The sequence below is a fragment of the Lactuca serriola genome, chromosome 3 (genome assembly GCF_051521515.1).
Source record: "Lactuca serriola cultivar US96UC23 chromosome 3, Lser_US96UC23_V15, whole genome shotgun sequence".
NCBI classification, from domain to species: domain Eukaryota; kingdom Viridiplantae; phylum Streptophyta; class Magnoliopsida; order Asterales; family Asteraceae; genus Lactuca; species Lactuca serriola.
This window is the reverse complement of record NC_136410.1, coordinates 70,500,915-70,573,003: the sequence shown is the minus strand read 5'-3', so window position 1 is coordinate 70,573,003 and position 72,089 is coordinate 70,500,915. Positions and strand designations below refer to the sequence as shown.

General features: G+C 35.7%; 2 protein-coding genes across 2 annotated transcripts; both read left to right on the top strand.

Annotated features, from left to right (window-relative positions):
- Nucleotides 1-24,837: 24,837 nt before the first annotated feature.
- Nucleotides 24,838-27,013, top strand: LOC145095368 (uncharacterized). The gene is made up of 2 exons (XM_079033261.1): nt 24,838-24,919; nt 26,367-27,013. The coding sequence occupies exons 1-2, from the start codon at nt 24,838-24,840 to the stop codon at nt 27,011-27,013; spliced, it is 729 nt and encodes a 242-aa protein (XP_078889387.1).
- Nucleotides 27,014-43,193: 16,180 nt separating this feature from the next.
- On the top strand, nt 43,194-58,418 carry LOC145092572 (Cyclophilin-like peptidyl-prolyl cis-trans isomerase family protein). The gene is made up of 9 exons (XM_079030522.1): nt 43,194-43,424; nt 53,636-53,749; nt 53,840-53,988; nt 54,082-54,154; nt 54,243-54,332; nt 54,449-54,488; nt 54,843-54,925; nt 58,003-58,038; nt 58,129-58,418. Exons 1-8 carry the CDS (start codon nt 43,299-43,301, stop codon nt 58,021-58,023), a joined length of 696 nt encoding a protein of 231 aa, XP_078886648.1. The 5' UTR covers nt 43,194-43,298; the 3' UTR covers nt 58,024-58,038; nt 58,129-58,418.
- The last annotated feature ends 13,671 nt before the right edge of the window (nt 58,419-72,089 follow it).

The window sequence follows — 72,089 nt, the reverse complement described above, 5'->3', positions numbered from 1 at the left end:
GATACGGATCTATGTTTTCACTATTAGTTATACAACATTATGAAGACAAAAGAAACCTAACATGCTTCTAGTGATTTCAAAAATCATAAAGAAGAATGGAATACATACCTCTTGTTGTTATATTGTAATAACAACTTGTATCTTGAATCTTCTTGTCTTTTAAAGCAAGTACCACAAGTGTAGTACCTCTAATGGCTCACAAACACCAAAAGCAAATGGAGAGGCGAGAGATAGAGGGGGAAGGTATGAAATTGCTCTAGGAACCCTAGGTATCAAGTGGCCGAATTTCTTATGCCAAGGGGTCTTTATATTGGTGTAGGAATTAGGGTTTCAGTCCTTATCCTTATCTGGTTGCTTAGCCACCAAGCAGCCCAAATGATAACTCTAGAAGCCCTATCTTTGGATGAATTCTAAGGCTTTTATCCCCTTGAATTTGTCCACCCTATTTCATAGGTTTTCCTTGCCCAACTTTATAACTATCACATAATTATAGTTCATTCAACCAAGTTTAATTAATCTTCTTTTGATCACAAAATTAATTCTTAATTAATTCTTGACCAATGTTAATTAAACAAATATGATTTCTCTTTTAATACATTATTCTTATAATATATTAATAAACCATAATAAACTCTTTCTCTATTATTTCTCTAGTCAAGTTGCTTTGGTGAAGGCAACCCAAAAGGACCATGCACAACCGACTCAAGTACTTACCAAATATGGTTACGGGCTTAGACACTAATCCAACATTTATTACATTTTGAGACCTTTGAGTGTGTTTTTGTGTGTTCCAAAGGAGGAACAAGGTGGTGGTGAATCTTAGAAGCTAGAAGCAAGCTTGGATCTAGAAGTCTTGCATCATTCTCCATCTCCAGAAGGTAAAAAGTTCCCACCTTGATGACTAAGTTGCTAGATCTAGCTTGTACGATGAAACTATGAGCTTTTGTCCCCAAATATGGCATTTCTTGTGCATGGCATGTTATAGAACATTTGGGCTATCCTTTTGGACGTGTTTCCATGTCTTGAGTCATAAAAATATGATCTTGGCCCCTGCGATTCTTTCATGCAAGCCATTAAGAGCTTTAGTGATTAAGATAAGTTAGGGTTTTGCTGTTGGGATTGATTTAGACATGTAGAACCATAATGTTAATATGAATTTGTTAAGGCATCGCGTACGCTGGGCGTAACATTTCGAACGTCGGGCGTATGCCTAAAGGAGCCCGATCTGGATCGCGAGTACTCAGGACGTACAAGCCTAGTATGCGGGATGTACTCGGTCTGGGCTGACTTTTTTGAACCTTTGACTTTGACTTTGACCAAGGTTGACCAAGTTTGAATGAAAGGTATTTTGGGTATGTTGAGCAATAGTTGTGTCTCGGTCTCTATCTGTTGAATAAGTGACATGTAGAGCCGATACTTGGAGTAGTTTATCGTTCAACTCTTCTTTAGACTGTAGGGTGAGTCTTCCTCACTGTACTTGTTGGTTGAAGGCACCAAGGTTGGCCCATTGGATTGAATATCCTATTATATGATAGTATGTTATGATGTTGTAGAGATCTGTTAGATCGGTATCCCGGTATATAGGATGTTATCATGTAGTAGTGATATTTAGATCTGCCTGCTAGTATGTAACTGGTTATATGTTTTATCTGTTAATGGATATATTTTATTTTTATGTGCATGTCGACATGGTATGGTGAGGTTGAGACTATACTTCTTTGTGTTGTAAGTCAACAAACCAGGACATTCGAACCATAAGGTTATGGGCCGAGGCATTCGAACCGGAAGGTTGTGGGCTGGGGGTAATCCAACCAGGAGGTTATGGACCCGTTATGTATTGGGAATTCCAATCGTAAGGTAGTGGGCTGGAGCATTCCAACCATTAGGTTGTGAGCCATGGGTAATCCAACTAGGAGGTTGTGGACCCGTTATTTGTTTGATTACATGTTGTTTGGTGGTACTTTGGGGAACTCACTAAGCGTTGGCTTATAGTTTTTTGTGATGGTTTCAGGTACTTCCGAGGATCGTTGGAAGGCGAAGGCATAACTGTACACATCCTGATTTATGTTATTGATCTTGGGAAACTCTGTTTGAACAATGTTTTGAAAACAATGGCTTTGTAAACACTTTTATTACTAAATGGGTTGATTTGAAAAGTTTAAATTGGTTGTGATTTTTGAGATGTTACAAGTATTACAACTCTCTCCCACTTAAATTAGATTTCATCCACTTAAATTAGATTTCATCCTCGAAATTGCTCCTCAGATTTTCCAGGTATTACAACTCTCCCCCACTTAAATTAGATTTCATCCTCGAAATAATTCCTTAATATCTCCTTTACCGAACTAAACGATCCTAATTGGACTCACTAAATCCCAAAAATGACTGGGGAAGTCACCTCGCTCTAATGACCACCCACCCTTACTGATGCCGAATCCAAGAAAGAAGAAATCACGAGCCCTAACAAATAGAGAATCTCAGCTTTTCCTTAAGCCAACAAGTATCCAACCACCATACCCGTCCTGGATGAATTTACAGATACCCGAAAACATATATCCCTGACCACCTAACAGATCCTTGATAAAAGTCGACCCAACATATTATGGTCTTCCATTAATCGAACCCATTCTAAGCAGAACTTACATACTAGCAACGGACCATCCTTGCTCCAAAACCAGGAATCCAATTCCTTATCTGAAAAGAACCCAAATACATCAATTGCAAATTTTCCACTAATCCCAATTCCATAAGATGCACCAAAAGCCTTTAATTAACCCGTGAATCCCTGTCACGCCATTCCAACCACTGCTCCTATGAGCAAAGATGAGAACTCAAGTAATTAAAAACACCCACTACACTAACAAAGAACTTTTGATTTGAGACTCCATAACCGGTTCCCAACTGTGATAATCAACCCATCATAACAGCTTGCAAGCAAACGGGTTATAATACAAACATTCCGAGAGATTTCCGATATGCGGTCAATACTCCCAACAACCCCCAGTTGTTCCCTTTATCCAAACCAGCTGATTGTGTGTCTCCCGACTTCTATTAGTGTACCAATACCAAAAGTACCATAATCAGATGAAATCAACAACCATGATCACTAGGCCCACAGCCTATGTTTCGACTACCCCAACAACCGATCTTGTCGACATTACATATTCCGTCAGGCACTCGCGACCCACATCACAGGCCAAAAGACTCTCAACCTCTTTCCACTGCCTTGCATGGATTTAAAAAATTTCCCTCTCAACTCTAACCGAGCGCAACAATGCCATAACTATACCATACCTAATTCCTTCACAGAACAAGCTGCTACCAATGCAAAACCTGACGAAATCATAGTTAGGGCTATTCACTATTTGGATAAAACCGAATTGCCAAATTGAACAATTTGGATTGGACTATTTGGTTCGGATATTTGGATTTTTGGATTGGATTTCACCAAAACCGAATTATTATTTTAGATTTAGGATTGGTTTGGTTTAAGAAATAAGAATCGAATAATCCATAAAAAACCGAATAACACATTATTATTTATTTATTTTTAATATATCTATAATTATTTATTAATTTTATAATTTTTTTAAAAAAAGTTCAAAATGTTTCACATAATAAACAATTTAATATGCATTTTCTCTCAAAAAAAATTTATCTATTAAATATTTAATTATAATATACCTTCTTACTAGTTGTTTATAAATTTTAAATCACAACTAAATAATTTATTTTTGCTTCTTCATTAAAAATTGGATAATATTATAATTATATGTTGTTTTAAATTGTTCTGACTTTTGAAAACCGAAATACAAAAACCGATCCAACCGAATTGTAATTGGATTGGATCGGATCGGATTTGAATTTAGTTTGGACAATTCGGATCCATATTTTGAAAACCGAAATCAATTTGGATTTACTTAATTGAATCGGATCAAACCGATCCATCCAAAGAAACACCCCTAATCATGGTCACGCACGACCTAAGAATAGGATAAACGGTTGCACCCTTGACCCAATTTCAAGGATATCGCCCAGAAGAACCAAGAGAATAATTCAATCCAAGCCGCAATGCTATCTTGTCCAACCCACATACACACAAATGAATTACCACAATGCATATCCTTAAGGAACCCATAACCTCATCCAAAAAGGGCAAAAATTCCAAAGTTCTATCGAACAACGAACCTCAATCTTTAACATAAGACATCCTCATGATCGATCAAAACAAGATTCCATACTTGATTGAGACTGAACAGGTTCCACCAACATGTCACCGACTCGAGAAGACTTCTGAAACGACCCAGATCGCCACCCAACACAAGACTTCTATGAACCAAAATTCCACACTGCCATTAAGGGTAAGCATACCCAGAGACCAAAGGAACATAAAACATACTAAATCTGATGATAAGATGACGCATCCAGAGAACTTCAACTGCCACACTCAAAACATTCAGAGACCCTTTGTTAAATGACAAACTATACGACCAATAATCATAAACACATGACATTAAATCAAATGAACCAAAACCCTTACGGGGATGAACGTGTTGGGTTTTATGTAATATAACCCTCCTATGGTGCACATACAACCCTAATGCTTTGGATCTAAGTTTTCTCTAGTTATACATGCAACAAAATTATCCAAATCATGAAGCCTACAACTAGCATAAAAATTGATAATTGCAACATAAAATCAAGTTGGATGAATACCTCTATATTGTAGGTTGTAGAATTTGGCCTTTCAAGAGCTTAGCACCTCAAGTGTGATGCCTCTAATGGAATCACAATAGACCATGAAAAAATGGATAATAATGAGAGAGAGGTCAAGAACACACAAAATCAGCTAAGGTTCTACTTGGAACTTTTGGGTTCCAATTTTGGAGCTAAGAGGTTACACTTATAGTGTGGAATTCCTAGAGTTTAAACCTGTAAACCCTAATCCACTCCCTTGGGCCTTTAATCCAATAATCCATATGATAAGTCCTTTGGACTAACTCTTAGTCCATTCTAATCAACATGGATCATTAGCCCAAACTATAAGTATTACTAATTTACTTAATCAGTCCCCATTAATTTAATTAGTCTCTTTTGATCACAAAATTAATTTCAAATTAATCCTTGATCAATAATTATTAAATACTATGATCTCTCAATTAATATATTATAATTATAATACATTAATAAATCACAAATAACCTCTTTCTTAAATATACATCCTATCAAATTGTCCTGGTGAATGCAACCCAAAAGGACCATGCTACTATCGGGTCAAGTACATACCAATTATAGTTATGAGATTAGACACCTAATCCAATAGTCTCCCACTTGGATAAGTCTAATAACTATTATTTCAAGTATGAATCCAAAAGCCGATTAGCAATCGTAGCTCTCAAAAGCCGCTGTTGAACTCTGATTTTATCAGTAATGTGTCCTTTAGATAAGGGATCATATATTCCTCCATTCTAGATATCATATGGACATGAGAAATGGATTATAATCATTCTCTCTGTTCATGTGTTGTTTCCCGATTTCCGATTTATGACGACTAACTAATAGAACAAATCAAATTAGTCCATGCTTGGCCAAACACTTAGGGTTGTCATCACTAAATCATCGAGGGGCCCACATATATCGCTTTTATCCCTCTTAGAGTAAAAGGAACGGATAAACTTCAACTCATATGCTTGCTCTATTTACTCATCAAATCACACACAACAATATGTTATATAACACCAAGTTACTGGTGCATTTACATATCATCAATGTGCAACCGACTAGTAAACTGCAACTATATGCCTCCGTTTCAAGAATATAACATATTATCGTCTCACTAATCACTCATGATAAAATACATGATTTGATTCAGATGAGCATGGGTTTAATCCAATACTCAAATTTTATTACAAGAGTACTCATGAATATTGTATCAAACTTTGCTATGTCTAAACACTTTAGACAATCTACAGTCAGATTCATGATAGTCTTGCCTTAATACATACTTCTAAAGTATGATCGACTGTGGATGGTTTAAATAATCTTATTATTCGGGAAGTCAAAACATGCGAAGTGAAACACAAGAATAATCGAATCCAATATGCTCTCAAAACTTTTGAATATAAATAAAACACCTTTTATTTAATCACCATATTGATTACACATTATTCATTGTATAATGTTTCGATTAATCAACTTAATACTTGAATTAAAACAATAGTTATCCCATGCTCCAAGCATACACACTATGTTTACCTATGGTCCTCACTTTGTGAAATAGATCAATTGAAAACATTTTAATGATACTTATTTCATAATTCCAAATCCTTAGTGTAAGAACACCTAATTCTTTCCACTATCATGCAATGATGCTTTTGTAATATCGAGGTACAAAAGTCACAGAGACTTTGCCAACGATATTACAAAGTATTCATTTGGAGATTGATAACAAGACAATTCCAAGGAAGCGAAGTCTCAAATTCGAAGTACATTCCTTTAAACATCCCTCTTGCATAAATAGATTCTTAATATCCATCTCCCATTATGGAAACATTTCCATATATACCATATGACAACTTATTATAAATAGAATCTTGTCTATGCATAATAATGTTAATATGGTCCATCCATTACTATACTTCCAACTTTCCTTAAGCAACCAATAATTATCGAACCTTAGATCGTCCTTACAGTTTTTTAATAACTTTAGTCATATCCGGTTCTAGTCCTTTTCCTTCTTAATGCCCTAGGCATTTGGAAAATTAGAACACGTGAATATTATAGCATATGCAATCAATCCTATATCTGAAGCATATGGGACACGATTCATAATGTCTTACATAAAGACATGATACTTGACCAGCCTTTTGCTATAATATTTCCATATATAGAATTTCCAATGTTGAAATATTTCAACATGGTATTCATATAGATCCATGACTAAGTTTTATTAATATTTCAATCTAAACTTTTAGATTTGAAATAAAGTATAAGTATCCTCTCCCTTACTATAGCGAAAAAACTTTTCAACTTTTGAAACTTTGCAAAGTTGTAACCTTTTTTTCCTATAACTAGTATTGCTAACTTGCAACACTTCACATAATAATCATTCTCCCACTATCATGATAATTATATTCTTACCAGCACAACGCTTATGTTCCCACTAGCTTTGACATGTACTCAGAAATCAGCTGGACTTCTAGAAATCAATACTTATTGACTTTCAAACCAAAGTTCAGATTTATGATATGAGATGCTTCGATAAGACTTTATCTAGGCTTCTCAAACTCATACACCTTTCCTTAGATAGCTCATATGTGTGTCTAAACTTTTTCAGAATTTACGGTAGTAAGTCCCGAATGTTCAAACTATTTGCCATTTCTCACAATTCGATCTATGAATAGGGATGCCATAATCATAATCGAATTTGAGAACACAATTAACACAACTGCTATCTCCTTAAAATCTACTTTTGATAGCGTTTCCTCACAATCATTTTCATGAATTGGAGAGAAACCTTATGACACTTAGATTTTATGGTGTATGTGTTCTTATCCATGTGAATCTGTCATTTCCAACCATTACCATAAGATAAGGTCTCTGACAAACTCAACCTCATATGGATTGAACTTGTTCAATCTTAATTTCTTGCCACTTGGCAGCAGAAGGGACTACCATGTCTTCCAAGTTGTTAAGCAACTCACCCATACAGATCAATGAACTTTCACTGATCAAGGTGCCTTACCTTATGGAAACAATTGAGAACTCATAGAACTCACATGCATAGTCAACTTTTAACTGGAATGGGCACAGAAACAAGAATATGTCAACACGATAGGTTACAAACCTCAAGTTGTGTGCTAGTGATAAATAATAGGTTTATTCTTGATTAGTTCTTGAAGTTTTTCAAGGCCTTTAAGACTCCCATTGACCTCTTGACATATAAGATTCTCTTTTCAAGAAACATTCCTTGACAAACAAATATTCAAGAGTTAGTGTGGTTTCTTATCAAGAATGACACTTCATCTAATTGGTCTCAATTGGTCTTTGTTTTATCCAATACATCACAACTACCAATTACAAAGGTGCATGAGTAAGAAAACTTTTCTACTCCACATTTTATGATGTGTTACAAACCTTCTTAGGACATGTCACTCAAGACACAATCTTGGAGTGTAACTCTAAGACTTGCCTTTGGAACGAAGTATGATTTATCTTCTTGATTTAACCATGTCAATAATTCACGATTCCTCTTCTTGGTCACAAAAATGCACTAAGATGTCCTTAGATGATCAATTGTGATATGGTTTTCATAATCATTAAGGTAATCATAAAACATGATAGTAAAGTATTTCCATTTCCTTTCAGATTGGAGAACCTTTCATCTTTTTGCCTATTTGATTCTTCTTATTCGTCCTACTATACATTGAAACTTTTTCAATGATTCAGAATTATACTTAATCTTGTAACCATAATCATGTTCACTAAGCTTTTAGTAAAATTATGACGAATAGTCTTATCATTCTTTGTGGTGGACCCGACTAGTGCACAACAATGTGTACTTGATCCCTAGTCCTTCACTTGACTCACATCTATATGTGAACAAGGAATTAGTCTTAATTTCACAAAGATGAAAGTTCTCATTCATCATACAATACAAGTCGCATGATTCCAAGTTTCTATCCAATTGAAACTTGGGTCATGAAAATCTTTCCTTATTTGGTAAATTTAGACACTACCACAAACGAAAGAATCAAATCCATATTGCTAAAAATAGAAACATACAAACATCAATTTTCACAAATACCATTGCAAAGAAATATAAAATAAGATAAAATCAAAAAATTTCTTTATTTATAAAATGCAGAAAACTTTTCCTTACAATGTAAGTACATAAGAAAACTATGTTTCTAAATATTCCTAAGCAATCTATCATAACTCCTATGTAGCATCTCATGATTCTGGTCAACGAATCATGCGATCTTAATCCATCTCTTCACGATCAGACTCAGCCTGCTCTTTCTTTAAGCTTCCTTTCTCTTTTGTGATCCTTCAAAACATCAAAATGTAATCTTATCACATCATGTACTAACAATCTAGAAATAGGAACTTAATAGAGTTAGATAATGGACTTACCTGAAGCAGAGTCAAACACTTTGACTTTACCATCCTTGTGGTCTTTCAGGTAAATACATCAGCTTTGCATACAATGCCCCTTCTCTTGGCAATAGAAGAAAACAAATTCTTTTGGAATGGCACACGGGACAATCTCAGACTTAGTCTTTCCCTTTCCACTGGGAAGACTTTTCTGGACTTCCAATGTTTCCATTGTTAATGTCCATGGAAGTTTGGGAAACAGATCTTCCAATCAAATTTGTTTTACCAGTATGTCAAATCATTGTTGATTCAGCAGCAATTATCAAATATGTAAGATCAATATGGGTCACATCGTGATCTGTCATATAGTAGTCTTTACCAAACTGACCATACGACTCAGGGAGTGACTGAAGAACCAAATCAACAGCCAACTTCCTCGGGAAAACGACACTCAATATTCCCAGCCTGTCAATATGCAACTTCATCTCCAAGACGTGAGCACATACAAACTTTACATCTTCGTGTTTACTTGCCAATAAGGTTTGAGTGACCATGAGCTTTTCAAGTCAACGAACATGTGGGCGAGGGAGAATTATTGGAGAAAATGGAGGAAATGAAGTATGATTTTTGGGAACATCATCTTCATGATTAGTTGTCAGAACTAGACATCTACAAGGGAGAAATTCAAGTTTAGTTGATTTAAGTCCTTAATATAACACCCCAAATGAAATATTAAGGCTAGGAACCAACACAATAATTTACATTTCGAAAGAGGGATGTCGTAATCCAATTGCAAACTATTTGTCAATAGGTAAATGACGATTTACCAATTAAACCACGAAAATGAAATTTTAAACGAATTAAGTTTTAAATGAAACTCCTAGATCTTTTGATATTCATTGAACGTTTCAATGGCATGTTTAATCTCGAGTATATCCTTCAAGTTTGTGACTGGGATACCAAGGATCACAAACAATGTGTGAATAACCATGCAAATTAGCTTGGTACTCTCGAAGTCATTTATCACCTAATCAATGTGCCGGTTAACCACACACGCTCTGTTGATTTATGACAAGCTACGAGCTACCCATTGCCACCCTTCATTAGTCCACATTAGTGTGTCGGTTAACCAAACACGCTCCACTAACTGACCAATAAGGTACATTGTGTCCTATCCTACCCGTTCGGCTAATGACCCTCCACTAGTCAAGAGTGCGGTGGGTAAGAGTGGATACCTAATGACGGTCATTTTACAGGCTGCTTCCTTAAACACCCCTTATAGACCAACTTCGTGAATGAGGCCTACTAACGGTAAGACTGACTTTTTTACTTATACATATATAATTTATTAAACTTTTAATTTTATATAGTATAAGTGTGAATTTTACACATTTAAAATACTAGGTGGTTTAATCTATTAATAAATTCAACTTTTAATTTAATTAAATTTAAACCATATGATTATGTATTTATTAACTATCTCTATTAATTAAACATTTAATTACCTTAACAAGATCGTTAAGAGTGTAATTGAACTATTCAAAACATCAAGGTTATAAAAATTCACAATTAAAACTATTTAATCAATTTTTAAGTTATGGACCCAATAGTTGCACCTTTTGAAACCTTTCAATTACTAGATGTTAGAATTCAATGTTTCAAATTAAAACCTTTTAATTTAAATTTTTCAAATTCCAAAACTTAATTCAAAAAACTCTTGAATTCCAAACTTGATGGCACGTTTTGTAACTCCTTAAAAAACTTTTGAGTTCCAAAACTTGATGGCAAGTTTTATAACTCTGTTTAGTCATAAAAGAGACTTTCCAAGTTCCATAACTTGAGGGAAAGTTATGAAACTCTTCAAAGCCATTTAGATCAAATGTTTAACTAATAAAATAATCATAATTTTATCCTTTTACCAATTTGACCTATTGCAACTCTTATAGCAAGATAACTTCAAATCAAAGAATTATAAACAATTATCTTACATGTAAACTAGTAATTTGAAATAGATTTGATGATATAAAACAGTTCATGATAATGATCCTAATCCAATTCTGGCAAAAAAACCCAAAAAACTGCAAGCAGCCTATCCAACTCGTCGAGTCAGATACTAGACTCGTCGAGTTGGATTGATTTGAGCTTGACTTGTTGAGTCAGATCATAGGACTTGTCGATTCCACTATCTAGAGGGCAATTTTTCAATTTTTCCAGCTTTGAACAAATAACCAATACATCTATATAACAGAAAACAACCCATCTTTGATACCACTGTTGGGTTTTATGTAATATAACACTCCTATGGTGCACATACAACCCTAATGCTTTGGATCTAAGTTTTCTCTTTCGTTGGGGATTTCCTGGAAAAAATCATCGGGTCTTCCTCCAATTTCTTATAAAAGATATTCAGTCTGTCAGAATAGAAGTGAAAGAAGGTATTTATGCTCGTCGTGTCCTGTATATGGATATCAGAGGCCAGGGATCCATTCCATTGACTCGTACTGATGAGAATTTTACTCCACGGGAAATGGAACAAAAAGCTACTGAATTGGCCTATTTCTTGTGTGTACCAATTGAAGTATTTTAAGAAATGAGCCATAATGCTTTCTCAGCAGGAGGGCAAAAATGCAAGAATGCTCTTTTTCCATAGCATAACTTAATTGAGGTTTCTTCAGAACATTCATTCGAGTGAAAGCAGACATATATGGAATAAGTATAAAAAAAATATTTTGGGGATCTTTTAGATCATCCAAAGCATGAAGCCTACAACAAGCATACAATTTGATATTTGCAACATAAAATCAAGTTGGATGAATACATCTTATTGTAGCTTATAGAATTTAGCCTTTCAAGAGCTTAGCATCTCAAGTATGATGTCTCTAATGGAATCATAAGACACCATGAACAAATGGATGATAATGAGAGAGAGGTCATGAACACACAATATCGACTAGGGTTATACTTGGAACTCTTGGGTTCCAATTTTGGAGCTAAGGGGTTACACTTATAGTGTGGAATTCCTAGAGTTTAAACTTGTAAACCCTAATCCACTCCTTAGGGCCTTTAATCCAATAATCCATATGATAAGTCCTTTGGACTAACTCTTAGTCCATTCTAATCAACATGGATCATTAGCCCAAACTATAAATATTATTGATTTACTTAATCAGTCCCCGTTAATTTAATTAGTCTCTTTTGATCACAAAATTAATTCCAAATTAATTCTTGATCAATACTAATTAAATAATATGATTTCTCAATTAATATATTATACTTATAATATATTAATAAATCACAAATAACCTCTTTCTTAAATATCCATCCTATCAAATTGTCCTGGTGAGTGCAACCCAAAAGGACCATGCTACTATCGGGTCAAGTACATATCAATTATAGTTATGGGCTTAGATACCTAATCCAACAAAACGCACCAAATCTTGAAACTGGTCCCTTGATCAATCTCTGTCCAAGCTAGGCTAATTAGAAATTCTTACACCCAGCCAACAATTTTCCCTCCGCCACCGATACTCGGCCTAAGTAATCCCAGTGGTTCCTCATCTATTCATTGGCACCCCAAAAGGAATCAATATCTGCAATGGGCTCCTTGCTCACCCACTTCCTGATGGGGGACAACCCATTGGTCTCCTACACACCTGCATATGATCACTACCTACTATATACCCCTTCCTTGACCAAACCCTGAATCGATATCCCACACACTCGCACCGCAGAACCCAAAAAGACATTCTTCAATACCGTGAATCTCATCAGATCGATGATCCACTAAGCAAAACGCCCAGTTCTCCCCCACTTAGGGTTCAAACTACTACCCACGGGTGTTGAAACCAATACCGACTTATGATCCAAAACATACACTCCTTGCCTGCAATTTCCAACCGCCAATCTAGTACCTGACCTGCCTATGACCCAAGAACACGGACCCTTGATCACATCACCAACATCCATACCACAACAACTCACCTGCACCATATCGTGTTGAAAATCTGTCTCCGAACACAGCGACCAACAGTCCCCATAATAGGTTACATCCCAACACTGCAATTCACAAGCCTGATTACTCCTCCTCTGAACCCGAAAGACTAAAAGGTAAAAATTGCTACTATTGATAGCGACATACCAAACCATTTATCAACCATTTTACTTTCAACTACAATCCCCAACTCAATCATAACAGTCGATCCATCCTTGAGTCCAACGACTCGAATATGTAGCCTTAAGCAAAACCCTCGAGGCTTTAAAACCAACAAGCTCCTTTTGGTCTGCACCAATCAATCCAAATCAATTTCATCACAGGGGCCGAACAATCCCAAGCCCATCCCCATGCCTAAGCAACCATAACCAAAGATCAACATATACAGAGCTACTACCACGAATAATGGTATCAAACCATCCTAATCTCTCACAACCAGTCTTTAGAATTCCTAAAATTGTCCTTGTTTCGAGTATGGATCATGTGCTTCCAATAGTACGGGACCAATACTACCTTCCACACCTATCCATACTTTCCTCAAGGTTCATCCCGGGTCCTCCAAGACCTACCCATAATAATACTTCTGATACCTTCTCAATAGCAAACAATCATGTTATAATACTTCCTAGGATCTCCTAGGATCCCCCACCTCCCCTGCCATCAGCTATTGAAGAACTCCACATAATGTCAGTTAGCTACTTTGTGAACAATATCACATGTAATAAAGCTCAGATAATCCTTCAAGTAAAAGACTCATCCCTCCAACGATTGGACTCAGACAAGAGTTGTGCAATAGGGTCAAACTCATCACTTTGAGATTATTTAAGCTTGATTACATGTGACTTAACATATTCACTTAACAACTAACTCACACCACTTAAGAATCCCACAAAGCACAAAGTAAGCAACATTCGAGCAGTGGAGTCGACTGGCACTAAAACATAGTAAAATTAGATGGATTCTCATACGAAGTTTCGATCTCTATCTCCCAGCATCTCGGACACACACTAGCATACACATGCACTTCATCCTCACTCCCTAAAGAAAGGCTAAACATATCGCGACTGGCCGGCTGACCCCACATAACTCATCCTACCACCAACTACCCCACGACCCTCCATTGGTGCCAGATAACTATCGCATGAACACTATCACATACTACACAACTTAAACAATCTTAGGCTAAAAGATTCAATCCTGCAACGGTTGGACTCAGAAAAGCGTTGCGCAACAGGACCAAATCCCTTGACCTAGGCCATTTAACTCATGTTGTTACTTAGCACATTCACTCAACAGTTAGTTCACACACGAAAGAGTCATACAACAACCAATAAGGCATTATACAAGAGATAAGTCATCATATAATCAGGAAATTCTATCGTGCAAATTCTTGAAGATCCCTAGCCTATCACTAGCATGCTATTCTAACATATCACAACATAATCTCAAATAGTTTTGTGGTAATTTGGAGTCTACTTACTGGTTCCGGCTGATCGTACTCATCGCATCCTCCTTGTTTATTTTGAAAACCATTTGAAAATCACTTCTAAAATCTTTTTCCTTAGTTTGAGACTGGATTCACACGAGTGTTCCTCTAATTCACTCAAACCAAGGCTCTGATACCAACTTGTAACATCCCAAAATTCAACAAAGTTAAAACTTTTCAAAACGACCCTTTTTGTAACATCCATAAAATTCGAGCCAAATTAAAATATTTTAATTCATTTAAAAACCATTAAGTTCATACACTTGTTTTCAAAATAGTTTAAACATCAGAGTATCTCCCAGAACCATATCATAAAAATCATAAGCATGAGGAGCGGTATGATCACGCCTTTTCCTTGCCACGGTCTCTTGAAGTACCTGAAACAATACACTGAAACTGTAAGCCTGAAAACTTATTGAGTTACCCCCAAAATACCAACCACAATACCATACACATATCATATCATATCATAAACAGAACAGCCATGCATATCGATTCTACGGTGTGACTGGTCCGCCTACCCCAGGCCTTCAGCCCACCCGGTCCACTCTCTCTCTCCGAGTCTACAGTATGACTAGTCTGCCTGCTTCGGGCCTTCAGTCCACCTGGTCCACTCTTTGAGTCTACAGTATGACTGGTCCGCCCGCACCAGGCCTTCAGTCTGTCTGGTCCACTCTCCGGGCCTCGGCACGTATGGTCCGCCCTCTTAGGGCCTTCAACCTATCCGGACCGCTCACCGGGCCCTCGGTCTAACCAGTCCGCCCTGGGTATGTTGGCCTACAGCACAAAGCATGACCCGCCTCAACCCAACCCCAATCCAACAACCACGTGCACATAAACATATAATCATATAGCAATTCACAACTAATCAACCAATCTAACAGATCACATAACATAACAACATCCTAACCAGGATACTGACCTAACCGGTCACTAACATAGCATCATCCTCCATACCAGGATACCGACCTTAACCAGGTCTCTAACATAGCATCATCCTATATACCAGGATACTGACCTTAACCAGGTCTCTAACATATACCATCCTAACTCCAGGATGCAGACATAGCAAAGCAATAACATAACAAACAACTACCCGGATTCCCATCCGATAAAGGGCCGGCCTTGGTTCCTTCGAACCTGTCGATATAGTGAGGATAACTCACCTGCTATAGCTGACTGAAGAGATAAGATCACACTGCTCCGACCACCGACACGAACTCCACCACTGAACACTACCAATTAACCAAATCCAATAAATGCCAATAATTACCAAAATACCCTTGGAAGTCAAACTGGTCAACCCTTGGTCCAAGTCAAAGTCCTCAGTCAAATTCAACCTTCCTGATTGACCCTACTCGCCGAGTCAACCCGTTGACTCGTCAAGTCCCTATACTCAGAAACTCCCAATCACGACTCAATTCGCCGAGTCACCCTAAGACTCGCCAAGTCCAACAATCTACGGGTCTCATCCTGCTCAACACACCGAGTTGTCCCCCAACTCACCGAGACACGGCTTAACCAGAAAAGGCTAGGGTTCCATGACCAGACTCGCTGAGTCCAAGAACAGACTCGGCGAGTCTAAGGCCATCTTCAACAGACTCGCCGAGTTGTTCTTCCAACTCGCCGAGTCCACACGTGTCATCTTAATTCAGACGATTAGTGGCCATTCCATTGCTTCCCATACATAGATCTGGACTCATAGGGTCAGATTCACACGTAAAGTTTCCAACTTTACGTGCATGCAAGGCTCAACAAGCTCCAACCAAGCTACAAGAAGGTTTTGGGACAAAGGCACTCTCAAACAAGCCCAAAGACTGATGTTTTCTGCCCTTATGGCTCTAATACAACCTAGATCTGAAGTTGCAACTTCAGATCTAACCTCTAAACCCGAAATGGTTCCAAACCAAGCCAAAGAATCCCCAAAACAACCACCATGGATGACAATAAGGAAAAAGGCTTAAGGCAGTGGCTTCTTACCCCAAAGATGAGTCTAAACTGATGTAGACTTCAGATCCACAATCCCTCTTGATGCTATCCTCAATTTCCTCCAACTTCTCTTCACAAATTTCTCCTTCCAAACTTTAATCTTCTCAACAATGGAGCCTCTCACGATTTAGGGTTTCTCTGGAACACTCAGGGAAGATAGAGGCTGAAATGAAGGCATATCATTCTTTAAATAGGGTGCAAACCCTGAAAATTAGGGTTTCTTATTCCACCACCGACTCGCCGAGTCTAGGCTCTGACTCGCCGAGTCGGGTCACTTATTCAGGCGACTCGACTCGCCGAGTCCAAACCTCCATTTACACTTTACACCCCCCCCCCCCCCCCCGATCTCTTGCTTTGGAACTTGGGGTGTTACACTTTTGCCAAATAGAAGTGTTACAAAACTATTATTTCAAAACATTATTTAAAATCAGAGTCTCCTAAGATCCAATTAGTTGTAAAACCAAGGATGTGTACGGTCACACCTTGGCCTTGCCACGGTCCACTGAAGTACCTGAAACTATAAACCAAAACTGTAAGCACGAAGCTTAGTGAGTTTCCCCAAAATGCCAACACACGAATAAACAACATATTCAAATAACATCATGAATTGGGTCCGTAACTAAAAGACTGGATTACCCTTGAGCCCACAGTATGAGTCTGGCTTTCCTATCTGGCCCACAACTCATATCTGGCTTGCTCCTAAGCCCACATCATAAGTTTGTCTTGCCCTCAAGGCCCATATCTTATGCCTGGCTTACTCCCTATTCCAATCAGTAATCATATTAGAATACAAATGTTCGGCCCTCAATACGAGTCTGACATACCAACCGATCCTACACTCATATCTGGAATGCTACTGAGCCCTCAGTATGAGTCTGGCATGCCCCACCCGGCCCACAGCTCATATCTGGAATGCTATAATATTTTTAATCCCTCAATACGAGTCTAGCATACCACCCAGTTCTCAGCTCGTATCTGGAATGCATCTGAGCCCTCAGTATGAGTCTGGCATGCCACACCTGGCCCTCAGCACATATTTGGAATGCTCCAGGGTTGGTTGGATATAAGACGAAGCAGTATAACCTCAACCCAACACAATATGTCTAAAAATAACAACATATACAAATAATCATGCAGACAAAATCATAGGTAGTCCTACCGATCTACCAGACTAGCATATCAATAACTAGCATAATCACGCATATCTATTCCATACTCAGCATATCAGCAAATATCAAGTTATCAAACCAATGGGCCGACCTTGGTGCCTTCGACTTGTAAGTACAATGAGGAAAACTCACTTCTCGATCTGATTCATAGCTGATAAGAACCGACTATGAATCTCAGCTATTTAACCGATACTTATTTCCACCCAGTGACCAATTCCATCAAAATACCTAAAATACCCTCAAGGTCCAACTTGGTCAAAGTCAATGGTTAAGGTCAACAGTTCATGTTGACCTAACACGCCGTGTTGACCTAGAACACACGATGTTCCGCCTGCACCCAAACAGTCGGGAAAATCCCAACCAACACATTGTGTCTATTTAGAACATGTCGTGTTTGCCGAAGATCCAACCGCTTAATACGTTAAGTCGTTTTCCTTGATTCCAAGAGCTCCAAAGCTCAGATCTAGGTTGAAATGTGATCTATAAGGATAAAGTTTCCAACTTTATCCATTGGGACTACTCAAAAAGTTCCAACACCCAATCCATGAAGCTTAAAAAATGCAAGGGCTTAACCAATAAGCAATTAATCCTTAAAGTCCGAAGTCCATCCTTTCCAGAAGTGAGTCTAACACCAAAACCATCCCAAAGGTTGGTGTTGTATAGACATACATGTCTAATGCATGTCTTGAACCTATATTAGGTCAAAATGAGGATTTATAACCTAATCTCCATGCATGGCATCAAAACTTGATTAAAGACTATATCCAAGACACTACTAGGTTACCTTGACTTGGAGATTCATAAAGTTTCAAACTTTTTGAGATCTAACCATTCCAACATTCAAGAACAAGAAGCAAAAGGCACAAAACCCAAGATCTAACCACTTTGAATGATAAAAATCGAGTCTTGGACACTTACCAAGGTCCAGAAGAGTATCAAACTAAAGAATGGGGGCTTGCTTACTGGATATTTGCTTCCTTCTTCCACTTTCTTCCTTCCTTAGCTCCAAAAACACCAACTAGCTCAAAAATGGGAGGAAAAGATTATTAGGGTTTCTTTTAGGGCTTGAGGGGCTGATGGGGGATGAGGACGAACAAACCCTAGCCTCCATATTCCTTTAAATAAGGAGCAGAACCCGAAAGATTAGGGTTTCATTACCAACCATCAACACGTCGTGTTCCAAGAGGTAACAAGTCATGTTGTCCTTGATAAAATCCACGTTTCCTCGTATTTGGACACGTCTTGTTGGTGCCTCCAACACGCCGTGCCAAATCCTCAAAAAGAGATTCGTTCCCAAAATTGCTCCTCAGACTTTCCGGGTGTTACAAACACCACATGGCTTAAGCAATAAGCACTTAATTTATAACGTCACTTGACCAACCACTCCAGAAGAGTTTCTAGCACCATACTCATTATAAAAATGTGTGCTTTTCAGACATGCATGTCTTGAACTCTTATTAGGTCAAAAATAGGGCAAAACGCCAAGATCCATGCATGGTCTCAAAGCTCAATCCTAGTCTAGATCCAAAGTACCAAATACTCCCAAAGGCCTGGAGATTCATAAAGTTACAAGCTTTATGAGATCAAACCATCCAAAACAACAAGACATAGAGAAGGGTGGACAAAATCTAGAGATCTATCAATTTACTCATCAAGATAAAAGCCTTATACCTCCTGGAGATGTTTGAGCAAGACAAGCTTCTAGATCTACATTGCTTTGGACTCCCAAGATGATCTACCACCACCTTCTTACTTCACAAGCACCTAAACACACACTTTAGGATAAAAAAAACTCACACAAGAGGTCTAGGGTTTGCAAGGGACGGTTATGAGGGATAGAGGCTGATAGGAGGGCGGCTACAAGAGGTTGAGGTTTTTAAATAGGGCTCAATCCCTTAAACTTTAGAGTTTTCTCCAACATCGGCCACCACGTCGTGGCACCTATTGCCACATCGTGGTGGTTCATTAAATCCCTGCGGCCCATAAACTATTGTCACGTCGTGGTGAGGCTCCACCACGACGTGGTGCGACCTAAAATCCAACACATATAAATATATAAGTACTTTAAACTAAAGTACCTCCACGAATCCGCATGTTACAGTTCTCATGAGCCTTCCCACTTATTACTTCTCTCTCTTCAAAGCACCAATTGGGATTATTGATGATCTTGAGAAATTAAGAATGTGCTTCATATTTGATGGAGATGATATAAAATCAAAGATGCATTGGGTGTCATGGTCAAAAATCATTGCATCAAAGAAAGATGGCAAGCTTGGAGTGGGGTCTTTAAAAGCACAAAATATATCCTTACTACATGGTGGTGGCGACTTAAGATGGATACTAGGTCACTTTGGAGGAACTATATTGTCAGCAGACACAACCTTTACTTAAAACCTGTCACCTACATAGCTAAAAAAATCATGTACTGGTGTGTGGTGCAACATTGCGAAAGCCATTAATTCTCTCCCATACTTTCACATTAATCACCATGATCTCTTCTCGCTAATACCAGGTCCGAATGTTGACATCTTGTTTTGGAGGGATATATGGTGTGGTGAATATACATTTCACGATCAGTTTCCAAGGCTATACAAATTGGAATCTTGTAAGCGTTGCCTTGTAGCTGATAGAGTCACAAACTCGAGTTTTGTATGGAATTAGAAAACCACTATATATGAGGGGTATGGTTGTCCTTTCAGAATTCATTGAACTGTGCTCTATGTTAAACCCCATTGTTATTGATCCATCTTCTATTGGATTCCGCTTCAACCTCAATTCAAATGGCATTTACACGATCAACACTCTAAGAAAAAAGATTGTGCATTCGATGACGACATATTCAGGTCCAACGATTAACTGGTCGAAAGAAATCCCGCTTAAAGTTCATTGCTCTCTGTGGAGAGTAGTTCTTGGTAGATTGCTTGTCGCATGCAATTTAGCCTCTAGGGGTATTATTGTCCAGTCGAGTGTATGCCCAATGTGAGATGCAGTCCTAGAATTGGTTGATCATTTGTTGATTAACTGTAAGGTGGCAACTGAAACTTGAGATTCGATATTCAAATGGTGTTGCCTATCGAATGCATAATTTTCTAATGTGAAAGAACTTTTTGACTTTGTTGCATCTTGGGGTAATTGTCCTAGAAAAAAGATCATTATCAACGTGGTTTTCTACTACCTGTTATAGCATATCTAAAGGCTAGAAACAATGTGGTGTTCAAAAAGATTAAATTTACTCCAGTTACCTTCACAAGCAAAAGCCGAACAATTAAGACCCAAAATGTTTATTCTATTGCAAGTGCCTTGAGCTCGAGCACCTCTAGTGCTTCCACTTGGAATAGAGTCAATGTTTTCAGCGTGATTCACATAGTATGCCCCACATTCCATGTTATCCTGAAAGTTTTTAAAAAATATGACAAAAAATAGTGTGCATACTGTGAAAAAAAATGCACATGTAAAAAAAACTGTATACGGTGAAAACAAAATGCATAATGTAATTCTGTAAAAAGTTGCATACTATGAAAAAAACTGCATACATATAGGGGAAAAAAAGCATACTTTAGAAAAAAAACTACATACTGTGAAAAATAAAAGAACATATCGTAAAAAGACTACATACTGTAAAAAGATACAGTCATTCATATATACGTAATGTAAAAAATGTTCTTGATGAGTAAAAACCACATAATGATGTGTGATACAAAACATAATAAAAGCATAGTATACTAAACATTTTATAAATGCTATAAAACATAATAAAAGCATAGTGTACAAAGAATGCTACAAAACATAATAAAAGCATAGTATACAAAGCATTTTATAAATGCAACTAATAGTAAATAGTTTAATAATAAATGCAATAAAACTAATAATGTACATTATAAATGCCGTCAATTGCTAACTTGACCATAACATGCTAATATTAGAATATAGCATACAACTATACATCTATATCTATAGACTATAATAAACATAATAAATGCAGTCAATGAGCATTATAAAACTACATTAAAGACAAATATATGCATTATCTATCACTTTTTTTTATACAATTTATAACACAAATGCCATGATATTTATGCTTGTATAATAATTATGTCTATTAAGAAAAACATTTAAAAACGATAAACTTATCAATAACTCTGTCTCGTAAGAAAATTTGTCTCGTAAGAAAGACTTTCAAAACTTGTAGACTTTATCATGGCAATCAAATTGAACACACAAAATCATTAAGTCAATTTTTTTTTGCTTTAACTTTGCTAAAAACTTGAAACAAATCACTTTACTTCAAAAAGAAGTATAAAAACATTTACCATGCTTGTAAATATTTCAATGTAAGAAATAAGAATAAACTTATATTTAAAGCTTTATTTAAAATAATTAATTTGCCATGTATCCATAGTGGGTAAATAAAAACAGCATGTACTCAACTCGAGAGATTAGATAGCATCTAATTTTAATCCATTTTCCAAGCTATTTGATCTTGCATCAAACCTATTTAATTCCAATAATTATATTTATGATTTATCATCAATACAATATTCTGCAACTATTTCATATTTCATATTGTTTAACTAGATGTAAGACTCATGTATTAAATGAGTTAATTAAAAAAAATTAAATATTAAAATATAAATACTAAGTATTTTTTTTAAAATTAAATTTTAAAATAAGGAAGAAAAAACATATTTATTGTAATTTAAGATCATATTTATTACATTTAATATTTTACTTATATAGCTATATGTATTACGTGGCTTTTTAATTTTAAAAATTAAAAAAACCTAGAAATTGACATGTGGATATTATTTATTTCAAAAGTACCACAAAATGACAAGTGTCAAAACTTTTGAGAGATTGACATGTGGCAAAAAAAACCTTCATTTATTAGAATAAAAATGTTTATTAGGTATTCCATTACCTAAGAATTCATTCTATAACGGTATAACCCTTTTAGGTCTTATTTTTCATACATAACAATTTATTTTATTTTACAAACTTAGTATAACTTAATAAGTTGCTTCATGACTCATAACTATTTCATGACTATTTTAGTCTAGTCATTCTAACATTATTTCAAACTCGTTCCAATAGTCAAACATGTCTCACAAGCCTTTCTTTTTTTTTTTCTGCTTTTTCAGTCTTTAACCAAATTTCCTTGTTTTTTTTTCTTCAATTCAACTATCAGATGATGACTAATACATTCTAGTTATTCCAATAGCCTTTCATATCAAATTCAATAGTTAAACATGCTTCATAAAATCATAATATTCGTATTTGGACATTTTTGCTTTTTGTCACACTTTTTACCAATTAGTAATTTTCTTGCATAAATGTGTATAAACTCCATGAAATATAGCCCAAACATATACCAATAATGTTTAAAACATGTGTAGAGGTTCATACAACCTTTTAAACCAATTTCCATTTAGTCACTTTTTGACATTTTTCTCATTTAAGAGTCCTGCTTTTCGGAAATGTAGTTTTCTTATGTTTTAACATACCATTTAAGTAACTTTCAAGTTATAACATGCTTATAAATTCATTATAATGCTTAGAAATCAAAACATCTCTCTTTTTATTCTTTTATGTCATTTTTGGCGTTTTAGCCCGTTAAAGTTTCCAAAAATGGAAATCGTCGTAAGACCAAGTAATTTCCATTTAATTTGCTTCTATATGTTCCCAATTCTTTTAAAAATATTATTCAAAGTCTATCTCATATTCATTTGTACCTCAATGTACTAAAATATATATTTTTGATTTTAACTGTATCTGTTTAAGTCATTTTTAGACTAAACAAACCTCTTCTTATCTTGACCGAATTATGTTATTTTTTTTCTTTTTTGCACTTTTTTAAAACTGCAATTTAACTAAAATAATTAACTTCTAGTCTTTTTACAACTAAATGATGTTTAACAAAATACTTGTATTTCCAACTAAATGTTGCCATCTAATAGTTTCAAATTGTTAGAGTTTTCCAAATTTTTAATCCCTTCTACTTTTATGTTATTATCGATGGAATTCCAAATTCCATTCCATTCCATTCCTTTCTTACCCATGTCGCTTGTGCTTTAAACTAAATATTATCATGTAACTGGTACTTGTTCCAAGTAGCAAAAACTAACCATCATTTTAACTAAAATCATAAATTTCCAATTCTTATACAAAGTATGGCTTTTTTTTTTATCAAAAGTCAAATATGTTCCCTTTTTAGCTTAATGATTATCATCAAGATACATAGCTACATTTTCTTGATGGTTTGATGGTAATAACTCTTTGTCAATAATATTTCATAAGTCCCAACTTAATTCTATTGTGTATTAAGGCTAATCCAAGTGATTTTGATTTTTAACCCTCACTGTTTGACTTTGTATAATCATCAATTTACATGCTTTTGTTCCATTCTAACTTCCAATTTTGACATCAAGCAGCATTATAGTTGCTAACTACTTTACAACATGTATTTTGTCAAGTTTCATTTCATCTAATATCTGCGTAGACTTGGTTCATTCATCACTTTAAGGCTATGTTTGGCGTACAAGCTGAAAAGCTAGCTGATAAAAAATAACGTTTGGTTAAACTAGCTGAAAAGCTATCTGAAATATATAAAATTACATAAAAAGACATGTAAGAGTATGTGTTTCTATAATTAATTAAGGGGTGTATTTGGAAAATTTTAAAAAAAAAACATATAAAAAGTTAGTCTAAGTAGCTTTTCAAAAAACTAGCTTATAAGCTAGTTTATAAGCAACTTTTTGGTTTACCAAACACGATAATATAAAAAAAAACTCGAAAAATAAACTAGTTTATCAGCTAGATGTGGCACGTCAAACACAACCTAAATTGTCATGGAAACATTTCAAGAACTTAAAGCATATTCATACAAGACTTCAAATCATTAACAAAATCATTCGATTCTTGATGTTTTTATGCTCCATATAAAGTGTATTCCCATAACCCAAATCCAATTTGACATACATTTAATTAATTCCAACCAATTTCATGTTTCTAAAAGCAATTTACTTAGATTTACTGAATCCCATACAAACTTGTGCGACAATAAGAATTCTGAACTTCCATTGATGTTTGCTTGAACAAGATTGCGTCACATGGCACCACCACCACTGTCGGACGTCACAGCCACCGCCGCCGGCAGTGGCGCTGCTGCCTTTCCTTCTTCATGTCGACCAAGTCAACCTCGATTTTCAGAATTTACCTTTTGGTCCCTCTCAATAACTAAGATTTGTCACATTTTACTCTTGTCTTCTATTTTTTTCAATAAGACCAACCATCAAATTTAAAATCAGAAAATATCAATAGATAATTAAATATACTTATTTTCCTTTAAGTTCGAAAATAATAAGTAAATTTTGAAAACCTTGTATTTTAATCTTCATTCTATAAAATAGATGCTTAGAATTTTTTTTTTTTCATGTGCCAAACAACTCATGAGCCCATATTCTAAATATACAAATCAATTACCCTTAAGTCCATTAGAAGCCCAATCCTATATATATTTTTTTCGTTACATTTTGGCTCTACAGTATTACACCAAATTTGAATATCCAGTTTGCCGATCTTATTATTCCCTTGAAAAAACAGTTGTTGAAGATTACTTTAACGTATTTCTTTGTTTAGAGTAGTCGGTATGGGTCCAAACGAGGTTCGACGCGGGTGATCTGGCATCTCTCGACGCTGTCGTAATGGGGGGAACACCCCCCTGCTCGTTGCATCTCATCGAGGTGATTCTCGTTGGCGTGGCGACGGAAGAAACGGAAGAAAATGACCGTTTGAGTTTGCAACGGTTTGAAAAAAAAAATTATAAAAAAAAAACATTTTATCCTATAAATACTCTCATTTTATTAAAATTTTCACACACTTTCTCTTATCCTCTCTACATACTTTCAATTATCTTCAAAAAAAAAAATATGGATCCTTTCGACTCGTCCGATGATTCAGATGACGATATTTTCTTTAGGATGATGTATCATTATTACACTACCGACCTGCTACAACCAGACCCAACCCCGCTACTAATAGGACGTGCAATGTTAAACAGAAATCGCGAGGAAGGACACGAACATCTATATCGCGATTACTTTGTGGATAATTGTGTATACGTGGCGAAGGACTTCAAAAGAAGATTTCGTTTGAGTAGGGATGTGTTCTTACGAATCGCCAACGCCTTGGAAAGCCGGTATCATTTGTTTACTATATTTTTATACCAAATAAATAAAAATGTACTACATGTTTCTTTAATTTTACAACATATGCAATATATTTTTAAACTGTAGTTAATTTATGTTTAGGTACGAATTTTTTCAATTAAGATATAATGCTAGAGGTAGACGGGGGTTTACAACGTTGCGGAAATGTGTTGCGGCCATTCGTTTGATGGCTATAGGGGAGTCACCCGACACCATGGACGTCTATATGAGAATGTCCGAAAGAACCGCAAGAGAGAGTTTGTATACATTGTCAAGGGGTGTTGTTGAAACTTTTGGAGACGTGTATTTGCGGAAACCTTCGTTGCATGATTTGCAAGAATTGTATGCGGCGCATGAAGAACGTCATGGGTTTCCCGGAATGATCGGAAGCATTGATTGCACACACTAAAAATGGAAAAATTGTCCGGTAGCATGGAAAGGGCAATACGCAAGTGGTCATCACGGATCACCTTCATTGGTGTTAGAGGCTATCGCTTCTCAAGATTTATGGATTTGGCATGCATTTTTTGGGGTTGCGGGTTCCAACAACGACGTCAACGTTCTTGATCAGTCGCCAACATTCGACGATCTTTTGAATGGAAAAGCCCCGGATGCTCCTTTCACGGTGAATAGAAACGAATACAAATATGGGTATTACCTTACAGATGTAATATATCCTCAGTATTCCACATTCGTGAAGGCATTCCGCCACCCGGTTGAAGAACGAGACAATTTTTTTAAGAGAAGACAAGAAAGAGCACGTAAGGATGTGGAACGTGCTTTTGGAGTGCTAAAGGCGAAGTGGCATATAGTCGAACATGCAGCACGACCATTGGATTTAGAAACTTTACGATATATCATGTATGCATGTATCATAATGCATAACATGGTAGTAGAAGATAAAAGGAGAAATATTGCACACTATATCCCAACAGAGCCCAGACACGTTCAGTTTCAACCAGGAACAACAGATTATTTGCATCGCGTTGTTGACATTCAGGACGCAAATAAACACAGACAACTTCGAGAGGATTTAGCGGATTATATCTTCTATGGTAACAATAACGATAACGAATAGCGTTGTCTTTTTTTTTTTTTTTTGAATTTGGATGTTATTTCTTTTTTTGTTTTTGGATATTATGTGTAATTTAGTCTTTATGTTAATTTTAATCTTTAAAAATTAAATTTTTTTTTTAATTTTTAAACATTATGTTTTATTTATTATTTATATTTAAAAAATATTTGTATCAATTTAAAAAAAAAATCGAAATAAATAAAAAATAAATTATAAAATGGAAAAAAAAGTAACAAAAAAATGAAATAGTAAATAAAAATATTTATTTTCAAAAAGTTGGTGTTGCATCTTGTTGCATCTTTTTGCTCATTTCTCCACTTGGTGTCATAACACCATTAGCTTAGGTGGCATGTGAGGTGGCACAACTTGGTGTTGCATCTTGTTGTCCACACTCAATGCTCTTATTCTTCATTATAACGGAATGCCCAAATGCAAGTGTAGGCTTAGTTATAGAGCTATAATGGATGCTCAAATTCGAGCAACAAAAGGAAAAGTTGTCGATTTGCAAGTCATTAGATTTCATCAATAACCCTTTGCAATATCAATGTTGTTTTTGCATATTATTAAAAAATTATCACAATTACATAATTGTTGTTTCTATGATTATGTTTGGTGTATTAGTCGATAGCTGAGAAGCTAGCTGATAAATAAAAAGCTAGCTAATAAAAAATATTGTTTAGTAAAACTTGCTGAAAAGCTAGGTGAAAAATATAAAATGATATAAAAAGACATTTAAAAGAATGTGTTTTTATAATGAATTGAGGGTATATTTGAAAAAAAATAATAACTCTAAAAAAAGCTAGTCTAAGGTTGTGTTTGGCGCGCCACAACACAGCCAGCTGAAAAGCTAGCTTATTTTTTGAGTTTTTTTAAGTTGTCATGTTTGAAAAGCTAAAAAGTAGTTTATAAGCTAGCTTTTTAAAAAGCTACATAGGGCTCGCTTGATAGTCAAAGCTGACTGGGTTAGAAGTTATGACTGAGTTAACTTCTGATTGAAACTTGATGTTTGGTTTTGTATACGACTGACCGTGCAAAATGACTATATTACCCTCCAACAAATTTTTTTATAATAACACATTAATTAGTGTAATTAAGTAAAATGCAATAAACTGACTGTTGTAACTTTTTGGATTTAAATTAAAAGTAGAGTTCTATAAAATGAAAGTAAAATACAACAAATTGTTATAAAATGAAAGTTATTAATAGAGGTTAATGATGTAAAATTAACATAAAATGCTATAACTTAAAGTGAAATACATTTCCGTCTACAGTGATGTGTAACCAATTGAGTACAAAAGATGGACCGAATATGGTTAAAAGTAGATGTAATAACTCATAACGTTACTCTTCTCTTCATTCACAGATACAATCTTGTTCTCATATTCCAAAGAAGATGATGATACCTTGAAATCAACTTGAGCCCAACTTGTTCCAAAACAGAACCATATCGGAGTGTGGTGATTCTTTAGTGATGATATCTTAGAAACAATTGGAAAAATCAAGCAAAACTGGAAACCATTCCAAAAATCAAGTTGTCAAAGAATCAAAATTCAGAAAACAAGTGTATAACTATAGCAATTAGCATGATCAGAAACAATATTGTATATAATCACTATTGTAATTGTGTATCAAAATAAAAAAAAACATTGTAAAAATCATCAACAATGAGTCAATTACAGCTTACCAGAAGAAATCAACAGTAATTGGTAACCGACATCAGGGGATTCGACCAACAAATCCAAAATCGATTTTTGAGGATCGACTATCAAAGTAAAAATTGAAAAATAAAGAACAAATTACAGATTGATTAAGAGAGGGAGAGACATTTCGGAGGATGTGGGAAAGAAGGAGGAGACAACGTCGATGGGTATGACGGCACCGAATGTGGGCGACGAAGGCATCGATCAGATGAAGTTGCGTTGGAGTAGGTGGAGGAGGAGGGTTGCACCGATGATGACAGAAGGGGGAGCAAAGGCGAAGATAGAAACGGAGGAGGGGGAAAAGACGGGTCATTCACGATGGGCAATGTGGGAAATGTTTGGTCGGCCTCTTTTTCACCTGGGACCGAGTCAGACGTTTTTCATGACCGAGTCAGCACATTAGACCGAGTCAGACATGATTAGATCTTTATCAAACATGCTAACTGGACCGATTCAACCAAAAAAGCTGACCGGACCCAGTCAGCTACATATCAAACAGGCCCTTATGCTATGTTTGGCGTACTAGCTGAAAAGCTAGCTGATAGCTGAAAATCTAATTGTTAAATAAAAAGCTAGCTGATAGCTGAAAAACTAGTTGTTAAATAAAAAGCTAGCTGATAGCTGAAAAGCTAACTGATAAAAAATAACGTTTGGTAAAACTAGCTGAAATATATAAAATTACATAAAAGGACATTTAAGAGTATTTGTTTATATAATTAATTAAAGGATATATTTGGAAAATTTTAAAAAAGCTCCTAAAAAACTCGTCTAAGTAACTTTCCAAAAAGCTAACTTATAAGCTACTTTTTGGTTTGCCAAACACGACAACATAAAAAGAACTCGAAAAATAAGCTAGCTATGGTGCGCCAAACACAACCTTATATTAGCTTTTAATGAGCTTTTTTAAAATTTTCCAAATATACCCCTTAATTAATTATAAAAGCATATTCTTTTAAATGTCCTTTTATGTCATTTCTTATTTTTCAACTAGCTTTTTAGCTAGTTTTACCAAACGTTATTTTTTATCAGCTAGCTTTTCAGCTATCAGCTAGCTTTTTATTTAACACCCAGCTTTTCAGCAATCAACTAGCTTTCAGCTAACAACTAGCTTTTTAGCTAGTACGCCAAACATAGTCTAAGTATCTTTTTAAAAAAACTAGTTTATAAGCTACTTTTTGGTTTGACAAACATTAAAACTTTAAAAAAAAAAGCTAGCTTATCAACTAGTTGTGGCGCGTCAAACACAATCTATATGTGTATAGCCCACTCAATATCATCATATTAATACCATAAATCATAAATTGTATATCAGTTGTAAGACAGACCATATTGATGAAGCTTTTGATTAGGATCTAGCTTAAAAGAATGATCATACATAACTCATACCATTGAGCAATATTTGAGAGGAACCATGGACAAGGAATTGGAATTGAAAAAATATCACTTTGTTCTAAGTGAATTATCCATCAAAAACTTCAAATTTCATAGTAAAGGTATGCAATGTTAAAAACCACTAAAATGGAATGATTATTTTATATATTTTTCACGTCCCAAACAACTTGTTCAAATTCCAAAAGTTATATTTACTTTTGTTATTTATCTCATTTATGGCTAAAGATTAACTTTTCCATAGATTAATGATATGCTATTCGGCATTCCCTACCTTTTGTACTTGATGATTAATAATCAAAGCTCAAATTTTTGTGTTAGTTGGTGTTTCAATAGCATGTTTATTTTCATTTCTATCTATCTGTGAACTAAACAATGTTTTTCTATTTTTCTATCATATTTATGATTTATTGTGAAAAGTGGCCATGGATTATGAGTGTTTGTAGGTTTTAAATGAAATTGATCTATTAGTTTACATATTTTGAATGAAATTGCTTCAGACTTTGGAAAAACATGTTTTCGAATGAAAAGAGATCCCCACGATACCAAAAGGAATTGACATTGTCACACCCCCGGACCAGGCGGCGAAAACGTCCGGAGGTGGGTGACTTCATTGTGCAGTATCACAACAATTGAGTATAAATGAAACATAGCAAATTCAAACATCATACATCAATATAACAAACTTACATTGTTTTACATCATGTTTATGTTTTTGAATTACACAAAAGAAACAATGGTGAGTAAGTTCAAAAATACATCAAACTACTTCAGCATACGCGGCTCACAAACCTACTTACTGATTTCCATTTCCTAACCACTTTCAATATTTTGTTCATCAATTTGGTTTTGAGCAAATTTTTAGGAAATCCTTTGGAGTTTTTGTCATAAGACTTGTAACATCACATATTGTAAACATACTAGTTTTGATACTTTCCATCATTTGAGTATTATGGTTTAACCACTAAAATCATCCCAAAATTTCGAACTCAAGAAACTATTTCACATGGAGTTTTCAAAGATATAACACACATATAACTTAGTATACATGTCTAACAGGCAAGAATAACTAGATTCAAACAAAACCTTGACTTGTATCCTCCCCCAAAACCATGAAAAACATCAAAAAGAGGGGTATGAAGCTCACCTTGGGTAGTAGATAGTGTGGGTGAAGAGATGGGATGAGGAGTTAGAGCCTAGAACACTTGAAGTGTGGGGTGATCCTCTTGAGAATTTTTTCTAGGATAAGATTATAAACACATAAATTTATGTATGAGTTGGAGTTTAAAATATCTAACTGTATGAAACTCTTACTAGACATATACACTTACAAGAACTTAGGAGGGTTGATGAAGGAATTGGTTCTTGAACTTGGATGAAGCCTTGAGAGTGTTTTCGTGGTTTACAGAATGCAAATGTGAGTTGTGAAATGGGGAAATGTAGTTCATGGTCCCTAATATAGGATAAGGAAATGATAAGATGTTTACTTTGGTTATTGTTGGATAATGCATGAATAACTGAGGTTGTATTGGATATCTACGCATTACAGCTTGCACCCACCGTGAACACCATTGAGTTGAAAGGGGTTCACGGTCCAAATGGACCATAAACTATGATTTATGCTCAAAAGGTAGTTCTCTAGGGTAGTTTATGGCCAAAAAGGTATCATGGGGGGGTGTTACGACCTAAAGTTTGCCTAGAATGGCGTTCATGGTCAAGATGCTCCCCTTTATGGTGGTTTACGGCCAATGTGTGATGGCTTGTGGGGGGTTTACGGCCAAAGTGTCTTCTTGGGGTGTGTTCACGGCCAACATGATCCCTAAAGGGTAGTTCACGGTCAAAGTGTGTTTCTAGGGAAGAGTTCATGGTCTAGGTGTGTAGAAAACCTTAATAAGTGTATTTTGTTGTTTATGTAACTTGTATTTGACGTAACTTAAACATCTTTTTTTTTGCATAAACTTAGGAGGCTTTAGGGTAATATAATTCTCCAAAAACATTACATTACCAAGATATAATATTAGCATAGATACAACTATTACATGTACGAGACTCTTTTAGCTTGGTTTCTAGACTTGGAAATTTCTTGTTGTGACTGACACCTTAATGAGCCTTAGGGTATCTCAATGATATATCTGAAAGTACTCATTGTTTTCTTCTTTTGATGTTTATTAATGGATTTTCTACATTTCTTCTTAAAGAGTGTTGTAATTTGTGTATTATAGCATATAGAATAGCAACCTACTTCCATTATTTGTATCTTATAGTATCATACTTTCTTTCTTACTATTACCTTTATTCTTTTTAACAGTTTAGGCAATGCATTTTATTTACCCATAAGTAATATATGTACATGTATTTATCCTTTATAATAAGTAATAACGTAAACTTTGTTTATCGCTAATGTCCTAAAGGTTAACTGCTTTATATGTAACTCTGTTTTACATGGGTTATAACCTTGTGTGTGTGTGTGTGTGTGTATATATATATATATATACATATCATATCTTATCCTATTCTATTCTATCCTATCCTATCCTATCCTACCCTACCCTATCCTATCCTGACGTAAACACCCACACCCCCACCCCACAAGCCATTCTAAATTGTTTATGTACATTGTGAAAATGTATACACATTTAATAATGACAAACATAAATTTACACAAATGACACCATCCATTTTCTTTAATTATGAAAAGCGAAGAACCACATTTATAAGATTTAGTAGCTTAGTTGACTTATAGAACATGAGTGACACAAACAACAAAATCCCCAAATCTAATTACAAAGATTTTATTAAAAAAGAAAACCTAAAAAATAATAAAATAAAAAGTTGACTTGATAAAAAATAAAGAAGAGACTATATGTCGAGAGGTGTACCTCAAGGGGTGGGCGTGAAGATCTGTACCGATGGATGACGATAGTGGTTAGTGAAAATCCATGGACGGTAGCGGCGTTGGAAAAAGAGTCACCGACGATAGGGTCTTGGCTTGAGGTGGTGCAAAAGAGACAATGGAAGATCTTTGGGAAGAAGTTGATGTCGATGGAAGAAAGAAAGAAAAATATGTGTTTTTTTAAGTATATGTGAACACTTGTAAAGATGTAAGAAGTGGTTAACCCAAGTGTGTTCCAAGAAGAGGACACACTAACATTTTTAGTTCTATGATATTCTAAAAAACAAATGGTCTATGAGTTAAAAGGTTTGTGCAATGTAGACAAAAGTGGCCAGAAAGATCTTTCAGGAAAAAACACAAAACACCATAATCAATGAAATGAAATTAATAATTATCAATAATTTAAGGAATACGAACCTTTTTAGGTTTTAAACCAATATGAGTTGAGATATCAACTTGTTCGTAACCATATATAAAAAGATAGAGTTAGTGTTACTATAACTCTATGAAGTATTGATTATGTCCTTATTTGGTCACTAAAACCTTTTTTTGAGTATTATAGACCCCTAAAGTTTCAAAAGCCATGTTAATAAAGCCATTAATAGAAACATGAAGCGTTCATTCGGTTCTTATGTCTACGTGAGTATATGGCATGTCATGTGGTGATGATACCAACATTCGATTCTTATGTCTACGTAAGTATATGGCATGTCATGTGGTGATGATATCAACATAACATGTAGTATTTTCTATTTAGTTATATCTTTTTCATACATATTAAAGTAATAATTATAATAAGTAAGTAATATTTATAAATTTTTATTGAACATCAAGAAAACCTTCTACTACTACCACACACCACTATTAGCATCACCTCCAACCAACATCACCATAGACATCCATCCATCTCTCACCACTATCATCAATCGATTTATTCCACCACCACTACCATCGATCTCCCAATGAATATAAAATCAAACCCTGTTGAGCAAAAAGTTGTCAAATTATAGTCTTTACATGTGAAAATCAAAAGGGAACATGGAAAAAGAAAAAGAAAAATGATCAATGTTTCATTTAGGTGTTAGAATAAATGGGGATTATCGGCATCTGTGTTTCTTCAAGATCAAAAGTTGATAGCTCCACCAGTGGTATTATGTAACATCCAAAAAATCAAGGTAAAATTTTCATTTTTAAAACCATTCAAAAACCGTAAATGCTTACAAAACTTAGTTTCCAAAAGTCATAATCATAAATCAGAGTATCCCAAAATCACAATCTCATAAAAATCTGAAGGATGTGCACAATCAAGCCTTCTCCTTGACCCTATCCTCTGAAGTACCTTAAACCATAACAATAAAACTGTAAGCCAAAGCTTAGTAAGTTCCCCCAAAGTACCACATACAACTAAACAGATAATAACATACATATATGAGCCTTCAGCCTGACTGGACCGCCTCGCATGGCCTACTGCTTATCTGGACCGCTCTTTGGGCCTTCGGCCTGACTGGACTGCCTCTCGGGCATTCAGTCTATCAGGACCGCCTCGGGTATCTTGGCCTTCAACACAAAGCAGGACCGCCTCAACCCAGCAAACCATAACATGCCGACAGATACAATAACACTCAATAACCAGCAAGTACAGACAATCATACAGATCTATCAGTCTAACACATACTCAGTGAACACAAGTAATCATACAGATCTACCATCTATCATATAACTAGCATAACATCAATCCAATATACCAAGATATATAATCCAGTGGGCCACATTAGTACTTTCGACCCACAAGTATAGTGAGGAAATTTCACCTGAAAATCTGAAATATAGGTGAAATGAATGTTGCTCCAAATACCAATTCTACATGTTACCTATACAACAAATAGAGACCTAATCTCAGACTACTTCTCAAATTACCCAAAATTCCCCTAAGTCAAATTTAGTCAAATTCCCGGTGAAAGTAAAGGTCAAAAAGTCAAAGGGGTCACACAGATTGAGTACATCAAGCGTACTCAGTAACTACGCTTGACGTAGTAGACCCTTGGCCAGGTTATAGGGCCTTTGCATAGTACGCCCAACGTACTCGACCTGAATCTTCTTTTCCTCATTAAGTGGTTATTATATTAAGATTTTACATCCAAAGTTTAGATCTAGTGCCAAATATCATTTTAAGTCATAAAGTTTGCAACTTTATGACATTCCACGACTAGAAGTGGTCCAAAACCCAAAACCCTAACTTAAAACACAAACCCAAGCATCATAACTCTTGCATGGAGGGAATAAAGGGACTAAGGTCACATTTTTATGGTTCCTAGAACTCATAAACGTCTAAAAGGACAAGTTTTATGGTTTAGAGTAAGACGTATTCATGAACACCAAGATTATGGGACCAAATGCACAAAACTTAAGAACTTAGCAAGATTTAAGGAAACATTCACCAAGTTCCTAACTTTATACTATGACATCCCCATTTTCACAGCCAGAAAAGACCGATTTGTTTATGCTTCGTTTTAAAACCAGAGTAACCGTTTAAAGAAAATTGTTGCGGAATTTGTTCCCAAAACAAAAGGTGATAAGAATTTATCAAAAAATTTCTTTAAAGAAATGTATTTTCATTAAATAACAAAATCTCGGGATGTCATGTTCCGATACAGACCAAAAGCATAAATAGTATAAAATAGACCTTACAACAGTTATTTATACCTACTGATCTATAATCCAAAATCTCTCTTCAAGTCCACCAACTTATACTCTTGTGCCATTACCTATAATGCAAAGAAAACTGAGTGGGTCAGGCTTGAGAGCCTAGTGAGCATATAGGGTTTTCAACCTACAATAATATAATTATTATATTCAATCATCAAACAATCAACCCAATTACCCATCCCCATTATCTTCTTTATTTATTAAGGTTTTACCCTAAGAATCAACTATCCTTTATTCATTCGTTCCTAAGGTTTGACCTAAGGAATTGGCACAAAGTCCATTGTTGCCCGAGGTTCCTATAACAAACACTAAATCCATAGCTACCAAGGTTCATCTACACCGTACTAAATCCATAGCTACCATCGTATTATTATAAGGCACTAAGTCTATAGATGCTAGGGTCAATACGTGTCCAGTAAGGGTTTGGGTATCATCGCATGAATACGTAGTTACAACATCGCCTGAACTCCTAATTCATAGTAAAGGGTTAGAGTATCATCGCATGAATACGTAGTTACAACGTCGCCTGAACTCGTAATTCATCACCAACAGGTTATCAGCCCACTGGTGTTTCCACATGACTGTCTAGAATAGTCAGTGGTCACCATCTATACTCTGGTAGATGACTACATTTCCACATCGTCGGTCGAGGATATGGTACCTCCTCTCATCTCACATCACCTATTTCTCACCACCTACATATCATCACCTTTCTATCATCACCTAACTCATCTTTCATCGCACACCAGCTATTTCATCTACCCATGTTCTACCCAACATATTTGTAGATATAAATTACATATATAGTTTAAATCATTTAAAAACATGTATAAAACATTCATTCAACAACCATCTCAAGTAACAAACAATGTATAAACACATAACATGTATTTCATAGCAAATACTTCATATCTATGCGGTAGAAGAAAGTAACTACACACTCACTTGATTAGATGATGCTCGAATAGCTCCTCGTCTCTTAAAATTATCTTTTCCGATAAAACCGGGACGTTTTCTCCAAAACCGGGCTTCATGCGGGCAGAGTTTTTGGCTTGAAAACTATTTTTCTCGGGATCTTTGGGGCTTCGGGACTTGCTTCGGGTCTCGGGATGATACCAGGGCTTCAGGGGTATAACTTGCACGTAGATCGATGAAATAAGGGTGAGAGAGAAGAGATTTGGCAACCACAAACGGCTGCCCTTTGTGTTCTATTTATAGGGTGAAGTCTGCCGCGAACACAAGGCGTTCCCCGAACACAGGGTTCCGATCCTATCCCTTATCCGTTGAGTCAGCATCGATGTGGCCAATCCGGAGCCAAGCACTGAACGCGAGGTGTTCCCCAATTGAACGTGGGGCGATCCCACTTTGGGATGCGTGCCTCGAACTTCAGAAATTCATAACTTTCGCATATGATATCCGTATTCGACGTTCTTTATATCCACGTGTAGGTGAGATTATGCTCTACAACTTTCGTTTAGACTCCGTTGGCTAATTTTGACTTTATTTTTATTATATTATTTTTAGTAGGTCGGGACAGGAAAACTCCGTTAGAAAATCATAACTTCTTCATCTGACGTCCGTTTTCGTCTGTCTTTTCACCGTTGGACTACTATCAATGAGATCTTCGATTCTCGTTTAGATTGTTTTGGCCAAAACTCTCTTGATCTCAAATTCGAACTTCGGGCTACATACCGCTAAGTCGAAACTTACAAAAATCATAACTTCCTCATACGACGTCAGATTTGGACGTTCTTTTTATGCACGCTCTTGGTTTAATGAACTCTACAACATTCATTTAGATCACTAAGGCTAAAAAACATTTTATCGTAAATTCACTTTTTACGTCACACAACGTCGTGTCGGTTTTGTAGCGAAACTTTGACAAGTCATAACTTCTTCGTTATAACTCGGATTTACGCATTCTTTATATATCTGGAATCCTTGTCACGACCACTACAACTTAGTTAAGATTATTCATTCTAAATAATCTTCTACCAAAAAGTCATTTTTGACGCTTATCGTTTCTAAATTGACTAACTCGGATCTATGGGCGTTACATATACCTTATGGAGGTTTCTTGCAAGGTGAAAGTTCCAGATCTATAATTACTTGAAGCTTCCAAGATGATTCCACTGCCTTATTCTTCCTTCAAGAGCACAAAAACACACTCTCAAGCTCAAAAAGGCTCACACAAAGGATTAGGGTTTGCAAGGGGAGATTTAGAAGAATGGATCCTGAAAGTGGAAAGGGTTTTGAGGGATAAGGATGCTTAAATAGTGCTAAAAACCTAAAAGTTAGGGTTTTCATATCTACTAAGTACGCCTAACATACCCCATGAGTACTCGCAACGTACTCATATCTAATGAGCCACGCCATGCGTACGCCCCAATTACGTATGGCATAAGGACCAACTTTGCAACAAATTTTCATATTTAGGGATAAAGTGGAAAATACCTAATGTCTGGGTGCTACACATTAGTTATGAATTCAGTAAATTATTGCCTTCATTTTTGTTTTATTAATAATATTATTATAACATAAATATTATTATAACATAAGTTACAATCGTTATTATCATGTATGATTTTAGAAAGTAAATTAGGTAACCATATGAGCATATATAAAAAGTGTGGTTTTAATAGTCATTTCGACCACCACAACTAATAAATTTTATTGTAACTTTATCGTCAATGATTTGAAGTTGTATTGCAATTATAGGTCTGTTGTTGATCTTGAGCATGATTGTAACACCCGAAATTTTGAGGAGCAACTTTGGGGATGAATCACCTTTTAAGGATTTGACATGGCGTGTTGGAGGCACCAACACGGCGTGTCCAAATATGAGGAAAAACAAATTTCATTAAGGACAACACGACGAGTTGCCTCTTGGAACACGGCGTGTTCATGGTTGGAATGAAACACTAATCTTCCGGGTTTTGCTCCTTATTTAAAGGAATATGAAGGCTAGGGTTTATTCACCCCCAACCCCCATCATCCCCTTAGACTCTGAATGAAACCCTAATCATCTTTCCCTCCTATTTTTGAGCTAGTTTGGTGTTTTTGAAGTTAAAGAAGGAAGAAGGAAGCAAAGATCCAGCAAGCAAGCCCCCATTCTTCAGTTTGGCACTCTTTTGGACCTTTGTAAGTGTACAAGACTTGATTTTTTATCATTTGAAGTTGTTAGATCTAAGATTTTGCCCCTTTTGCTTCTTGTTCTTGAATTTTGGAATGGTTAGATCTCATAAAGTTTGCAACTTTATGAATCTCCAGGTCAAGGTGACCTAGTAGTGTCTTGAATCTGGTCTTTAATCAAGTTTTGATGTCATGCATAGAGATTAGGTCATAAATCCTCATTTTGACCTAATATGGGTTCAAGACATACATTAGGCATGTATGTCTAAAAAGCACCAACCTTTGGGATGGTTTTGGTGTTAGAATCACTTCTGGAAATTAAGGAGGGACTTCGGACTTTAAGGATTAAAGGCTTAATGGTTAAGCCCTTGAATTATTAAGCTTTATGGATTGGGTGTTGGACCTTTTTGGGTAGTCCCAATGGATAAAGTTGGAAATTTTATCCTTATGGATCATATTTCGGACTAGATTTGAGCTTTGGAGCTCTTGGAATCAAGGAAAATGGCTTAACGTATTAAGTTGTTGGATCTTCGGCAAACACGACGTGTTTCTAAGTCAACATGAAATATTGGTCGGGATTTTCCCGACTGTTTAGGTACAGACGAAACATGGTGTGTTTCTAAGTCAGCACGATGTGTTGGGTCAACATGGACTGCTGACCTTGACCGTTGACTTTGACAAAGTTGTACCTTGAGGGTATTATGGGTATTTTGGGATTTTGATGGAATTGGTTACTTGGTGGAAACAGGTATCGGTTTGAGAGTTGAGATTCAGATTCGACCCTCATCAGTTATGTTCAGTCAGCGAGGTGAGTTTTCCTCACTGTACTTACGGGTCGAAGGTACCAAGGTCGGCCTTTTGGATTGTTATTCTGGTTTATCGTATGATGGTGTGCTGTAGTGATCTGTTAGATCGGTATCCTGGTATATAGGATGATGCTATGCTATGTTCAGACTGCTATATGATTATCTGTTATATGTGTGCATGTGTGGTCGATGGCTGAGGCTTTACTGCTTTGTGCATAAGCCAACAAGCTAGGTTATTCTATCTCGAGGATGATTGGACCCATAGTATGTTGGCATTCCAACCTGATGGTTGAGGGCCTAGGGTATTCCATCCCGAGGATGATTGGACCCATAGTATGTTGGCATTCCAACCCGATGGTTGAGGGCCTAAGGTATTCCATCCCGATGATGATTGGACCCATTGTATATAGGCATTCCAACCCGATGATTGAGGGTCTGGGGTATTCCAACCCGAAGGTTGACTGGGCACATAGTATGTTGTTATTGCATTTGTGTTATTTGTTTGTGTTGGTATTTTGTGGGAACTCGCTAAGCTTTGTGCTTACAGTTTTGGTTTATGGTTTCAGGTACTTCAATGGACCGTGACAAGGCGAAGGCGTGACCATACACATCCTTGGTTTTACAACTAGTTGGATCTTGGGAGACTCTGATTTTAAATATTGTTTTGAAACAATGGTTTTGTAACACTTCTATTAGACAAAGGGGTTGTTTTAATTTTTTTTTTAATTTGTTGAATTTTTGGGATGTTACAATGATTATTGTTGTCACCACCATCAGTGGCAGACTCTGGAAAACCAGGGGCTGCACAAATTTTTTAAGGGTTGTAGTATTAGAAAAAACTCATTTTCGAACGAAGTTTCCAACACAAATTCGTCACTAAACCGAAAAATTTACACTACATTTAGAATTATCAGACTTTGTGATTGATTGCTAATGAATTTGTGACAGATTTTTTTACGGATTTTCAAACGGGTTTGTGATGGATTTTCGAAATTTTTTCACTAAATTTACATTTGACGAGAAAATTTTAGAGGTAGCCCATGCTACCCCGTGCTACATAGTAGTTCGCCTCTAACCATCATTGTTTGTTGGGTAAATACTCTTAAACATCTACAGTCAAAAAGTCTTATGTTTCGTGTTTTTTCATCATACCTTTGTTACATTTCTTCCTTTCCATCATTATCACATGATCTCTGTGTAACGTCCAAAAATATGGTCCAAAAAATTTTCAATTTAAATAATTGATAAAATAGTAATTTCCCATATCATCCAAACATTTGAAGTAAACCAGTGTATCAATTTGTCATAAATCAGAGTAAAACATCATAACAAAATCCCAATGGTGTGTGCGATTCAATCATCCCGAGCTCTTCCCCTTGGAACCAGAAGTACTTGAAACATAAACTGAAAACCGTAAGCACAACGCTTAGTGAGTTCCCCAAAAATACCACATACCAATCATACAATAACATATAGTGGGCCCCTCCCGGCTTCGGACCCCATCCAACATCGGGCCTCGCCCGGCATGGAGCTGAGCTCGGTAAAACGACCCCTCCTAACATATAATAACATATATCAAAATAAACACATACACATGCTACAATTCATGGCCCTGGAAATCAGCTCTCTCAACCCCTAAACAGAAACAATCCCTTAGATACCGATCAATATTTCAAAACCCCATAAAGGTCAAACTTGTTTAAAGTCAAAGTCAAAGTCAACATTTCGATTTGACTCAACTCTCCGAGTTTCCTCATTAATCAATAGAATTGCGAAAAGCTGGTCCAACTCGTCGAGTTCACCCATGAACCCGCCGAGTTTCCCCTTTAGCCAGCAAAATCGAGAAAAGTCGATCCAACTCGCCGAGTTCTTCAGGAAACACACCTCTTAATCCATTAAGTCACCATTCTCGAAACTAAAAGGTCCACCACTCAGAGCTGGACTAAAGTATAGACTAGAAGGATAAAGTTTCCAACTTTACCCTTAAGAACCATCCTAATGGGTATAGAACCCAATCCCTAAGCTTAAAAGGTTAAGGCTTAAACAATAAGCACTTATTCACCAAGACAAAGCCTCAAAGTACAGATCTGGTCCTTAAAGGCTGCAAACACACGTAAAGTTTCCAACTTTACTCTCAAGTACGCTTGGAAGAGACTCAAATGTTCAAAAGAAGCCATAAGATGGACTTAATGCATGCATGGAGCCCTTAAGACCATAAAGTTGGCACCTTTGTGCCAAAAGACCTCAAGAGGACCATGAATTTAGAAGAATAGCACTTGGGACGACCTTCAACCCCACCAATCACCAAAACATGGCTAAAAGCCTCAAAACTAACCTAAAAAGATATCTAATCAAATATTAAGCAAGGTTAGAACTTTATACCAGAAATGAAGTAAAGAATCAAGATCTTGAAGGCTCCAATTTGAATCACCACCTTGCACCAAGCTTCTCTTTCTTCCAAGGGCTTCAAACATACCAAAATACACTCTCAAAGGGCTCACAACACTAAAAAAGGCTTTAGGGTTTCAAGATTAGGGTTAGGGACTTTGGAGGCTGGAGATGAGGCCAACACCTTGGACTTAAGGTGTTTAAATAGGGTGCAAAACCCTAAAATTAAGGTTTCCTCCAGAGCGGTCAACTCGACGAGTTGGGACTCCTCAACTCGTCGAGTTGCCTCATGAAACCCAGCGGCTAAAACAATTTCAACACGTTTAGTTGGGGCTTCAAACCCGACGAGTTCTTCAGAAAAAATGCAATACTTTGAATTAAAATCATACCGAAAATAAGGCATTACACTCCGATGTCCACTTGAGCTCATTGACGAATTCATTAGCATACTAATTTCCTATCTTCATTAATCGTTCGTGATTAGTGGGGCTTCGAGTGTACTTTTTTTTGGAAATGAAACATCCCTAACGAGGGTTTTCGAGAAAAATTTCACGTACTGACTAGTTCTAGAACCAATATAGGTGAACCTTCATGGCCACATCAAGATTTGAACACGAGTCAATGTGTTATTATATCTTCCACACGCCTTACCAAGTCACCATAAGTCACAACACAAGTGGTTACTTCGGATACAATTATAAACCCTACGATGGGGAAAATGAAAGGGAGAGACATAATGTTGTAGGGAGAGAGGGATGAAGAAGAAGAAAAGGTGTGAAGAAGAATATGTGATCAAGAGTTAATTTATTTTTTTGTTTATTTTTATCGATTTTTCAAAAATTCAAATAACTAATATATTTATATGGACTCCATATAGACACCCAATCATTCCATTTGACATAGTCGCTTGACTCACCCCCATAACCATTAAAACCTGTAAAATAAAAGGCTCTATCTTTTATTTAATAGTCTTTAGGACCTATACTAAAAAAAGAATAACACAAATGACATCATTGCTGTATGAGAAGTAAATATGACATTAACCAAATTTAATCGACACTAGTTTTTACTTTTTTATGTACATCCGAGTCGCTAAACCAAATCAAGTAATCAGCAATGCATCCGAGTCGACTCACTCAAGATGATCGAGAAAAAACCATATAGGCATATAGCACTGTAGCGATATGAATTGTAGTTGACTAATCTATCTGCTTCTCAATACTCGTTTCCAAGAAATCGTAAAATCGGGCGCCAACATTCACAAGTCAAAAGATATGAAGAAATTGTTCCCCAATCGGATATTGTTTAGTTTTACCATCTCTATTGTCTGTTTTTTCTCCACCATGTTCGCCGATTCCGCTGAAGACTCGCTACTCGGATCAGCTCGCGTGGTTTTTCAGGTTTAATTCCTCCAAATCACACAAACACATCGTTTTGCTTGCAATTTCTTATCAAAAGTGTGAATCTTGGTCAATGCTTACTTGATAATCATGTATTTGCTTCTGGGTTAGGTTATTTTGCCGTGTCTTGGGTTTAATCCTCAAATGTAGCTCATCTGTTTCAATTTCCCAAATTGGGGATGATCAAAGATACATCTTTTACTAAAGAACTCTAATTGCATAACGGGTGAATCGGATCTTTAACCAGTTTTTACTTCGTTAATCGCGTATTGGCATCTGGTTTAGGGTTTATCTTAAGATTTTTTTGGGTTAAATTCACAACTACAATTTTTTTTTTAATAAATGCTACACTATTCACTCTTTTATTTTCGACCTTTTGCCAAAGACATGATCTTTGATCACTTGATTACTTGAAACATGTGCTAACTTCTGGTTTAGTGTTGTTCTCTCATACTTTTAGGTTTCATTAAGAAAAGTTAATCCATTTTTCAGTCTAGGAGAGTGCCTATGAGTTTATGATCTAATGATTACTTTTTCCTGAATGCAATTTGTTGCCATAAAGTTGTGATTTTAAATCTCTATGATTTGAACATGTAAGGCGACTCTCATTTAGGGGTCTTTTGTCATGTTTCTGTTCAACACTGAAATTACCTTCTATTTGCAATTTAATTCCAGAATTACAATTTTTATTTTTTACCCAACAGTATCATATATATTTTATTAGGGTTGAATACAAATTTCATGTTTGATTGTGAAAAGAAACCGAGTGATTGATCAACTATGTGACTAAAACTGCTGATTGTGAAGTGAACTAGAGCAATTAATTGAAAAGAATTTGCAATAAAAGAAAAAGGTGATCACTTTCGGTTTCAGGTTTGATTCCAAAACGATATTGTAACAAGTATTTACTCAACATGCGTGTGTTTGGGTGACATAAACATAGTGTTGGAGTGTTGGATCACCTTTGAGGTATACTTTACTCAAGAAGGTCAATGCAATAGTCACTTAGTCAAAGCTGATAGTAATTCAAGTCAAATGCGTTGTTTACTTTGTCTCTGCATTTTGTATTAGTCGGTTACATAAGTGGTTATATTCTAGAAGCCAAGGAAGGGATATAAATAAGAGTGTCTGATGTCATAAAGGCATTCAATCTTTATGTAATTTAATCCGGGAAGATTTGAAGAAATTAATTCTCAATCAGTTTAGTAGTTAAATAAGATTCTTTGGTAATGGAATACAAACGAAAATTTGTACTGTTAGCAACACCTTTGAGTGAGATTGTTAGAACCATAGGTAATTAGGGCAGAGGTTCGTTTATTAGCTCCTAATGGATTACAGAAACCAATGGAAAGAGGAGATGAAAGGAAAAAAATAATTCAAAAAGGTACAAATATAAAGCCCTTCTACAATTCTAAAAGAGAGTAGGAGAATTCTAGTGATAGAGAATGTGGGAAAAACAAATTTAGAAAACAAGTTCAAAGACGAATTCAAAAGACTTTCCGACAAAGAATAGCAGCAAAAAGAGCTTAATATCATAATTGTCCAAGAAAGTTTAGAAAACACAAGGTTATGTGTTAGATTTTGGGTTTCGAATATCAATGAAATCGCTTGGATGAATCAAGGATCGTGTATGAGAAACACTTTCCAGAATCTATGATTTCGACCCAATTGCCTAGGGTATCATGATCATCCCATTTGGGATAATCCAAGATCAAATCGATTTGAAATACATGCCTATTCCAATTCTGAAACACAGAAATATACCTTGCAATCGATGTCTTTTCTTTGCTGAGAGAAGAAAACAGTCTTTGTTATGTTCTTACTTTTCTGCAACTTTCTAGTGTTCTATATATATACATAGAAGATGATGGTTTTAAGGGTGAAAATTGCTCCCACTTAATGGACACAAAGTTTGGGTCATTTGGCAGGAAATATTCGGCTTGTCCCTTGGACCGCCAGGGGCTCTACCCCTTGAAACCCTACCACGGGCGCTGTTGCCGGACCACTGTGTTCCCAAGTCCATTTAAGTCATTTGAGTGTGCACCTCCAGTGTCGAAATATAACTAAAAGGTACATGACTTGTCTCAAATAGAATCCTGACAACACTAAAACAACACTAAAATATGGATGACACTAAAATCATCAACATTATGAAGATGTAGAAAAAGAGAAAGATGAAGTGAAATCGTCTAATGTAATCAAGAAAGAAAAAATTGAGGTTACTTCAGTAATTGGTTTTACTACACCTAGAACAATGATGTTAGAGGGCTTTATGGGATCATCAAAGGTTGTAGTATTGATAGATTGTGGGGCATCTCACAATTTTATCTCAAATGCATTGGTTTGTAAAGCTAATTTGAATTTGAGTCCAAACGAAAGGTGTAGTGTGTCTATGGGAGTAGGCGAAGAAGTAGGAGCTCGAGGAATTTGTAAAAAGTCAAAGTATGGATGCAGTGGATTAAAATAATAGAGGATTTTCTACCTTACTCTTAACAAATTCCGTTATAATCCTTGATATACAATGGCTGACCTAATTAGGTCCAATGGAGGTGAATTGGCAAACTCAAAAAATGAAGTTTGAATGACAAGGGGAACAAGTCAAATGGCAAGGAAATATGTCTTTGAGGTGTTCTTTAGTATCTCTCAAAGCTATATCAAGACAATAAAACAAGAAAAACAAGGTGTGCGATCGAATTGGATTGTTTAGAAGAGATGAAGACCCATTAACATACCCACTTATGCAAAGGACATTTATGAAATACTAAAGACCTTTGAAGGAGTTCTCAAGAACCCAGAGGGATTATAATATAAACCAAATTGGAACTTCTTATTGAAAACAAAACATGGGATAGGGTTCATGACTTTCTAGACACATGGTATCCCCTTAACCCAAAAAGGCGTATAATTTCTAGACGCCCATCTAACCCACCTTCCCCTTATTTTTTCTTATCTAGACTTGAACTAGCAAATTATTGTGAATTAAGCAACTACTTAAGATATGGTAATAGTAATTAAATAAGGTAATGATATTACTTTCCCTTTAACTACTAAAAATTAACAAAATAGCCCATGTACTTTCTTTCCTTTGCGTCATTAGAAAGCCTACCCTTATCTCCAACCTTCCTGTTGACTTGGGTGTCTCATGAAAGAACGTATAGAACCAGTTAACATTCGACCATATAGATATCCACCATTCCAAAAGGATGAGATATAAAAGTTGGTTAAAGAGATGCTAGAAGCCTACATAATAAAACAAAGGGGTCGTTTGATAGTTGCTGACTAAGTTAGAGCTTGTTTGATACCATGTAGACTAGTCCGAATTTCGGACTCGGTCCGAAACCGAGTGTTTGTTTTGCATGTTGTCATTGGACTCGGTCCAAAATTTGGACTCGTTCCTCACAAATGCTTCAGTCGGATAGATCCGATCCGACTGGAAAAAGGGTAGGATTCAGTCCTCAAATTTGTGTCTATTTTGCCCTATTAGAAGAAACACAAGAAGAAGAACAACGCAACTCCTTTTGTCGTTTCTTCCTAATCGTTGTCTTCTTCCTCAGGTATGTTCCCTTGCTCCCATTTCTTTCACTCCCAAGTATTGTTGTGTACATGTTCTCAAATATCATCAATTCAAAATTGTAAAACCCAAAATCCATTGCTGTGTAAAACCCAAAATCCATTGCTGTGTAAAACTTGGAATCCACTGCTGTGTGAAACTCAAATCTTGTTTTGATGAAATCAGCCTTTAAATTTGTGTTATGCTTATGAAATCAAACCTTATGTATATGTTAATAAAATAGAATATTGCTTCAACAAATTGATTGCTTTTATCATTCTTATGTCTATGAAACCAACCCTTATGTGTGATGTGTGTATGTGTATAAAATCAGCCCTTATGTGTATATATGTGTATGGTTATGAAATCAGCCCTTATTTTGTTTATGTGTGTTATAGATTTTATGTTTAGACATGACAAAAAAGAGAAGTAAAGCTAGTTGGTTTTCAAATGTTGTGAACAAATGTTTTCTAAAAGCATGTATACAAGAAATAACAACTAACAGTTGGGTGGGTAGTGGCCTGAAAAGAACCTAATGTAATGTAGTTGCTGAAAAACTGAAAATCGAACATGAATTTGTAGTTGATAAAAAAATGAAAAATATCGTTATGACTACTTGAAAAACAAGTATGCAGTTTGGTTGAAGCTCAATAACACAACTGAGAATCCTTATAACCCTAAAACAAATACGTTTCACATGATAAAGGAAGAATGGCAAAAGGAGGCGAAAATAGTCTTTTATTTTAAAACACATGATTATTTTGTTAATAATTTTTTCAAACAATGAACAAGATGGTTGACAAATTAAAGAAGTGTGTCTCTCCCTTTCCCAGATCTATGCACCTAATTATTTGACGGGGCTACCTTGACCGGTTGTGACAGTTGAGGACCATCTTCGACACTCCCTCATCATACCGAAATGTTTATTACATATGATTTTGAGAATATTGAGATAGAAGATCCAACACTTCATATAGATATCCTAACCTCAGCCTCAACAGTATCCCTACCTACAAGTGTCTCACTTGCAAGTGAAGAATCCTCTGGTGGTCAAAAAACAAGAGAGGAAAACGAAATGCAGCCAAAGATACACTAGATGATGGCTTAAGAGAAGTTGGCAAGAAAATTTAAACATAAAAATTCAACTAGTACCACAAGAGTATAAGGAAAACTAAAAATTCACCTTCTTTATCCATAAGTGACCTATTAAATGTTAAATAGAAATTACACATTACAATCCTAAACATAAAAATCTATAACATGAACCTTAACATAAATCCATAACATATAACAATAGTAAACATCATACATGACAATCTTAAACATAAAAATCCATAACATGAACCATAACATAAATCCAAAAAGATTCTAACCCATACTAAAATCAACCAAGTAATCCAAACTTCTTTGCTGTGTGCCACGACTTACAAGTCGATGGCTTGAAGCGTAACCAAAATTTCCGATTACCAACATTTTAAGTGAATAACATAAAAGCAGTAGTGTATTTCGGATCAAATTCTCCTTATTCCAAGCCTTATAACTTCTCCATACATTCGTCCATCTCTTTGTCAAGATTATTTGCTTGTGCGAATGACAATTTCCTTTCTAACTTCTCTTAAGTCATCATATAGTGTCCTTGGGTGCATTTTGTTTTCCTCCTTTGTTTTTTGACCGATCAGAGGATTCTTCACTTGCAGGTGAGACTTGTAAGTGGGGATACTGTTGATGTTGAGGTTGAGGCTGAGACATCCATCTAAGGTGTTGTGTCTTCATTCTCACTATCCTCAAAATCATGTGTAGTAAACACTTCGGTGGGATGAGAGAGTGTCGGAGATGGTCCCCAACTATCGTAACCGGTCGAGGTCGCTCCGTCAAATAATTAGGTGCATATATTTGGGAAAGGGAGGGGCATATGATAAGCCCCCACATTTCGGTTATCTTTTTGGCCAGGGGTAGAATGGTCTTTTATGGTATTATGGTTGCTATTGGCTGTTTTGTTAGTGGGAAGAGCACCTGAGTATGTTGGCTGTGATTCCCTTTTGTCTTGTCTCTAGTAATAGTATATATAGTCCTTTGTTTTAGAGAGTCAGTAGCTAAGAATTAATTTGTAAAGAACTTTGTTCTTTTGGAGAGCCCCTTTCCTCTCGAATGACTGAGAATTATCTTAATATTATCAAGTAATTTTGTTAGTATGTCGGGAGTATACGATAGATTTAACAGGGGTCTATCAAATGGTATCAGAGCAGTTGATGCTGGGGAAAGAATGGTAGCAAATGAACAACAACAACAACAACAATCTTTGTGGATTCAACAACAAGCAAAGGACCAGGAAGAGCTGAGGATTATCCGAACAGAGTTGCTAGAGATGGTGAAGATAATGGAGATGCATCGGCAGAACCAGATCAAGAGAGAGGAAGAGACAGAAGCTGAGATAGCAAACATGAAAAAGGCCAAGTGGAGACAGATTTATTACTCAACCTTGAAGGAGAAGAAAGCGGTCAATGAGGAGGAAGAAGAATCCTTGGAAGAGTCTGAGCCGGAATTGGAGCCCAACACGACACCACAACTTCCATCGTCTCTGCTGACGACTCCACCAACACCATTGCCGTCATTTCCATCACCACCTCTGTTGGAACAGGAATTATTGAAGGAAGGAACGATGGGATTCATTTTGAACCTGAAAGAATTGCACAAGAAGCGGAACATGCCGCCGCTGGCGTCTCCACCGTCAACACCACCAAGACCACAACCGTCGTCTCCACAATCTCTAGGGTCCAAGTACAGCAGCGGGGCAGCGATTTTAAATACAAGAGGCGTAAATCGATATGATAGAAAGATGGAGGTGCACATGTTCGATAGCTACAGACCACCGCCGCCGACGCCACCACCACCACTGTCGGGAATTCAATCAATGAGGAAAGGAACGATTGATTCAATGCCGGACCAGGCGGGAATGAACCTGTTGTTGCGATGGGTGTTTTCACAAGACGGAATGCGAACGGAATGCCAACTGCGTTACTGGGAGATAACAGTTCCGTTGAAATTAGGTCATTACCGATATGGGCTGAAAAAAAATATGTGGGCTGAAATTAGAATGTTGAGAATGGGGCTTCACAAATTAGGTCATACGACGGCCTCAACTATGAATGACGAACGTAAATTAAGCCCAAAAGAAAGTAAATTGGCGGTAACTAATTCAGCCCTACAACTGTAGACAAGCTATTTCTCTATGTTGGCACCTGCGACACAGTTATCAGCAGCAGCTTCAGACTCTCGAAAGATTTTTGAATCTATCACGACTCTCCATTACCAATGGTGTTTTTATAGGGAGCTATTAAAGTTACTTGGTGAGTCGGGGTTGAAAGATGCAGGTAGTTGTGGTATTAGTCCTAAATACCCAACTAAACAGGAAGGGCAGTTGTCCCCCCAGCCATCATGGCATTCTATCTTATGTTGTTTGGGACTTAGCCGTCAATTGGAGGGTTTCATAAGAGATGTTGCTTTTTACCCTACTATGTGGAGTACACCAGGTCTGGTTCCTTTACAACTTTACCCTCTTACGGATAAGAGAACAAAGCATGTTGTTTCCATAGGAGAAAACCATAGAATTGTAGATATTCCTGTTAGCAACTGCCTCAACAACATATCCAAGTTTTATGTCGTTACGAAGATTAATTCAGCAACACATAATCGCCATTTGTCATGTGTGTATGCAAGCAACAGGGGCATTGGTAAGGATGAAGGGTTAGTTGAAGTCGTTTCTGCTCAACAAATCCTTAAAAACCCAAATGAGTTCCTGGATACCATTAATGAAGTAGGGTGGAATTTAGAGCTACATGAAGAGAAGAATGTTCTGGAGTACCAACTCCTTGCTGGAAATCATGTATACCTTATGAATTATAGGAGATTTATTCAAACTCGAAGGGAAACTAATGCTGACACATCTGTTCTGACCCTACCAACGCATGAAAAACATGCAATTGGATTTGGGTTAACTCGGACAAATGGAAGTGGAAGTGAAGCAACTCTTGGACTTGAAGCTGAACTAGCAAGTCTAGGTAGCAAGGGCTTTAATGCATTAGTTACTTTTGGTGGGGTTAGCTTGTACATCACCTTGAATCCTTATGAGAATGGTTTGGAGGTTATGAAAAAAGGTGAGTATGCACAGGTCATTAGTGAAGTCCCACATAAATTCAAGAATGTTTTTGAGGTGATGAAGACACCAAGGGAGGGTCTCAGTTTTCAATACCATTACTTCCCCTCAGGTGTGATGAGTAATACAAATGGGAAGGCTGATGAAGTTGTCAAAATGATCCTAGAAGAATTGGAGCCAATGGGTGTAGTAGAGCTAGTGGAGGAAGTGATTGTAGGGCATGCCACCAAACAAGGATTCGAACTTGGAGAGACGGAAGGAGAACAACAGCAACAGGAGTCTCTTAAGAAGAAGTTTGAGGAAATTTCAATATATTCTTTTAAGTTATTGATGTTACATGTGCAGTTTGAGTTGCTTCGGGTTTACCTTTCATTTTGGCAGCCACATTTGAATAGGAATACAAGGGCGGCCCATTTTTTCCTTCACCTTGAGGACAAGGTGAAAGTTTGGGCGGCCGGTATTGATAAGCCCCCACATTTCGATTATCTTTTTGGCCAGGGGTAGAATGGTCTTTTATGGTATTATGGTTGCTATTGGCTGTTTTGTTAGTGGGAAGAGCACCTGAGTATGTTGGCTGTGATTCCCTTTTGTCTTGTCTCTAGTAATAGTATATATAGTCCTTTGTTTTAGAGAGTCGGTAGCTAAGAATTAATTTGTAAAGAACTTTGTTCTTTTGGAGAGCCCCTTTCCTCTCGAATGACTGGGAATTATCTTAATATTATCAAGTAATTTTGTTAGTATGTCGGGAGTATACGATAGATTCAACAGGGGTTTATCAGCATACTTCTTAATTTGTCAACCATCATGTTTAACTGCTTGAAAAAATTATTAATATTATCAAACTTTTAAAACAAAATAATCATGTGTTTTAAAATAAAAGAATATATTTGCCTCCGTTTGCCATTCTTCTTCTGTTATATGAAACGTGTTTGTTTTAGAATTATAAAAATTCCCAGTTTTGTTTTTGAACTTCAACCAAACTGCATATTTGCTTTTCAAGTAGTAATAATGACATTTTATTTGTTTTTTTTCAACTACAAAGTCATGTTCGTTTTTCGGCTTTTCAGCAACTACATTCCATGAGGTTCCTTTCAGGCCACTACCCTCCGACCGTTAGTTGCTAGTTCATGTATACATGCTTCAAGAAAACATTTGTTCACAACATCCGAAAACCAACTAGCTCTACTTCTCTCTTTTTGCAATGTCTAAACATAAAATTCATAACACACATACACAACATAAATGACTGATTTCATAAACATACACACATCAGACATAAGGACTTAAGGGCTGATTTCATACACATCACACATAAGAGCTAATTTCATACAAATAAGAATGATAAAAGCAATCAACTTGTTGAAACAATATTTTATTTTATTAACATACACATAAGGTTTGACTTCATAAACATACATACAACTTTAAAGGTTGATTTCATCACAACAAGATTCAAGTTTTACACAACAATGAATTTCGAGTTTTAAGGGCTGATTTTGAGTTTTACAATTGGATTGGATGAATTTTGAGAACATGTACACAACAATAGTCGAAGAAGAAAGCAAATAGGACAAAGGAACATACCTAAGGAAGAAGACAATGAGAACGAAGTAAACATCAATTAGGAAGAAACGGTGAGAGGAGCTGCCTTGTTCTTCTGACAGGGCAAAATTGGCACAAAATTTTGAGGACCGAATACTACCATTTTTCCAGTCGGATTGGATCTGAAGCATTTGTGAGGGCCGAGTCCCAATTTTGGACAGAATCCAATGACACCATGCAAAACAAACATTCGGTTTTGGACTAAATCGGAAAATGGACCCAGTCCACATGGCATCAAACAGACCCTAAAAGTCCTTTCTCAAGTCCAATTATATTGGTTACGAAGAAGGATGAAAGTTTGCGGTTTTTTATTGACTACTGAGCTCTAAATAAAGATACCATTCTCGATAAATCTCCAATTCCAGTCATCGATGAACTTCTAGACAAATTATTTGGAGCAAATACTTTTCAAAATTGGATTTGAAATTGGGAAATCACCAACTTTGAATTAAGAGAGTGAATGTGCTCAAAATGGCTTTTCGTACTCAAGAAGGTCACTATAAATTTTAAGTAATGCCGTTGGGACATACAAATTTATGTTGGTTTTCTTTGATGACATCTTGGTTTATAGGAAAACAAAAGATCATGGGGAACATTTTAGGAAAGTATTACAAATCTTGTTAAAAAGTTGATTGTATGCAAAAAAAAGAAGAGATTCGGTATTTCAGGCTCATTGTGAAGCTCATCATTTTAGAAAATGGAGTCGAGCAACAAAACAAGGTGTTTCTAGACTTAAGGAACAAAAGCTTATTGTTGTGTTAACATTCAAAACAAAAATAAAAGCAACCTTGGATTAAAGTTAACTTGATTAAACTTTCTGTCAAAATTCACTTTGAACCATATAAACCGTGATCATATATTATTATTGATTATTGATGTGGATTTATGTCAAAATTTGAAATGTAGACAAATTATGGGGACATTGAATTTGGTTTCTACCCTAGTGTGGCTCCTCAAACAGTGGAACACATTTACAAACTTGTTCGTTTGGGATGTTATAATACAAATCACTTCTTTCGGGTAACCTCTCAAATCTAAAAAAACATTTTTTTAAGTTAAATCAATTAACTATTTTCATACGGGTAATAAAAATTTGAAAAAAAAAAACAGGTGGATAAGGGATTTGTTGCACAAGTGGCTGATGTTAGTAATGGTAGAACAGCTCCTATGAATGAAGAACAAAGAACCGAAGCTGACAAAACCATTAAAGGTGAATTCAGTGATGTTAAACATGTAAGAGGAATTCTTTCTATGGGGAGGTAATTAGTAATTAGTTAATTACAATTATGCCTTTTACTTTTTATTATTTGCACCTTTAAAGGAATAATGTAGCTACTTGAATTATTTTTTAGGTATTCAGATCCGAATAGTGCTCAATCATCGTTTTCAATGCTTCTTGGAGATGCTCCACACCTTGATCATGAGGTTTGACTGTTGTTGACTTTCTTTGAATTGATGCAAATGAAAATTTTGGAAAAATTTATTAACTTTTTTGGTAAATATCTTTGCTTAGTATGCGATTTTTGGTAAAGTTACTAAAGGTGATGAGACACTAAAGAAGCTTGAGGAATTACCCACTCGACGTGAAGGAATATTTGTAATGGTATAATTTTTTTTTTCCCATTTTTATAACACCAAATTTAGACCATAAAATATATAATCCTTCATTCTTTCATAATTCATATATATTATAATTTTTATATTTTTCTCGTCGTTTAGCCAACTGAGCGCATCACAATTCTGTCAACATACTACTATGGTGAGTACTTATGTCTTGTGTATATTTTTCTTTTCCTTTTATTTCAAATATAAAGGCAACAAATATTTGGTTATGCGAATTGCAAGTTATAACTGATATTTCTTATTCCTATTTTTTTGTTGGTAATTTTGAAAAATATGATTCTAGGGAAATAAAAAGATTGTAGTAAAAGTATTTCTCAAAATGTCCTAAACGAATCCCAAAATTTCTTTTTTTTGAATGTTGTATGAAAATGGCAATATTTCCAATTTTTTGAAAGTTTGGAATCTAAAATTAAATATCTAACTTAATATATTATCCATCAAGTGTTGTTTTTTTTTTATCTGATGATTTAGTTTTTTGTTTAATTGATAGATACAGAGATGGAGAATTGTCAACAGGATAAAACCGTGTTGAAGAGGAGACTTGCTGCTTCTGCTGTTGAGATTGAACGACAGGTAATTAATTTAATTTCCTTTTTCAGTAATTATTTAACATTAGTAGTTATTTTTATGAAAAAAAGATAAAAATAGCCACTTTCCTAGAAGCCTTTTTCACAAAATAGCCATTTTTCTTTTTTGACTTTTTCAACAAATAATTAAACCACCAATTTTGCAATGGGCCCACTGCAAAATCACTATTTACTGACTGCAAAATTTAAATTGCCCCGTTATTTAAGGCATTTTTTTAGATTTATTTTCATTTTTACAGAGTTTTTTTTTTTTTCCGAAAGTCTCTCTCAACCTAACACTCCATTATTTTAGGCATTTTTTTCTGCGACAAATGGTTTTTGAAGATCCCCACAAAAAAAAAAATTAAAAAAAAGTTTTTTTTTTTTTTTTTGATAAAAAGTTATGATTTTTGCAGTAAGTTGAACAATTTCACAGTATATGTCAGGAATAAAAGTTTTGCAGTATACATAATATTTTTTAGTTTTGTAATATGTTTTTAGTGGGGACCATACAAAAAGAAAATTTTGCAGTAAATAGTGATGTGGCAGTGGGGGTGGGGGGTGGGGCCATTGTGAAATTGGTGGTTATTTGTGGAAAAAGTAAAAAAAAAAAAGAAAGTTTTACAGGGAAGTGGCTATTTTTGTCTTTTTCATCTTTCTAAAAATTATAACTTCAATAAGGCGTATATCACACACCTTATAGGCTTATATTTAACTAGACCCAACTTGCTGAGATTTATACACGACTTTCAATTTGTATTGAAGTTAGTTGTGTCCTTCCCCGCTCACCCTCCACATCATATTTTCTCTCTCTCCTCTCTCTTCTATTTTTATTTCCAATCCTTCTTATCTTTTCCAACCCATTTAATTTTTAATTTTTAAATAAACACAAATTAATAAAAATCATACAAAACTAATTTACAAAATATTAAAAACATACAAAACTAATTCACAAACTAATTTAAAAACATAAAAAATTATTTTGGTACAAGTCTTAAAGCAAGAAGTACAAGTACTCAATGCATGAGGGAGTAATTGGTTGAAGTGGGTTCTTAAAGCCGCTGACATGCGTTACTACCTCCATCCGCTTGACCCGCCTGCTTGACGGTACCACAAACCGGCAGTAATGCCCTAACCTATCGGCGTTCCGCTTTACTTTTATGTGATTTTTAAATGTTAAAATTGATACAAAATACATATCCAAACACATTTTCTAATTTTCTAAAAGGGATAATGACTTAAAAGGGTAATATATTTTTCGATTCATACACATATGGTCAATGAGTTTTTTTTTTGTCCGCATTTATCCCTTCAACTTGTTAAATTGTACACATCTAGTCCTTATGACCGGATACTTTAGATTAGCCGATAAAAATGACTTAATAGGGTAATACATTTCTCACTTTTTACACATTTAATCCTTAATATTTTGTACACATTTAGTCCTTAATATTTTTTTTTTGTTGCAAAATAAGTCATTTTTGTTTTTTGTACTCATTCAGTACTTATGAATGATTTCCTTAGTTTTTTCTCACGACATCTTACGTGGGACAATCATTAATGAGGTGTTTGAGGCTTTTGATGCTTATGTCCATCGCGATCTCGACTACTTAGTTGCTTAGGTCATATGTTCATGTGTTCGTATTTTAGTCTACTACAACTTTCGTTTAGATTACTCCCGTTAAAAAGTAATATGTTTTTGCTTACGATCTTTATATCCATAAGTTTTTTATGAATGCATGTATGGATGTTTTTTTTATAAAGTGGTACGTAAAAATATATTACATTTTAACGGGAGTAATTTTAACAAAAGTTGTAGTAGACTCAAAAACCGAACACGTGGATATAAAGGTTATTAAATTTTTATATCGTATGAAGAAGTTACGACGTTTAGAACACAAGACCTACGCAACCAAGCAGTCGAGATCGTGATGGACATAAGCATCAACAACCCAAACATCTCATCAATGCTTGTCCCGCATAAGATATTGTGAGAAAAACCTAAAAAAATCATTCATATGTACTGAATGAGTACAAAAACAAAAATGACTTATTTTGAAACAAAAAAATATTAAGGACTAAATGTGTACAAAAATATTAAGGACTAAATGTATACAAAATGAGGAATATATCACCCTATTAAGTCATTTTTCCCGGCTAACCTATTAAGTCATTTTTCCCGGCCAATCTGGAGCAATGGGTCATAAGGACTGAATGTATACAGTTTAACAAGTTGAAGGGTTAAATGTAGACGAAAAAAAAAAAACTCAGTGACAAATGTGTACAAATCGAAAAATATATTACCCTTTTAAGTCATATCCCTTTCTAAAATGAAACTCAATTAGTTTTAGCCAAACACATTTTCTAAATTTTCTACTGAAAACTAAAAATGAAAACTCCACTCCTTTTCTGAAAACTTTTCCAAGAAAACTGAAAACTATTTTTGACAACCAAATGTATCCTAAGATTTTCTCCTTATCTTCCCAAAATAACTTCAATGTGTGACTTAGGGACAAATATACATTGTCTCTAAGGTATGCATGTATGTACTTTTGAAAAAAAATTGTAGTATATAAAATAAATTCATATTTTAGTGCATTCCCTAAAAAAATGTATATCTTATACACACTTTTTGTCATAAATTTGTATCTTAGTATGCCTTCACACTCATTCATTTGATTATTACTCAAATATCTAAATACTATTATGATAACGCAAAACATACGGGTTTTATTTTAGACCAAATCAATGCCATTAGTTCATTTGTGGTGATGATAATATAGTATACACTGCAATTATCATGACACATCCTAGAAAAGGTGCTCAATTTTCATGGAATAATGCAAAGGAACATTTCATATTTGCAATATCTTTCTTTTTTGGCGCCTTCTTTGATCACCATTTCATTATCGGGCCATTTTCATACAGATATTTGCTAATTAATATTGATTTGGGTCCACATGATTCTCTTATTTTGTCATTAGTAGTTATTGCATACAACCAACTTCAAACATTTCCTTACCACTACACTCCCAATAAAAAAAAAATTAAAGAATTGAGATTATTTTCTTTTGCTGTTAACAGAGGATGAAGTGCTTCCCATGACCAAAAAAGACATAGGTATGAAGTAACAACAATTCTTGGGTACCCATGTTATTTTAAGCTTATTATTATATAAAAGTAAGGACCTAAATCTCTTTATTTTTGCAGAAACGAAAAAAAAAAAGAAAAAGATTTGTCGAATTACATGGAAACATGTAATGGTCAATGTGGGCCTAATTTCATTGACCTTCAAAGACAACCCAACCATGCTTATGATAGACATACCCATGTGCATATCACATGCTTAAGGTAAATAGGATACACTAGAAACTTTATGATGATGGCTACATGATTTCGCAGACACATGTGGATTGAGTTTGTTTGTTATGCTAATGGACAAGAGTGAGGGTGACTGTTGTTGACGCTTTTATCTTGTCAATGTCATTGAATTTCTTCAATTCTGGTATAATGGTTTTATCACAAAGAAATTTTTTGACAAATGTCTGCTCCTGGGGTTGTAACATGACCTTTCCTTCTAGATTGGTCAAATCTTCACAAATAAGCATATAGAGTTGTCTTGTGTGGTAAAAGATTTGACCTTACTTTCTCAAGATTGTGAAAATGTTATAATATTGCATTTGCTTGGTATCCTAGGAGTGATGTAATGGTTCCTAGGGTAAATGCTACCATAGGAGCCGCTATCAACTCAAGGGGTTAAGGAACATGGAGGAGGTAGATCATAGTGTTTCATAACAAGAAAGATGATATACAATCTTGAATTTGAGATCTCACTTATGGATTCCATGAGTGTTTGGTTTTTATATTCGGGTTTCGAGTTGGGTTAATCAGGTTTTTTTGTTTGTCGGACATTTGACTGATAATTGAACTTAACTACAATCTAGTTATTCGGCTATATGGGTTTGGGTTGGTATATCTTAAATTTACCTGAAAATTATGTTTTTAATTAACACTTTAAAGATTGATATTCCAACTACTATTATGCTAAAAAGATAGTAATGCAATATTATCATGCTTACCACCACCATAACAAAAATAGTGCCATATCCATTCTTGCCACCTACAATCAAGTTTAAACACCATAAAAGTGTGTTCAGCCTTACAAAAAAATAATCCAAAATCAGCATGTATCTAGTTCCAAAATGAGTTAATCTTCTTGCACCTTCATATTGTCTATCACATGTTGGTATCCAATCCGAGCTCTGTTTAGATGCACCAACTTATCCGAATTCTATATAAAACTTATATATTATAAATATTAAAAAAGTAAAAATATAACATATCCAAACATTAAAATATTTATTGATAAACAACTATCTTTATCAATTTATTATATTGTTTCTCAATCTTCTTCACACTCGGGATTATCATTTGTACTACCTGAAGTCGATCTTGGGTGTAAATTAAACTTTCAAAAGTTTTAAGAGTCAAAAAATTGCTAAATGGATCCAAGCCCCTTCCATTGGTGCTAAAAACCGATTTTGAAGCCACGGTTGAGACGAGAATGACTAACAAATGTCGGGTCATTATGGATAAAATCGAGAATTTAGGATTATTTACTTTCCACCATTCTAAATTACTAAATATTAGAGAATCATCTCCAAATAGAATCATGTTCCCGTGATGTTCGTGGTAATTTTGTAACAAAGTCCATGGTGATTTCATCACATTTTCTTGTAGGAATAGGTAACGATTGGACTTCTCCTTTCAGTTTCAGTTTTTGGTGGTTTGTCTTCACTTGTAAACAAGTTAAATAAATCTCGACATATCTTCCAACATCTCTTTTCATTCCGGTCCACCAATACATCTTCTTCAAATTTAAGTACATTTTTGTGCTACTGGGATGTACCGTATAACACATAAAATACTTAAAGAATTTAGCAAATAATCTCTCCTTTTGCAACATCTCTAAAATTTGTCGCAAATGCTCTCGATTTTCTTTCCGACTTCTTTAGTATATCATAATATCATCTATAAATACGATTATGAATTTGTCTAAAAACAGACAAAAAACTCTATTCATTAAGTCCATAAATGTTGCAGGTGTGTTCGAATAACGATTATCTACCTTGTCGCAAATGTTGCAGGTGATATCCCCATCTTAAATCAATTTTTTGAAAAGAACAAAACACCTTGGATTCATTCAAATAAATCATCTATACGTGGTGACGGATAATGATTATTTACCTTGATGCTGTTTAGCTCTCGGTAATCAATACACAGACGCATGGTGCCCTCTTTTTTCTTAACAAACAAAATAGGCGCACCCCATGGCGACGAACTAAGACGTATGAAACCTTTATCTATAAACTCTTGTAACTGATTATGAAGTTCTTTCATTTTTGATGACGTTTATCGATAAGGTACTCGAGCTATCGAACATTATCCAGGAATCAAATCGATAAAAAAAACTCTACTTTCCGATCAGGTGGCAATCCCGACAATTCTTTCGGAAATACTTTAGGATATTCTAACACTATCTCAACATCATTTATATCTCAATTCTTTGTTATCAGTTGCGACACATAAGCAATGAAAACCACACCTCCTTTCTGAATATCATTTCTAGCTCGTGCCATATAAATTATTGGGATATTCTCAAATCGTCTTTATCCTCGTATAGTTATCTTGGATCCACTCGGGGGATTAATAACAAGTAATTTATCATCACAAATAATTTGGGCCTTGTTAGCCGCCAACCAATCCATCCCCATGATAACTTCAAACTCTTTCGTAGTTATCGATTTCAAATTGTTGGGATAAATATTCCCGTCAATTTCAAATCGACAATCTAAATATTGATTTTTAACTAAGATACAACTTCCATCCATCATCTCTACTGCAATACATTCGTTTAACGGGGATAATGGTAAATTTATTTTTTCAGCAAACCGACTAGACACAAATGAAAATGTTGCACCCGAATCAAATACAACATATACGGGGAGTGAGTTTAAAGCAAAGGTACCTAACACAACATTGGGTTTGTTTGTAGCTTCCTCGGTAGTCATCTGGAAAGCTCATCCTTTTGTAACAATGCTCATTTCCTCATTCTTCTTCATATCTATGGGTTGTCCTTGATCGCTTTGCCCAACATTTCTCGGGACATCAACCTTCACCTTCGAACAATTCACATAAAAGTGAACACTTTCTCCACAATTAAAGCATAGTGGTTTACTCACCGAATAATTTCTGGCTGTGTGTCAGGATTTACCACACTAAAAACATTTTGATGGGATAAAAATACTATCACAAACTCCCCCGTGTCTTTTGCGACACCTTTCGCACCATCTATCATCATCTCTTCTTGATTCAGTGGAATATGATTTTCTAGACACTTTTACTCATTTTGAGGATCCTTCAGTCATGCTTTCCCAATGACGTTTTTTCTCCTCTTTTTTCTCTATCTCCAACCCTTTCCCTCTCTTAATCTTGACGTCTTAGTTCTATCTCACGATATCTTGTAGAATCTACCACCTGACGGAAAGTGGTATACCTGGAATCTCGTATATATTCACATATCTGGGTCGTCAATTCCCACTGGTATTTGTCGATCTTTCTTACTTTAGTATCGATGAAGTGTCTTCTAAATCGGGCTTTATCATTAAATTCAACGATGTGTTCATGAACTGATTTCATTCCTTGCACGAATTGGGAGAATTCTTGTTCTAACTGTTGTACTATTGTCTGAAAACAGTTTTCTTCACAAAGTTTTACTTTAAATTGCTCTCAGGTCAACATGGCCGCCACGACAGGCGCTACAATGTACCTAACGAATCAAACAAGGTCTAATGTTAGTCTATACACTAAATCCAACAATCTTGACCAAAAGTCAATGATCAAGGTCAAAGTAAACGGTCAACAAAATCTACACCTGACCCTCACTTTATGACCATCTTATTGTCACGTCGTGAGAACGCACCCGACCATGCTCGAACCCAGCCAGTTCAGTCACAGACAACCCAAACAGTAGACAACACAATGTGAACCCTCCTTGGTCATGTCATGAAACACTTTTGGACAATAAAAAATAACTGAGGAGACCACCACCGTCATATCGTGTCACTTTCCATGCCACGTTGTGACCACTGGCTGAAGGAAAATTCTTGTGGATTGTGTCCTTAATCCCTTAAGCCTTCAACTCCAACTTTTCATAAAGCTTCAAATAGCTCCTAAGGATCATAAAAATGTCAAATTTATGGACATGCATGACCTATGCATTTCCTTAACCCAAACTAGGTCAAAAGACAAGAATATGACCTAAAAATCATGAAAAGCTCCCAAAAAATGCAACCATATTCCAGATTTGAAAGCTATAGGGCTCAAGGGACCTTGATGAGCCATAAAGTTCCAAACTTTATCTAATTCCAACATACAAACTCTTCTAATGGAGAAAAACATACAAATAAAGCTAGATTTGCAAGGGAGGATTCATAAAGGTAGAAGCTTTAAGTCTTACAAATGGTCCAAAGAGCGATTCAAAGGGTGGAGTAAAGTGGCTTTCTTGATGTTTGCACCAAAACCATCTTCTTCTTCTTCAAAGTGTACGAAAACTCCAAGAATAATCTCAAAAATTGAGTGGAGGGGTTTAGGGTTTTCTCAAAGCTCTAGAGGGTGATAGAGGCTGGAAATGAAACCCTAAATATGATATTAGGGTTTTAAATACGAAGGAAACCTTAAAAGATCATGGGTTTGGGATGCAACCCTTGTTACGTTGTGACATTGCTCTGGGTACACATTCTAAATTTGGATTTTCACGTCGTGACCAACCTATGGTCACGTTGTGACACATGAGTTTTCCCAAAAATATACCATTGACTCATTTATGCGCTACACTGATCCGATCTAGAAAACGGTTGTTACAACTCTCACCCACTTAAATTAGATTTCATCATCAAAATCATTCCTTACAAATTTACCTTACTAAACCAGCCGTCTATATCTGAAACTTCCTGAATTCAAAATAGAACTAAGAAATCATCTCATATAGATGATTGCCTTCTAACATTGCTACCGAAACCCAATCTTAGAAGAAATCGCATAACCTGACAAAGAAACGAACTTTAACACTCCTCCTTTAACCCATAAGGAGAGAAAATCCATCTACCCTGCCTAAAATATGAAAACTCTATACCATGCCTAACTTCCAGACAGACAAAACCATTTAAACCACATCTATTATGACCCTAATCCGCATCCCAAACCGACCAAAACCCATCCATCCCTGAATTATCTCACTAATAATTGGAAAAAAGAATCCGTGACCATTTACCGATGCTGACTACCTTGCATCCGATTAACAAAAGAGACATCCAATACAAGTCGAAACCATTGGTGCTATACCAACATATACATCACACCCTGCTAACCATTGTTCACATATTCGATTTATCTGAGATCCCCCTGATTCCGTGCTATCCTACTAATAACTGGAATACAAAATTCCCAACCGATGGCTGAAGCTGACAACCTCACACACGGTAGCACCACGAGAACCAAACCAAGGGTCTAACTGACAAAGGATATCCTAGATTGACCATTAACATGGCTCCAACGATATACTTCATAACCTGGGAACCCATCAGTGTAACTATAGTAGCCATGCCCTAAAAACCCAAAATCATCCGCTTGACATAATTACCCTTAGTCCCCTTGACATACTTACCGCTGAAACATGCATAATGAAATCTTAGAACATCCCGATCATGGATCCTAAAAATTTTCAATACATAATTCCTGCCTAAAAGAATTCGTGTATGTACTTGGTTTTCTGCAAAGTCATCCTTAGTCCACTGCTCTCACAAGCATAATAGTGGTCAATCCAAAAATCTCACGCCAACCCAGGTGTACAATCACCAAACAAATCTTTCAAATACTATCAATCTAAACCCCAACCATGCCAAAAATCTCATGCCAACCCAGGTCATTATTCCTTGCATAAACCTCGACTCATACAACAACCATAACTCGGTCTCCTCTTGTCCTAGGATATAAAATTCCACATTTATTCACACTTGAAAAATATTCCCATTAATCCTAATGATTCTCCCCCACTTGGATTCAACTACACTCTGCCAACCTCATAACCATTGGTTTTTCGGTCCATCCCACCAACTCAATGCTTAACCACCCCCATCCTGAGCTTACAATAACTAAGATTCCATGACCAAAAAATCTAGGGTACACACACCCAAACTAGATTAAACAGTTCGTTACTCTTGATGAAAGATTGCTACATCCAAAGCACTTTCCTATGATACAACTCCAAATCCTTGAACAAACTCAACCAATGATAAAGAACGAAAACCCATTATCAGAAATGGATAGATAGCCAATCCAATGACTCACATGCTATTGGAAAAAACCAACGTGAACATGCATCAACCATGCCCTGAAGTTGATAGATCAAAAAAGCTCTTTACCTACTAACGATAGCGATTGGTGCAACGAGTTAACCAACCCCTCAACTGACATCCAACCTAAGCAGCACAAGCACCCATTAACTCTATCTTTGTTTTCCCAAAAGGGGTAATTGGCTACAACAAGATATTTGCCTAGAAGCTTCACCATGCACTTACGTTCTGACCAATCCGTTATACCTCACAACCATGAAAGATATCAACAATCTCGAATACCAAAATTTAAGTAAATTTACACTACAACTTCCTTAGACCCCTTGAGTTGTAATCATCAAAATCAATCTGGTATCTGATCCTCCAAGCAGAACACTCAGTTCGCTCTCACCTAGGGATCACACTATCATTGTCCGTCTCCTCCCGTTTTGATGTCTACAATAGGTTCAACCAGATTCACTTCAAACATTACTCTCGACATGAAAAATGGCATATCAAAAACCATCGAATAATAGTAACCAAGAAATCATAAAGAAACTTCGGTGTTGAGGTCTTGAGGTCTTGACTCTACTTCCTGAAAAACCACAGATGATGGGGTTTGAGCTGCCTCGATCGCATAATTGTACCTCTAGAGTGCAATATTGGTGAACATGGCCCTTCCATCCACACCTTCCACATTTGAACTTGCAACGCAAAGGCTCGTGGGTTCCTCCACCCTTAAAAAAATTGTCATGGTCCCTCAGGTCTCTAATACTTGGCACAACATCATTAATTTTCTTAGATGTTGCTAGCAGAGTCGGGTCATAAGTCCACTTCCTCTTTCCTGTCTGTATCTCAAAACCAAGATCCCACTTATGATTCACCTTATCAGTCTTGACAACTATCTAGTCGGTTGCAATATGCTCCTTGAACATGGCGACCAACCTGTCAGAGATATGCCCAATAATGCCAGATAATTACTCTAGTAAGGTCTATGAGACCTCAGCAACAATCCAATCATGGAATCGATCTCTCTAAAGGTAGGATGCAAATCCCACCTTTGATACCTCAGGGAAGAAACTAGTCTGCTGAGCATTCTCAATGTCAACAATCCACCACCTACTCGTAATAGGGTCGTTCTTCCCAAGAACTTTAGGGCTCTACAAGCCTTATACTCCCGAAAAGAGAGTTTCCGTGCCACAATCTGACCCGCCGCAATCCCTTCACGAAAAGCCCCAAGCCGCTCATACAACAACTCCATGATCCCGTCTTTGATGGTACCAAACATCACAAGTGTCACATCCAAAACAATGCAAGCGATCTCAGACGTAACAAACTTGCGTATCCTCTCATCAACTGGCTCAACAACAGAACCTGAGCATGAGCTAGAACCAGAATCTCCTCTATGAGTGCTCATCACCATACTATAAAGCAACCATACAAATGATCACAACATATCTAAAGAATCCTCATTCTATAGGCTTCTTATAGTCCTTGCGAGTTTCCTTGATTCGAGTATGAATCCTATGCTTTTAGTAGTACAAACCAATATTATCTTCCACACCTATCCATACTTTCCTCAAAAATCATCCTAAGTCCTCTAAGTCACATCCTCTTACTAATATTCCTAATACCCACTAAACAGTGCACCAATCGCACTAAAGCACTTCCTAGGATCTCCTTGGATTCCGACCACCCCTTCCATCAGCTGCTAAAAGACTACTAGTAATGTCAGCTAACTACTTCGTTAATACAATTACATGGGACAAAACTTAAACATCCTTTAAACTAAAAAACCAAGCCATACAACGGTTGGACTCAAACCAGAGCCGTGGAGTAGGGAAAAAAATCATTCTAAATTTATTTAACCTTTATAACATGTAACTTAACATATTCATTTAATAGTTAAATCACATCAATATGAGTCCTACAAAGCACAAAGCAAGCACCACTCAAGCAGTAAAACTATATAAACCACAAAACATCAAAATGCATCCTTCTTAATAGGCATCTCTCCTAATAGTCATTCTAGCATGCAACCCTGAACATATCATTATGCTATCTTCTAGCATGAAAAACATTCCACAACACATATAACATATCAACACGTATCGGTATTCTAGGAATCACTTACTTGAGCTCGAATGATTGCACGCATCACACCCATTTCTTTGTAAAAAATCTTTTTAGAAAATTTATTTTCTTTCAAAAAGATTATTAATTCCTTAGTTTGAGTTCAGACACACCTGAGAGTGAGCCCGAATCCCTTAAACCAAGGCTCAGATACCAACTTGTAATGTCCCAAAAATAGTAGTAAAATTTTGTTTTTTCAAACACCCAAAAGATACATCCAATTGTTTCAAACAAAACAATGCAGAATAAAATCTAGGGGATGCTGTGCAATCATGCCAGACTCATCCCTTTGGAACTCGAAGTACCTGAAAATGTTTAAACCACAAACTATATGCACAAAGCTTAGTAAGTTTCCCCAAATACCACATACCATACAACGGGCCCATCCCAACATACAAATGGGCACAACCTAGTATATCAATGGGTCCAACCCAGCATACCAACGGGCCTAAAGCACTGATAAGGCTCATAAAAAATGTCAACTTTATGGACATGCATGAATCATGCATGTCCTTTACCCAAAGTAGGTCAAAAGGAAAGAATATGACCTAAAACTCATGCAAAGGTCGCAAAAATGCAACCATATTCCAGATCTGAAATCTATAAGGTTCAAGGGACCTTGATGACCCATAAAGTTGCAAAATCTATCTCATTCCAACATATAAACTCTTCTAATGGAGAAAAACATACAAATGAAGCTAGATCTACAAGGGAGGAGTCATAAAGGTAGAAGATTTAAGTCTTACAAATGGTCCAAAAAGTAATTCCAAGGGTGGAGTAGAGTGGCTTTCTTGATCTTTGCTCAAAAACCTTCTCCTTCTTCTTTTTCTTCTTCTTTAGAGAGTACCAAAACTCCAAGAATAAGCACACAACATGAGTAGAGGGTATTAGGGTTTGATCAAATCTCCAAATGGTGATGAAGGCTAGAAATGAAACCCTAAATATGAGATTAGGGGTTTAAATACGAAGGAAACCCTAAAAGATCATGGGCTGCAGCCCTTGTCACGTCGTGACTAAACACATGTCATGTCGTGACATTGCTCTGGGTACATATTCAATATTGGCTTGTTACGTCGTGACCACCTTATGATCACGTCATGACACCAGATTTTCTAAAAAGTGATGCCTTTGACTCCTTATGCCTTACACCAAATCAATCTAGAAAATGAGTGTTACACCTATCTTATTAGAAGTCTCCCCTTTTTGGCCCTCACTGTCTGTCTCACCTTGTTTCTATCTATTAAAGTCCTATGGGATCTTATCTTTCTTTTGTTTATGATTTGATTCTTCTTGAGCATCGAAGAGAGTATGCAACACATCTCAGAGGGATTTAGCTACCCTTCTGCAATTGTTGCTCTAAGTTCTGGGGGTTATTTGGGTGGTCTTTCCTGTCCTCCTTGGCATACAGAGCCTTGTGATTTTTCTTGTCCATCATGAGAACCACCCCTTCCATGTGATCCACCTCTGTTATGGGTATCCACCATCTTAAACAAAGACTTCAACAATTTAGTCTAATATCTCAATGTAAACCATGATCATCATAACGTTTATATCACATAATTCTCTAATTATTTTTCATTACAATTATACATATAGTGTTGAGTAGCCATCTCAACTCACTCATTTTGGTTTAAGTTTTAGATAGAATCTCATTTAAAACCCAAGTTCACTTCAACCTCAATCTTTAATACCAACTTGTAACACCTGGCTAAAAGAAAGTACACCCAATGTTTTTTTTAATTTTTTATTAAGGAATAAATTTCTAGGTGTAATTTATTTTATCCGGGTGTTACACATTGTCGGTAGTATTAAGTCCTGTAACATCCAACATCAATAAAGTGTAAGCTAAAAAGATTAGCGAGTAACTATGCAACAATTACATAACCACATTTCAACATAATCAATATTAATGCCAAATAAATCAACTTAATTAGAGTATAAACAACAAAATTTATATTGACTTACAGCATCCACAAGTCATGGTAATGTTTACTTGCAACATCCACAAGTTTCATTATATTACTCGCAACATCCACAAGTATAAGAGTCACTAATAAGACATCCCTAAGTTATAACAACTAACACATATAGTCTAAACATAAAAGAACACATACTAACATCATCATAATACCCCATGCATATATAGTTACTCACCTTTTTAAGGTATATGAGGATGATAATAGCTCATTTGCTTCACCCACTGTAATACACATATAAATACATGTATTAAACCTCCTTTTAATCAAATCAACACATGTCTGTCATGTATACACTCTTGATAGAAAGTTGGATTCTGTTTGGAGCGGATACGTGTCGTGCACCATACATCGACGTGCTGTGTAGATGGCGTATTCCACCTCTTCATAGATTAATTTATGTCTGCATCCAGCTTATTAACCTTTCAAACTTAATTATTCTTTCATCATAACATCTGTTAACAACTTAAAACAAGTTGATTCACTAAACCATGATCTTTATCTAGACATTCAAGAGTTACCAAGTTTGAGTTCATTAATTTCCTTCTTTGCTCCATCATAAAAACTACATGAATATATATGTTATTATGTATTTGAGCTACTACATCACTCAAAAACATCATTTTCATATTTGATTTTCGGATTCCCATTTTAGTTCAACAAAACCTTTACTTCACCAACAAAACCAAGAAATAGATGCAAGGATCTTGATTTCTTACCATGATTTAGCGGATTGATGGAAAAATCCTTGTAATCTTCTTACTCTAAGCCTTCTCCTGAAGTTAGTAGGTGAAACTCACCTTAACTGTATGGTTTAGAGGTGAATGGACTGAAACATTTATCACCAAACGAGTTTTCTTTTTTAACTTGGTCAATATTTCGTGCTCCTTACTTGGACACATCACATCTCTCCATTAATTGTCCTTTTATTTTTCAGTTAGTTCTCAATTAATTCCCCTTTTGCTTATTGGACTCTTGGGTCTGAATTCATTAAAGGGATTCTCCATTGGATCCTTCATCCATTGCAAGAGTTGCCAATTGCAAGGTCTCAATCAAAAGATCAAGAGGTAAGTGTTTTATCCTTCTCTTTAGTTGAATTGAAATTAGGTTGCTATAATTAGTAAAACCTAGATCATATGGTGCATGTACACATATGGATTGTTTTTTATTCCACTATGCATATCTTGTGTGTATAGATGTATTAATAACCCATCAGTGGTATCAGTGTCTAACATGTTTTAGTTAATTGCACAACTTTGTAAAAATAAAAGAATGGAAACTTGAATATCGACGGAAGGGATGCGTCCGTGGCTAATGCGGCATGTGTGGCCGGATTCTTTAGATGTCGTTTTTTCTAATTTTTCGAAAAACTAAAGATAAGCCTCTTAATTAAAATATTATTTTAATTCTTTAAATTTGAATATTTAGATCCTAGATTAATTTGAAATATCAGTTAATAAGAATTTAAATCTGAATAGTTAATTAATTAAATTTGAATATTATTTAAAATTAAAATTAAAATTTGAATAAATATCTTTGAATATTATTTAATAAGAGAATTAAATTAGAATATTTAAATTGAAAAGAATATAAATTTAAAAGGTTTAAATTTAGTGTATGGTATGATTACTATATGTATAACAACCATACAACATGTGTCCTCTCATTTTTAATTAAATCATTATCGTCGAATCAACACTAGCGGTACCCACTATAATACTATAAGAGAGATTTAAGGAGGTTTCTTTGATTCCGAATGAGGTCGGTTTTTTAAAAGCATCATTACATACCACCCTTACCATATTTTTGTATTTGAGAGGGGAGTTACTGAAAGAGTTCGATCGGATTTCATTTCAAGATTAAAAGTATTAATCAAGTAATAAAATAAAATTATCGTTTAAAATTAAAAACATAATTCATGTGTTACCCATGAAAATGCACGTCTTGTTTATATTTTGATTATGGAGCGTGTGTGGTTAACCGACACGTTATTGTGAAAATATAAGTTAATATGATGTGTCGCTCATAAAATTATCTTGTTAATGGAGCGTTGGTGGTTAATCGACACGTGAATATGATAATAATTTATATCGAGGGTCACACAGTTTTGCATGGTTGATTCACCATCTATTCAATGATCCACGACATTCCCGTCACTAAATCGAGATGGGCATAATCCGTGATTAACATGCCATTGAATGTCAATTAATCTCAAAAGATCTAGGAGTTTCATGGAGTTTGAAAACTGGAAAAGATCTTTGCCTACCTAAATAACTTTGTGGTGTGTTTACGATGTCCCTTTACACACCATAGAGCCAAATATGGATCCTAGCCTTAGAAAATAATTAATTAGGGCCAAAACTTATTTTAAGGATACATAATACAAAGAAGAATTGAATTAATATTGAATGATGTCTATACGGCACTCCACTAAAGTCTATCACTGTAAGAAATCTTAAAAGTATTACCTGGTAGGATGATCAATCTAGTACAAATTCATAGTTTACGAATAATTCTCATAGATGAATAGAAAGATCATGCCTTGGATTAAGATCTTCCTGAGATTCCTTTAAGAACTGCATTCCAGAACTGTTAAAACAATTATCAAGCATACTATTGAAGTGCAATGGAATTTCATTAAGTTGGGAGTTGACTATGGTTATCACAATCAACTAGTTGACATGTAAATATAATCAATTCAGTTTGATGTTGATATAGACAACTTGAAATGTCCATTAAGCTGATGCATGGCATGTTGAGGGCCTTTTGGGACTAATATGGCCATTCATGAGAACTTCAACTTCATATACTCGCATGTTCGCTATCATCAATAGAAGTGTTAAGAAGAAGAAAGCTAATTCCCCATGCGGTGAAAAGGTGATTAGTGTTGGAATACCTAATATGGCCTTAAATTCCAAGGACAAAAGGAAGGCTTAATCTGAGACTTGTTCTGATAGACTATCCGTTTACAAAATAAGAAAAAGACTTAGAAAGCATTTATGGTCCACATTTATGGGAAAGACTACAACATAGAAAACAAATTTTGATTAAGGATACCAAGCTCGTGCTACTATCCTTAGGGTCAAAAGGAAACTCATTTTAGAATGTTTAGTCTACAATCAGATATGCAAATTCATAATACCATTCGAACATTACTTCTAGTACTTGAGTATTTTACTAGGGATAAAGTACCGACATTTGCAAGAATGTGTGGTGACTAAAAGAGAGTAATAAGAATGAAACATGGAGAATAAATTTTGATCATGAATAACAAGTCATGAAATATGTGAAACTAGTTAAGTATCGTCACTAGTTATGAAAGCACTTTCATTGTATGTACTCGCTCACCGCGGTACGATACGTAGAAGTGTTAACATCAAGGGGAAAACATAAAGCACTATAACGGTTACAAAGAGTACATTGTCGAGCACACTAGGGGTACATCATCGTATAGTATACATTTCTTTCAAATCGGCCAAATTTTTTGTTCAAGTAAAGAGCCCGTTTCTATCATTCGTCATGAGTTGGCGTGGTCCTCACCATACTAAGTTCATATGTTTTCATTGCTGCGACCATCAAATTTATGAAACCTTCGTCATTCGTAACGACAGTCCGACCTAAACCTCAGTTTTTTCTTTCGTATTCTAAACCCCAGAGTACTCGTGCGAAG

Bases quoted from the DNA above. Each gene is read 5' to 3' on its own strand.
- LOC145095368 (XM_079033261.1), top strand. From the start codon at position 24,838: ATGGCACCACCACCACTGTCGGACGTCACAGCCACCGCCGCCGGCAGT. The intron at 24,920-26,366 runs GTCAACCTCGAT...ATTGTCCGGTAG, and splicing joins TCCTTCTTCATGTCGACCAA to CATGGAAAGGGCAATACGCA.
- LOC145092572 (XM_079030522.1), top strand. From the start codon at position 43,299: ATGAAGAAATTGTTCCCCAATCGGATATTGTTTAGTTTTACCATCTCT. The intron at 53,750-53,839 runs GTAACCTCTCAA...AAAAAAAAACAG, and splicing joins ATACAAATCACTTCTTTCGG to GTGGATAAGGGATTTGTTGC. The intron at 53,989-54,081 runs GTAATTAGTAAT...ATTATTTTTTAG, and splicing joins GGAATTCTTTCTATGGGGAG to GTATTCAGATCCGAATAGTG.